This window comes from Lepisma saccharinum, chromosome 5 (assembly GCF_977018435.1).
Source record: "Lepisma saccharinum chromosome 5, izLepSacc3.1, whole genome shotgun sequence".
In the NCBI taxonomy this organism is placed as follows: Eukaryota; Metazoa; Arthropoda; class Insecta; order Zygentoma; family Lepismatidae; genus Lepisma; species Lepisma saccharinum.
Genome location: NC_139233.1, coordinates 30,654,662 through 30,726,750, shown reverse-complemented (window position 1 = coordinate 30,726,750; position 72,089 = coordinate 30,654,662).

The following is a 72,089-nucleotide window of genomic DNA, read 5'->3' as shown; positions in this document are numbered from 1 at the left end:
CACTAGGACAACAAGCACATACTCTTGAAAGTATGCGGGGGGAGACAGGCTTACTTCAAGGGTTCCCCCTATTACCATATTTACGGTACTAGTATGGAATAATCGATCCTTGGTGTAAAACCCGAGACATACATTAAAACTCGAGACAACGAGACCCCTCGAGGGTTGTCGAGATGAGAGTACGACAAAGAATTGATTGATTGAAATTAAAATTGTGGGTGCCTCAGCACGTGGGCTATTTGCACCAGTCACATTATACGGGACCATGTCCTTTGTTTGCCATAAACAAAATCAGCACGTGTCTCTGAGGACTAAAATTTCCTTACCAGCACATATAAAGACAAAACACAGGACAACACACAGTTCTACAGAGGATTACGCTGGCCGTAGGTCCTGCCGCCAGAGCCTCGATACCCTGCAAGACTGCAGTTTCCGAGATGCTACGTGGAAGCGAAGTTGACTGTTACCCTTCTTAAAAGACCGCACCTTCGCACAAGACACCCAAACGTCAACCTCACCTCCACGTAGCAACCCGGTACTAACATCCTGCAGGCCAACGAGGCCCTGGCGTCTGGTCCTGTAGTCAGTATAATCCTCTGTATGACTGTGTGTTTTCCTGTGTTTTGTCATATGAACTGGGCGTCCCTTTTCAGCTTCAGCTTTTAACTCGGTAAGGAGATTTTAGTCCTGAGACACATGCTGATATTAGTTATGGTAAGGGGTCGGCTTCTGTATAATGTATCGGGTGCAAATAGCCCAAGTACTGACGCCCCAACATTTTTGTTTCAATCACTGAACCTACCCTTTCCTTGCCAAGAGACAGTTTTCTGGAAGCGAGTATTCCTAGCAAAATATTTGTAATTTGAAACCCTGCACACAGCCCTTAAATAGAATTAATTTGTATGCAGCGGCCTTTAAAAAAAAACACTTCATCGGTTGATAAATGATACAATTCACAGTAACTCCTGCATCTGGTGACAAAACCTTCCCGTCCATAATTTGCAAGTTTCACAGCGGATTTCTTTAAAAGGAATGGCTAAATTCGAAGCAACTTACGTTGGAACAAGAAAAACACACCCCAACCATACATTTTTCTACCCTTTTCGATAAAACTCCCCTCCTTGACGCTGAAGATAAAACTAAAAGGAGGAACTAGGAGAGGTCAAAGGAAAACTCTCCACGCCATACACAGTTGATTGCGTTTCGATGCGTCGTAATTTCTCGAGCGTCACTTGTTTGTTTTACAGCGGCCATCAGAAGAGAACGGCGAAATGTCTCCCAGAGGAGTGGAAGCAAAAGAGCAAGAAACAAAAGACGTCCATCGCATCGTTCTTTTTTCTCTTCTCCGGAGACCGACCGTTACATATCTTCTCCCTCGGACCGCATCCCATTTACTTAGACCGCCTCCCTCTCGCTGGTTTTATGCGCTGTGGTTGCTGTCGATGTTTTTTCCCTCTTGGCGGTGGAAGCACGTTGATGACCACGGAACGTAATGGGAGACAAGTGCTTGAAGTGGAACACACGGAACGCGTTACACAATTTTGGTACCGGTCTCAACTAACTACGAATCCAGAGGTTTCCAGGTTCGAATCTTGGTTATAGCATGGATGTATCAATATGTTTGCCCATATGATTCTCATCTTCAAGTTTAACATACTGTCGGTGGTAGAACAGCAACAAAAATAATAGTAATAGAAGGGAAGAGATTTAAAGAAGCACTAACTTCTGACAAAGAAATTGTATCCACTTTTTTCTCCAATAGATTAATGAGACTCAAGTTAAGTTTTAAAATGGAATCCAGGAAGCTGAAAGGGGTCATGGCCGAAAACATCTAGAGCCCCTTGATTACAAAACACCGGTTGGTTCTTTTGTGTTACTGCACGCACCCTTATCGTACATAAAAAAGTAATATCAAACTATACTTTTATTTTTTTGATTTTTTAAAAACATATGTTTATTATTAATTCCGGAACAGATAAAGCTCTAGGTTTCAATTGTCTTGTATTGTTTTGTACTTGTTTTAAACAGTTTTTAATTCCTTGTAAAGCTTTCCGAGAACGCAGATCAAGTGAGGCAACTAGAACCACAATAGGCTGATTGATTTCCTTTATTGTACTTCGCTCTTCTACCATTTCTCGCTAATCGCGAAATTCAACAATATGGCTTGGAACATTTAGCCATAAAAATCACTTATAAGATTTCGTGGAGAATTTTAATTCGAGCCTTTCTGGTTGTTTGGTCTCTCTATTCGATCGTCTTACACTCGCCTCCATGTATTTCCTGGACGACCCTGCCTCAGGTTCAACTATTGCTCCTCTACCTGCCCGGGGTCCCTGGCGTCATAGCGTGCTGTTCTAACTACTTCGCCACGAAGACTGGCAGAAGCAGAATAGCTTAACGGTGATTTGAATTATTTTGCATGAAGATACCGTGAGCAAAATAAACTATTTACCTTTAGGTACGAAAAATATATAATTTAACGGTGAATGGAGTAGAATTCAGACCAAAGGAATTAGGAAGGTACACTTGCGCACTTGCACACCCTGATCCTTCACCACTGGGCTTCTCTTTAATTCATCCAATGAGACGAATTTCTCAATTTTCCCCTGTTAAGTTTCGCGCCCTCCTTCCCCTGGAAACCAGAGCAACATAATTTCTATTAGATCTGACATCTTGAATTAGACTGTTGCTCCAACTACTATGACAAGTGAGCTTACAATCCCAACATCCGGTCGGTCAAACACACGAACAAACCTGGATTTTTTTTAAGAAAAAAAAAAGACGACTTTAAATACTCTTCAGAAGACGGGCAGAACTCTTAGGAACAGAAGGAAAGTAACTTTCTCCCCCCCCCCCACATCCTCCTCCAAAGTCTCGTCTTTCATTGATCTGGAGATTCGACCCGCATCAAATATACAGAGCTAGAGAAGAGAGAGGAGTGGGGTCGGGGACTGGCGGATTTTTATCGGAAATATTCATGAAATATAATGGCAACTCTGAAAACCTTAAGCCATGAGACTTGGTAAAAGTAGTTTTTGAAAGAAACTTCGACGGCCTTTGTTCGCTAAACCGCCTGGATGAGCTTCTTCCTGAATATTCTTTCTTTGAGTAGAAAATGGAGCTCGTAGACAGCGTCAATATATAAAGTCGATTCTTTTTTGTTCTTCTTCTTCCTCTTCTTCTTATAACATTACATGTTCTTCCCCTCTAAGAGGAAACTCCCCTTTCTCCAATCTTCTACGAATACTAGGTCCAATGCTGGTTCAGTGATCTCTACAAGTAGACGGCCCATTATTTGCTGGGTACGAAAGCGGTATAAATATTCTTTGAGAACATGGTCATAAACTCATGCGAAATAATAGAATCAAAAAGTAATCAGACCTTTAGTCTGTGTTACAATATTGTACAAACTCTCTTATGGAAGTTAAAGTAATGCGGAGTTGAATTGTGTTGACACTGTTCGGATGAACTATAGGTCCTGTTCAGATTAGCTTATCTGAGCGTAATTTATCGCCATAGGAAAGTTCGTTTTGCTCCGTTGCTTTATACACATGAGAGTTGGATAAAGAGCTTTAAAGTGCAATTCGAACCTCGGAAGTATTCAGAGGACTGTAGTTAGACGAAAGAATTGTAAGTTGCAATTAATTGTTATCATATGCCTTCTCTCTTCCACCAATTTTAAGTAAGTCACAACAATAACATTGACATACATCACAGAATAAACACATCAGAAAGATTCGAACCAAAGATACTCGATCTTGCAAGACATTATGCTAACCAGTACGCCACTGAAGATCGCAAATACATTTGTCTTTACGTAAAGGTAAACATATGAGTAAAGTGTTCCCCTGTGCTTAGCACCACGCCATGAAGCCGTATAGGGGGTGTGGGGGTAACGCCCCACACTTTCTTGATCCGGTCGTGAATGGGATGATGTGATCAGCATCACGCCCCTGACCGCCTTTACCCCCCAGGGTTTCCCCCAGGTTCCCATGTTATTCGACGCTGGGTGGGCGCCTGGGCCGCTTCCACCAATAGAAAAGTTCCCGGATTTGAACCGGCCGGGGATCTTTAGCATGGTAGTCAGACGCGTTACCAACTGAGCCATTTGTCTTTACGTACTTACGTACTTAAACTAAGTTCTGAAGCAATTGTTATTATAGCATATACGTATATTGCGTTTAAATTAGTAGAGTAGTTTTTAGATAATCATGTCTGGACCAATTACTGCAAAGAATTATTATTTGTACTAATTGAGAACAGTATGGTCATATGGCAATTCTTGTTGAAGCCATCCATGAGATATGTATGCTTAGTTTTGAATCATCCTCACTGAATAAAAGTGAACGATAGTAGTATAGTGTCCGGGTTCACAAACCTCATTTGGGGCTCGAATCATCATGTGGGGCTCAGTGTTGCCAACTCACCCCACGAAAATTTCACCAACTGATATTTTGAAGCCTTTTATGATGTATTTGAGGGCAGAGTTGGCAACACTGTGGGCCCTTACTGTAGCTTTTCATGTCTGGCAACACTGCCGTAGACAGAGTTGGCAACACTGTGGGCCCTCACTGTAGCCTTTTATGAGGGGGGCCCATTGCTCTTTGTTTACATCTGGCAACACTGCCGTAGATTGTTTGACAGTGTTGTTAACCTACTGGGTTTTTCACTGTAAACTTTCATCAAAGGACCTGAGGGGCCCATGTACCTTTTATGTTTGGCAACACTGTTGGGGGCACAGAGTTGGCAACACTGTGGGCTTTTACTGTAGCCTTTTATGAGGGGGACCCGTTGCCCTCTGTTTACATTTGCCTACCCACTCTACAAAAATTCCACTATATGATCTTTCACAGGCTAAGCTAACCTACAAATAGGAATTGGCAACACTGACGAGGCTCGAATTATTTGAGGCTCGAAATCATTATTTGATGCTCGAATCATTATTTGAGGCTTGGGTTTTGCCAACCTATTCGAAGAAAATTCCACTATATGATCTTTCACAGGCTAAGCTAACCTACAAATAGGAATTGGCAGCACTGACGAGGCTCGAATTATTATTTGAGGCTCGAATCATCATTTGACGCTCGAAACGAATCGCTAAATATAAAATAAAATAACAATGCCTATGAACCTGTTTGGCTTCAGGAAGCAGGCTATGGAGGCATCTGCCCAAAGCGCACCATCGCCACCTGCAAGCTGGGACCTGTTACCCTCGCTATTATCTAAACTCAACGGTTTGTTGATTATACACTTGAATAGCATCCTGACCCAGTACGACGAGGATGTGGGCAAGACTTTCTACATATTCAACAACAACTTGAATTATTACCAATTCCCCATCTCCGGCAAACTGCAGTTTGACATGAATCCCGAGAATAAAGGAGAGGCCAAAATTTCCTCCGGCAAGAACATCTATCGCATCAAACACGATAGGATGAACAGTACCACCACGTACGATGTATCTGCTGGCGATCGCCTGTACATAGAGCTCTTGGACGACTACGACAAACTCATCCCTCTTTTCATAGAAATGAAAATTAGCTATCCTATAATAAATAACAATAATGCCTAACGATATTTTTGGCCATACGAAACGCGACGACCATGGCGACGAGCTTCTCATGCTCGACGTCAGGGTCAAGAAGCTGCGAAGCGATCTGCAGGCCCTCCAGTCCACGCTCAACTCCAGCCTCCAGTCCGAGATAGCCAGCTTGCAGTCTCAGTGCTTGGACCCTGTACTCAAGATTGATGCAGAGCTAAAATCGCTGCTGCAAAAATACACCGACCTCGCGTCGATAGACAATCTCGACAAGCTGGCACTGAGTGTGGGCAATCTGCAGAACGAACTTCTGAAGCTGCAACAAACGCAAACCTCAGACGTTGAACAGCTGAAACAACGCTTGCAGGATCAAACAAGCAACATCCAGACCGAACTGCAAACTATCATCCAAAGCATTAAAACACAAGACGACTACGATCGCGTGAACGCTAGTATTGCTAAATTGCGCGAACAGTTTCAATCTTTCGAAATCCCTACGTTGGAAAGCATCAAGGCTGAGCTTCAAACGGATGCTTTGCATGCGGCCATCAACGAAGTAAAAACTAAACTCCAAACGCTGGAGGATTTTATCAACAATCTACCGTCGTCCAGCGAACTGAACGCGATTGCCCGTAGCGTGGCCAACATCAAACTCCAACTTGAGACCTACGAGGATTTCGGGAAGCTGCAAGGCACCATAACCCATATTGAGGATGCTCTTGCTGTCATTAGAAATGATCTGGCGAACGTTCACGATGAGCTGGAAACCAAACTGCCGGGCATCAGGGATACACTGGCCAACGTCCAACAGCAAATCGCCAAACTGGAAAATCTGAATGCAGAATCCGAGTTGTCTCATTTCCATCACTTGATCGACGACATACAGACTAAGTTGGAAACCCTGCAACAATCTACCCCCACCCAGGATGACATAACACAACTGCAAGAAGGCATACGTGCTGCTGCCGATGCCTCCGAGTTGGACGCGGTGAAAAAAGCTTTGGAATCGCTCCAAAACACGGTGGCCACCCTGCCTACCTCTCAGGAACTGAAAAGCGTGAAGAGAACTCTCAACCGAATACTCAAATCCGACGACATCAAAAACATCCAATCCGAAATTGAATCGATACGGGGGTCTGTCGCGACTTTACCTACCAACCAGAACATCACCGAGCTGCATGAATTGTTTGCGGAAATTAGAACCCAGGTCCACGACCTTGTAATACAGAGCTCCAAGTTGACGCTTGTAGAAAGCCTGCAGCAGATTATTGCCAGCGTGAAAGAGCAAATTGGGAGTATCGAGGCAAGTCAGGAATCGACTATAGCTAATTTCAGCACCCAACTACATGACTTAAATGAAAAATTCAAGAGCCTTATTGTCGATGTAAAGATCAAACCAAACTACGACACTGTTGTTCATGCTATCGAGGAACACCTGGAATCGGTGAATGGTAGATTGGAGGATGTGGAGACTGAGGTTCGAACCAACGTAAACACTCTAAATGCCAGCATCGACAATCTCAAGTCTACGATTGTCATCGAACTGTACAGCATACCAAACAGAGAGTTCTCCTCCCCTTTCAATCCAGGTTACAAACTCTACATGTTGACTCCTGCAAAAGCCTATCATCAATTTTTCCTCGCTGGCACACTTCAGTTCGTCAAGGTTTCCTACTGGTCTTTGCCTCACGCAACCCACTACCCAATCATGACCGTGACGAACATTGGCGATGAGCCTAAAATAAGAGGAGTTGAGCTGGTCGATTTCACACACCCCGAAAGTCGCGAGACTGCCTATGCCGAAGATGCCACTCAAATTATCGACATAGAAATAGGTGACAAGCTGTATATAGAAAACCCAGCATTGTCTGCAGCCAGAAATCCCATCCAGGCTATATTCTTATTTTCGCGCCATGTCTAGGCAGGCTATCGTGAACGAGCTGCATAAACCTGCACGACGAAACTACAAACGACTGGCGGTGGTGACCAAAGGCGTGGATGACCTTTGGCAGGCTGACCTTGTGGAAATGAGTAGCGGCAACCTAAAAAATTTACATAAAATCAACAAAGGATACAAGTATCTTCTTACTGTTATAGATACATTTTCAAAATTTGCGTGGGCTTTGCCCCTCAAGGCTAAAACAGGTGTGTGCGTAATGGAAGCATTCAAAACTATTTTCAATGAAAGTGGCAGGCGACCTCGATTTCTTCAAACGGATAACGGAAAGGAATTTTACAACTCGATATTTCAACAGTTTGTTCAGAAGCAAAATATTCAACATTACTCGACTTTCAGTCACATCAAAGCCAGCATAGTGGAACGTTTTAACCGTACTCTCAAAACACGCATGTGGAAACGATTCACGCTTCAAGGTAACCACAAGTGGGTCAATGTGCTTCCGGAACTCGTAAACGACTATAATCACAGTTTGCATAGCACGATACGCATGAAGCCTGCCGATGTCAGCAAGTCTGATGAGGCACAATTGATCTCTACTGTTTATTGCCCCAAGTACCGGCCCACTAACAAAAAACCGAAATTCAAAATTGGAGACCAAGTAAGAATTAGTAAATTTAAGCGCATGTTTGAAAAAGGTTTTACCAAAAACTGGAGTACGGAACTTTTCACTGTTGCACGGTTGTTACCCGGTAACCGTCACACGTATATAATAAAAGATAATCGCGACGAAATTTTGAAAGGGCGATTCTACGAGGAGGAACTCTCTAAAACAAAATACCCCAATACGTATCTTATCGAAAAAGTATTACGTAGAAAAGGTGACAAACTGTTGGTGAAATGGTTGGGACTCGAGGAAAAAAGTTGGATCGACGCAAACGAGGTGATTGTGTAACGGGTGCTTGGGATGTGGTGAGGCGACTGCCAGATTTTCCCCCGGAGCGTCAGGCTAGGAAAAACGGCGAACTGTTGCCGGACAACATTCGCTGCCTTATTGTCGGACCTTCAGGGTGTGGGAAAACAACTTTACTTATTGATAATTTTCTTCTTGCTCCCGACTGGTTAGATTGGAAGAACAGGCACTTGTATGTTTTTTCCAAAAGTTTGGAGCAAGCAAAATATCAACAGCTGACAAAACTGTACGAAGGGCTGAGCATAGCTACTTTTGCCTCCGAAGTAATGCCACTAGACTGCTGTCATGAAAATTCGGTGGTGGTCTTCGACGATGTCATCCTGGAGAACCATAACGAAATTCGCAATTTTTTTACACAGGGGCGGCACAGAGGCATGGACTGCTTCTACCTTGCTCAGACTTTTTCTAAAATTCCCAAGCAGCTTCTCCGAGACAACGCTAATTTTATTTGCTTGTTTCGTCAAGACCACACCAATTTAAAACATGCTTACGATGATTATGTAGGCGGGGACATGAACTACAATCAGTTTTCCAAATTTTGCTCTTCATGCTGGAATCAAGATGATTTCGGATTCGCCACGATAGACATGACGAGGAAACCCAATGACGGAAAATACAGAAACAAAATAAACAACTTTCTAAACGTTGCGACGTTACAAGAAACGTCTTGACGTATTATAAATAACAAATGATGAAACGCAAACTCGCAGACGACAACCTGAAGCTGCGCGACTACCTGGCCAAACGCTTCAGGGGTTGGAAATCAGAGAATCGCGGAATTTACGAAGAGAAAAAACGACAGGACCAACCTATCATCGATGCTATAAGTGGACTAGGTAAAGACATCAAAGATGTTACCGAGCAAAACAAAGATTTAATCAACGAGCTCGTGCCACTTGCTGCTCGAAATTATGCTGTGCCTACACCGATATCCAGTATTCACACTACCCCGTTCGAACTTGGAGCTGCACCTCTGAGACGCCAGGTTCTAGGCAGTACCTCTTCGGACAAGGTAGTTGAATTAGGTCCGTTGGCGAGAGATTACCTGAGCACCGGGAAATTTGAAAAGGACGAGGTGTTTGGATTGTACCCCTTTGTGGAACCTAACGAGGGTGTGGTTTGGAAAATTGGAAAGTCAAAAGTTACGTTCGAAGGTGACGACGTGAAAATTAATTTGGGCGAGAAGAACAGCTGGACTAGGTATCCTGGCACTGTGGGCCTGTGGGAACTTATCACCAAAAAGCAACCTAAAGATTACACAGACGAGGATTACCAAAGTTACACAGAAATTTTAATCATGACGGATGCCCTGTACCAAAACAACGATGCAACGCAGAATCGCGTAAAATCAAGCAGTGGAGAAAAATACAGGAACCTCATCAAGCCAATATGGAACCAGCTCAAGACTGGCAGCGGTGTCAAACTCTACAATACCCTACCTAAAGAGTTTGTTTGGGTAGACGACGTAAGGAAGCTTGTAGATCGATTGCTGGTTATCGCAGGCGAAGAAAATGCAGGCAATCGCAACTTCCACAACGAGAAGGTGGGCATCATGGACATGATTAGCACCAAGCTTAGCAACTTTATTGTCAACGACAACAAAGGTATAGGTTACCTTATCAAAATCATCAACACCCTGCCTCCCAAATTCTGGAATGTGGCCGAGGGTCGAGGTCTCGTGAACGACATCATCAACAAGCTACCCTTCGAGATGCACCTACCAGGTTACCAATACTGCGGACCGGGTACTAAACTGGAACGGCGACTGGAGAGAGGAGACAAGGGGGTAAATCTGCTGGATGCTGCATGCAAGGATCACGACATTGCTTACAACACATATACGAATTTAGATGCGCGTCACGATGCTGATAGAAAATTGGAGCATACCGCGTTCGGGAGACTCGTCAGCAGAGACGCCTCGCTGGGTGAACGGGTTGCAGCATTGGGCACGACCATTGCCATGAATACAAAACGAAAATTGGGGTGGGGGCTGTAATTAAATAACATACAGTAAAAATATCTACGCATATAACAGACTTACCAACAGTGTTATACAAAATATTTACATTTACTTTCGACGATAGTCACGAGGATGTTAAAAAGCTTATTGATTTTAGTTAAAATAACACCACAATTTCGCTTGCCCTGTGAAAATGCTACTTCTGGATCATCTGAGAAAAATAAGCGGTGTAAAATCTTCTTCTTCCCCCCTATGCTTTTTTTTCGGGCTGCTGATGAAAAATTGGCTGATAAGATGGACGAACTTCACGAGTGGAGACAGGGGAGGAGACGATATACAGACGACTGGTATGCTTCAAATGCTGAAACCAGCAGGATCATCGATCACTTGATCGCATTAGGCAATGCCGAAATTTTTTTCTATAAATAACACACTGTAAAAAATCTACGAGACCAAAAAAAAATATTTCTTCGATATGAGTGAAAAAATTAGTGACGTCCAGGCATTAAAACAAATGCTAAATTTGTCAGTCGAATATATAAAAATTCAGGAATTGGAAGTGGACAAACCTTATGCAATAACTTCTGGTTCAATTGTTGCAACCCAGTTTGGTCCTAAAGTACGTCTGTTGCTCAACGGACAATACAGTCTATTTTTACCAGATCGATACGCTAGCATGTTATCCGACGAGAAACTATCTATTTTAATCGAGAACACAACTCGAATCGTGTACAAGGGGACAAAAGAACTTCTTGGTAAGAAAACAAAGCACATAATCGAATTTGTTTAATAGCTGCAAAGTATATATAAATAACATACCGTAAAAAAATTACACGGGAGAGAAAACAAAAAATCTCTGAACATATATAAAATAACATACCGTAAAAAAAAAATTACATCATGAAGGCCAAGGGCGTTGTTTACCAGATACCATATTCGAATCTGAAAACGCTGGGTGCCCTCGATAGGTTACTCACCAAGAAACAACTCAAGAAGAAACGTTCATGCTTGTCCAAAGGACACGGAATGAAATTGCTGCTCAGCACTCCACAATTGAAAAAGTTGCAGCATTCGCGGAAGCAGCAGAAGATTGGAGGTTTCATATTCAGCATTCCGGCCATCTTGGCAGCTTTGGGTGCAGTGGGCAGCTTGGCTGGAGGCAGTGCTGCCATTGCCAAAACCGTCATCGATGCAAAGAAGAACAAGGCCGAGCTGGAAGAACAGAAACGTCACAACCTGGCTATGGAAAAGATAGGGAAAGGTGTGACCAAAAAACGAAAAAACAACCTCGATGCTTTGAAGAAATATAAAAAAAAGAAGAAGCCCTGTCCAACTTCGATATTGAATCTCTGATCGAACCGTTGGGAATAAGCAACTTCAGGGGTGTTTTCATGTCCGATTCTCTACCCTCTGCTGTGAAGAAAAAGGAGTATGGCGTGGTCAACCTGGACAGTTACAAAAATCCTGGTACACATTGGATATGCTACCTCAAAATTGACGATGACAAAGCATTTGTTTTCGATTCGTTCGGTGGCACACCGCCTGCCAGGTTGGTGAAGTATCTCAGTGTTGCCAACCTCTACTACAATGACAAACGCATCCAGGGTTTCACCGATGTTAACTGCGGCCACCTATGCCTTTCCGTTCTCGCATACATGTCTAAAATAAATAACCCCTCAGTGGAACATTTTCAGAAAGCATTGTGGTACCTAAAACACCATGGGAGTGTTCCATCTCACCAGCGAGACTTCGGTCTTGAAACTCGTGTTGCATGACGACATCATCTATCCTAAATCTATTGCTCTTCGTGCATTCTACAGCATGTACCTAATACCCAATGTCACGGAGCACAATAACAAAATTACTGTTGGAAATGAAAAAATAGTTATCACGCCAGGACAGTACAATCTGTCTACCTTGCAAGCTCAATTGCCAAGAAATATACTGCTATCTCAAAATTCTGTAACTCACCGAGTTGAAATTGTGTCTGCTACGGAAACAGTAGACCTAGGCACTGTTGGAGAGCTTCTGGGATTCGAGAACAACACAAAGCTCGAACCTGGCATCAAGCACATCGGTGCCAACATTCCTAAATTTCTAGCCATCGAGACTCTGAACATACATTGCAACGTGGCAGAAGGCATGATCACCAAATCCTCGGATGGCATCCCAGGCAGCCACAAGCAGACAGGTATCATCGCTACGTTCAAACCAAACTCTGAATTCATGGAACCGATTATATACACACCCTCACCACCGATATACTTCCCCATATCTCGTAATCGCATAGACAACATAGAATTGGCAGTGACAAACGAAAAAAATGAGGTGGTGAATTTTGCCGGAGCTACTACCACCGCCGTCGTGGAGATTAACGTATAATAAATAACAATCATGGAGCAAATCGAAAGTTACGAGTTGCAGTCCTTCCCACCCAATCGTCGCACGTTCGCCAATTTGAACGAGCCGAACAGGGAGATTGAATACGATGTGGACGTTGGGGATGGGTTCATTCACCCTCACAGAGCTGATTTGTATATCAAGTTTGATGTGGTGAAGAGAGACAACGGCGAAGCATTCCACGCCAATGCAAATTTAAGACTTGTGGACAATTTTGTGCCGCATCTGTTCTCGCAAGTGGAAGTTAGAAAGCATGGCACCGTCATCGATAGGGTTGACTACCCTGGGATTACTTCTACAGCTGTGGGAACACTGAAACTCTCCAAGACCGATGCAGCATACTACCAGGCAGGGGGATTCGAAGCAGATACAAAAATCAAAACTCAAAGCCACACAGTACTGTTTCCCATGCGCTTGCTTCCAGGCTTCTTCTCCGACTACACGGAGATTATGTGGAAGGGTGGCTTGCGCGTCACTTTTCGCAGAAGCGCCAACGACAACGATGTGCTGATGCGTTACAGCACCTTGGGTGCAGACGGTGCAGCACTTGCCAACACACTACCCGACGCAGCCAAGTGCGTCATCCAGTTCATGGAGCTGCGCATGCCTGTGGTGGAATACGAATCTAATTACGGTCTCAAGTACAAAGCCGACATTTTGAAGAACCCCCAAGTACCCATCCAATTTTACGGTTACCAGTGTGTGCAGAAACCTGCTTCCGGCAGCCATTTTGAATTTGATGTTACTACGCAGTTCAACAGCATCCGGTACGATATGCCTGAGTTTACGGTCGTGCTCTTCCAGACGGGGAAAGATAATAACCAAGAGAAAGATTCTAGCCAGTTTGATAATTGCAAAATTAAAAATGTTTACCTCAAAAATGGAAGGAATGAAGTTTTTCCACGCGATAACTACAATCTAAACATTACGAACAACGATTACCTGAAACTTTACGAGGCGTACACAGCTTACAAGAGAGTGACCTCCGGCAATGTGGACGTGTACTACAACCCCAACGAGTTCATAGCTCGCAGACCCATGTTTGTCATCAACACATCTAAAAGAAAACAGGTGGTTGTTAACGATCGTACCAACATCAAGATTGTATGCGAGTTCCACGACGCCTTGCCTGCAGATACTCTGTGCAGTGTCATTCTTATTGCAGAGAAAACATTTGTGTATGACGTCAAGAATGAAAGAGTAACTGAACAGTTTTAGATGCAAAAAAAAAATTAAAAAAAATAGCACACAATAAGAAATGTGGAATTTTATATACACAAGTACAAACTACAATAAGCAGTTTCCCAGAAGTTTAATTTTGCTGTGCCATGCATGCATGTAATCGAGGAAGTGGAAGTAAATTAAAATTGTTTTTTTTTTTTCGCATTGCCTATTACTCTTTGTTACACTCTGGGCAGGCCTTACTAGTTTGGAGGCGATAGTGGCCCCACGGAAGTGTATGGACCCCACATTCAAGAATACACCTCTTGTCGTCGTGTGCATCCAGAGCAACTTTCCTGACAATATTAGTTGTAAGCACATGATCGACGCTTTGGATACGATGCTCTTTTTGTAGAATGGGCGATTTTGTTCTGAGGCACTCGAGGTAATCCTCAAACTTGAGGTGCTCCCGAACCACTTGCCTGCTTACACCCTTTGCCTTTTTTGTTACAGAACCCTCAGCCCGGATCGCATAGGCTTTGGCACGAAGTCCAGCAAAGTCCACAATCACATCCCCGTCTTTCTCGTCCTTGAGTTTGCCGGGTATTTTTTTGTTCCGGGGCAGAATTCCATACCGGTTTAGCTGGGGATAGCCCGATGTGTCGAAGAGCTCATTAAGAGCTGGAACTTTGGCTATATCACCATACGCATCGGCCGTGCGAACATGGTACACCAAGCTGTCTGTGTCTGTGTAGAGGAGCGAGATATTGCGGTTGTAGTGTGCACGTAGTATGTCGTAATATGTCTCGAACATGCACAACTTGCTCAGATCCAAAACTGCAGCTCCCACATAGATGGGCTTGTTGAGTAGCACCTCGCCCCGGTTCATGTGAACCAGAGACATCTGTTCATTGTAAATTGTTCGAGACCTGAACAGCGGGCTTGCAACAAGTCGACGACACTCTGTTTTCTTCGTCACCAACCTCACATCAACGCGATTTCGCACATTCTCCATGGTCTTCCCAAATACCGCATTGTTCATTAATTTGAAGAAATCCTTATCAAGCTCGGACTTGGCATCAGTGCGATGGTTGGTGTTCAGGTCGATGTACGGCTTCAACCATGGAGACTGCCTGAACAAAAGCACGTGGTAAACTGCTTTGACCGAGACCCCTTGCTGTATTAACCACTGGAGGTTCCGGTAGTGTAGCACATAACGCTTTTTGGGCTCCAAGTCCATGACGAGCTTCGGTTGATCCGAGCCAGGTGGACACTTGAATTCCGGAGCAGGCGAAAGGTCACAGAATGTATCCTGCAGCTCCTCGGGGAAGTCAAGGTCCACCTCGGCAAAAAACCCATGTTCCGAATCGTCAAAACCTTTAACGTCGAAGTTGGAAGGATCAACCCACTCAAACTGTCCTGTTGGGAGTGGCTGCATCATGGAGTGCCCGTAAAGATTATTCACATCAGTGTACATGATGTAGCTTGATGGTTGGGAGGGGTCGTAACCAGTGGCCATGTGGTGATTGTTGGCGTGTGCGAAGCGTTGCGACACTTGGACCATGCCACTACGGATAGCTCTCTCGATGAAAAGCATAATATCAACATCGAAGATAAGTGAAAGTTTAACTTTAGTCAGCAGAAGCATGGCCGACCATGCCAGTCCAGGAAGGCTGTAAAAATATACAGGGTCCAGGTTGTAAATGTTTATCGCAGTCGCCCGAAACGCCTGGAACACATCAGCAAGAAGCGTCACATCAAGCTTCAGGTATGCATCGTGGTAATCACCGAAAGTTCGGCAACCCAACTTGACCCACATAAACTGAGCATGCTTGTACTCCTCGTCGGTAATACCTGAACCTCTCAGCTGGCTGTAGAACTTATCCTGGGGAGGCAGCAACTCTTCTTCGAACTTGGAACGGTCGGTGACGTATTCGTAGGGGTAGACCCCTTTACGTCTGATGAGTGCGACATCTAAGTTCGGGAAACTTGATGTGGTAATAGCTAGTTGGTCGTCTCTGAGCTTCCCAGCAAGAGCATCGAGGCTTGCCTGGAGGAACCTCAGAGAGTCGAGGAACCGAAGCTCGATGCTGCTGCTTGAGTCGGGGATCGGCACCCACTTGCTGACGCTAATATAACGCTCCTCGTTCTGTGCCAGAACATTGATTCTCGCATCGTCGTACTCTAGATGTGTGACCAAGTGATGGAAATCATATCCCGAGCCATTGTGAAAAAAGACCGGTATGAAGCGCGGGTCCCTGGCTCTCAAGTTACACCTGTTGCACCACGGGCCAATGTAGCTTCCGGTCCCATAATGGTCATGGTGGTGGACCTTTTTGTTATCGTCAGTGAAGACCGAGTTGCAAACAGGACAATTTAGAGCTATTTCGTGCTGATGCTTGTCTTCCGGAGACAGAGGCAGCATGGCCTTGGGGGCCAACAGCACCTTCGCTATCTTGATGGCTTCCTGTTGCATTCTCTTCAGGAAGTGTTTGACCGGGTCGCGACCGCGATACACATAGGGCTCGGAGGCAATATGGTCTCGCCACACCACAACATAGGAGTAACTCGAGGCCTCGTGGATTTGGAAAGGAATAGTAGAGGATGTTTCGGGGTTGGGCTCGCAGTTAGACAGAGGTTGAAGAAAAGCCTCGAAGTCTGCTACAATATAGGCAGGATGCTTCACCATAGCACTGTGCATGCGAAAGCACTCTACTGCACCAGGTTCGGGCAGGATAGTTCGTGCAGGCTTGTTGGTACCACAGTAGAGCATGTGGCGAGCTAGCTTCTCAGCAGCAATGTTGGGACCTCTGATGCGCCGGTAATCCCGCTGTTCTCGATTATAAAATGTAGACAAGCACCTGCGACACACCTCGACGTGGGTTTTGTCTTTGCTCTGTTGGCTTGAAACAAGCCGAGAGAGCGAGCGAATAAGGGTGTAGTGGTGATGGGTCTCGTTCTTGATGAGCAGGAGGTTGATTTCTCGTACCTTGTTATTGTTGCTCACGTTGCTCACCCGGATGGGGTGGACCTCATTTTTGTTCTCGGTGAGACCGTAAACATTGATGGCTAATTGCAGGCCCAACAAGTCACGAGCACGAACCTCAAACTTGCGAATATGCGAGACTTCTACAGGGTAGGCAATCTCGGCCATTGCATCCTCCAGTTCCGACTCATACTGCTTGTAGTGTGCAACACGGCGTGGACCGTTTTTCCAAGGTATAGGGTGCAATGCTGCCAGCACCGACCAGAGGAAGCATTTGGTGTCTTTGTTCTGAATATTGAGAACAGCTTTCCTTGCTTCAACCTCGGGTGGCAGGGCAATATAGCTAGACCCTGCCAGTGGCAGGAATTTGTTAAGTTTCAGACGAAGTTTGTGGGGCTCGCCACACAGCGAACCGCCCGAGCCTTCAGCCTGATGCTCCTCGTGCTTTGCCACAAGCTCCTCGACAAACTTGTCATAGATGCTGTCGAGGTCAGTGACATCTGCCTGATGCAGTGTTTTTGCTTTTGTGGCATGGAAGAATTTATATATTTCATCAGACGGTTTCTTATACTTGCAGCGTAGCACAGCATAGAATTTAGTGGAGTGTGTAGCCAATGCATCGTTGAGGATGGATATTATTTTAGCTCGCTCACTCTCCAGAAAACTACGCACATCGCAGAAGCTGTCTGATGTTATGTTAAAGTCTTCTACTAAATGCTCAAACGCAAATCGGTCTGCTTTCTTCGCCAGCTTGACGCGTTTGGCAGGTGGCGATGCATTAAGGGAGGTTACTTCTACCTTTCGCTTGGAAGGTTCCGGTAGAGATGTTCCAGTGCTCTTGCAAGTAAGCTGGTGTCGCTTGAAGTTGGCAATAGTAATATTTTTTCCACACTTAGAGCACAGTTTGGTCGCACATATTCGCTTTTCCGGCACACAAGTACGACAGTGTCTTTGAAAATGTTTACTTGACACAGCAGTTTGGCACGTAGGGCAATTTTTTACAGAACGCATAATGCAGAGATTTTTGGGGGTATGTTATTTAATATCCAATGCTGTGTAATGCAAAATATAATTGTTCACTTTTTTTAACTATTCTCTATGACCTTACTTGGGTTTTTTTTCCGCCAAATTATATGCTTCTAGTCTCCTATACAATACAATATACGTACAATATTGTCAACAGTATCATATTTGAGCAAGTCGCTTGTCACCTAAACACTACAGCTGACAGGTTGGTAAAATCTGACATGAAAGCAGATAATACACTTAACTCTTATTTATATATAATTTTCACGGGCGTACAATATTGTTAAGAGCGTCAGTTTCCGTAGAGCTCTCTTTTTCCATCTTCCCTCTATACAGTAAAGCTGTAGAAGACACAATTAGCTAATCTAGCATACAACATATTTTCCTAATTAACCCATCCGCTTAGTTGTCAAATCGACAGCTTCCCGATTTTTCATCACGTAGTTCCTTTTTCATTCAATAGATGGCAGAGGTTGTATGATCTTTCAAATCTGTGACGCGTATGTTTGCGCTGCTAAGTTTTTTATACCATTTCAAACGTGTTTTATTCTGTTTGAGGAATAGAAATAGAATGCAAAGGTGTGTGTGTGATCAAATTTATTAGGTGAGTTTCTAATTATCTTTCAAGTAAACTGCATATGTGCAAACTTATTACTGTACTTCCACTTCAATATATTGAATAGTTTTCACAATATTTGACATCTTGTCTTGCTGTGCGGGAGATAGCCAAATTTAAATAGTATTTCATGGCAAAAAAAATTGTCATTTAAATAGTATGCGGATGGGTTAATATGGATATTGTCACACATTCCTCTTATTTTATACTGTTGTAAATAGAAAGAATTATGTACGGTAAATGTTTTGTACATTATAGGGGGGAAAAAATGCAAAATATCCCCCAATTTTAAATCGATCCACCTCTGAATCGATTTTTTACATATTCTCACGCCGGCATATGTTGTTCTATTTTGCTTCTTTTACTTGCTTTGCTTAATTAACTCTCGCTAATTAGCATTTTTTTGGAAGAAGTCAACTAGAACAACATATGGCGGTATGAGAAATATGCAAATTAAAGAATATTTTAGTAATATAAGGGCCCTAGCAATTAGCTTCGTCGACTAAGAGTACTCTTTTAAACGTCTTCAGCTAGATCGTATTACTACGCGAGGACGTTTAAAATGTTTGGGTGTTGAAAAAGTTTGACCTACTTTTTATTTCTATTGTTTGCTAATAGATGGCTCTCCCCTCTTCTCCTCTGCTGTATGACAAATAGCACAAACATAAAATTAAGATTTTGGAGAGCAAAACATAAAATTTGCATCCATCTGATATCGAACTAGAAACTTTATCTTTCGGGGAGTCAACATTATTTTTTTTACTCAGTCGTCATATAACATGAACACACGCAAACATTCACATGTGCTTTTATTATTTTGTGTTCGGTAAGTACAAGTATATTCTTACATAAATTATTGTTTAATTTAATAAATTGTAAACTCGAAGCCTGCTATACTAACACTCCTGTGTTTCATTATACAGCTCACAGGTTGAATTGAAAGCGAATGTTGCGTGCATACGGAAATAACACAGGAAAAAAAAAGCGGATGGAAGCAATTTAAAATCAGTGGAGCAAGGTTAGTATTACGAGAACGTAAAAACACGTGCTTTCATTGTTGTCTGAATTCGCGGCAAACGTGGAGTTGGAGGGGAGAGCAGAGAGGCGCGACAGATGCACGCTTGAACTCGCCGTGACCCTGCGCTTGGCAGCCATATTCTTACTTTCACTTTGTACAGACAACATTTACTGATTAGACGTTGTAAAACTCAGTGATACTTTAACAGTTTATCGATAATACTGAATGTAGAAAAATTGTAAATGATGAAGTAGCACGTTACATTTTTAATATAACTAGTAAATAGGTGAAAATCATTGTAACGTTTGTTTGGCGTCTACCTTCTGCTTCCGTGCGGTGCGCCTGCGCCCCAGAGCGCTGTGGGTGAAGTTCGGGCTGACACCTGGCGGGAAAAATAACAACCATACTACAAGAGGACATGCAGATTCGGACGACTTGGACGTGACTTCGACGGCACGCGAGAACAACAGGAGAGAACAGTACGGAGCGCTTGCCAATCCGGACACGGCCTAAGTTGTACAATTAGGTACAAGTATTGTACAATTAGGTACAAATTGTTGTACAATTATTTCCCCCCCAGTTGCCCAGTTGGAGTTGGGGGCATAACACTAGTACTATTTGTACTCACAGTGCTTACTCATGTATTTTGTTTAATATTTTATTTCAAATTCACTGTCAGAAACTAGTGTTGCCAGTTCCTGGATGTAGGTTTACCTACTCTGTTGGTTGTCACTGTCAAGCTTCCAGTATTCGTACAGCATAAAAAGCCATAACCCCCCTCTCAAAATATATATATTGTATACACCAAGATGCTCAATAGCCTAGCAACACATCATGAAAAAACATGCCAAGAGGACCCAGTGGGTTTATAAGTCAGTGCTGCCAATTCCTATTTGTAGGTTAGCTTAGCCTGTGAAAGATCATATAGTGGAATTTTTGTAGAGTGGGTAGGCAGATGTAAACAGAGGGCAATAGACCCCCCTCATAAAAAGCTACAGTAAGGGCCCACAGTGTTGCCAACTCTGTCCTCAAAATATACATCATAAAAAACTACGACGAGCCCCAAATGATGATTCGAGTCGCCAACTCTGTGCCCCCAACAGTGTTGCCAGACATAAAGAGTACATGGGCCCCTCAGGTCCTTTGATGAAAGTTTACAGTAAAAAAACCCAGTAGGTTAACAACACTGTCAAACAATCTACGGCAGTGTTGCCAGATGTAAACAAAGAGCAATGGGCCCCCCTCATAAAAGGCTACAGTAGCCCACAGGCCAACACTAGGCCCCCAACAGTGTTGCCAAACATAGGTACATGGGCCCCTCAGGCCCTTTGATAAAAATTTACAGTGAACCCAACAACACTGTCACACGGCAGTGTTGCCAGATGTAAACAGAGCCATAGACCCCCCTCATAAAAGGCTACAGTGGGCCCACAGTGTTGCCAACTCTGTCCTCAAAATATACATCATAAAAGGCTACAGTAAGAGCCCACAGTGTTGCCAAACAGGGTACATGGGCCCCTCAGGCCCTTTGATTACAGTGAACCCAGTTCTGTCAGAGCCACGGCAGTGTTGCCAGATGTAAACAGGGGGGCAATAAACCCCCCTCATAAAAGGCTACAGTGAGCCCACAGTGTTGCCAACTCTGTCCTCAAAATATACATCATAAAAGGCTACAGTGAGCCCACAGAGTTTGCAACACTGTCAAAGAATCTACGGCAGTGTTGCCAGATGTAAACAGGGGGCAATGGGCCCCCCTCATAAAAGGCTACAATAAGGGCCCACAGTGTTGCCAAATCTGTTCTCAAAATATACATCATAAAAGGCTACGACGAGCCCCAAATGATGATTCGAGCCCCAAATGAGGTTTGTGAACCCGGACACTATACTACTAACGATCGTGCATACATTAGCCTATATGTCTTCTGAATTGGGTTAGAATATTAGCCCACTCCAAGTTTCATCTCTCGAAGCATGATCGCTACTGAGTGGTTGATTGTCTTCAAGGTCACATGCACGATAGAATCAGTTGCCCTCAAACTTTAGACTGTTGGCCTTTATTGTATTAAAGAAGGGAACAGTTGGTAATATATTCTTCAAGTTGGAAACACTGTGAGGGTAAGTTTCGCCACATCTCTCTCTCCTGCCAAGATCTTGCTCCAAGCGAGATGGATGGGCAAAGATTAGCTCCCGCAGAAACGTCTCCATTTAGGTGTGAAAATGGAAAGGCTTTCAGGCGTTCGTTTCTGCACCCTCAGATCTCCTCTCTGCTTCCTTCTGGATCTCCACTCGAATCTCCCAACGTAAACAGCCCGTTTGGGGGGGCAGCAGAAATAACACAGCGGTTCGAAATTTTATATCTATCGATAAACTGCAACTACGCTGCTCAAAACAAGACAATTATGGGAGCATGGAAAATATAGTGTGAAAATGTGCTTTAAGCGGCACATAAGACACTTGTCCAAAATCGAACACAGAAATAGTAACGGAAAGATGAGTGGCACGCGGAATCCTGAATCGCAGATATGTGATGTCAGATTGTAGTCAGAAGTGAGATGGTGTGTGAGCTCCAGCAGTCTGCCGTGGATAGAGAGTGTGTCCGTTTAGTGGAGAGTAGTGAAGTGGAGAAAATGCTTCAACAGCAGGATTCAACGTAATCTTCGTCGTGGTGAGGCAAAGCCGGCCAGACATAGTGAGCAGTAGCATTGGCCCTTGTAGTGTCACTAAGTGCCATTGTTGCAAACTGGCTTTCAATTCAATTGAAATTTTCATTATTGAAGGACGAGGTTCAGCCTGTGGCTGTTCTCCCACCTAACCCAGCTTATATACATGTAACTCCTGTACATAGAGTCACTCGGGGGAATACGCCCAACTGTTCTTTTTGGCGGTTTATAGCTTCGCAAAATGAAGGAGTGTCGCAATGAAAAGGATGTCGAATGAAAGCTACATGTTTTGTTATTGTTACCTATAAGTTTTATTACTGTAAGTCTTATAGCAAAAGAACCATAGAAAAATAAACAGATGAACGTCAATTTGGGCAAATCACCCCGTGTTCAGGGTAAAATGCCCAATGCAAGAAACAATTGTTGTAATACTTGACATGACATATTTAAAGGAAAATAATACACAGCATTAACTGGAAGATTATTAACGTTTGTTTCGTAAACAGAACATCATTTGTACAGACAAGCATAGCGTTTCTAACAACATTTACTTTTAATTTACCATAGCCTCTTTTACTGTTTACATTTGTGAGAAATTGCATTGCACTTTGGACACATGGACGTGAATTTGATACATATTTCAGGCCTCCACATACTACAACGAGTACACTGGATCCAGTCACATTGTGGTCCTTTCTTATCATAATAATGCCCATGGGCATATTGTACTTAATTTCTGTGGGCATATCACCCCACAGCTACAAGCAGAAAATTGAATCACTGGGTTGGCAACTCTGAGCACCATGCGGCAGTTTCACTCTGCAGATATGTTTCCCTGACTCTTGATCTTTACACCAATATAATTCAGTTTCTTTCTCTCTTGGGAATATTATTGCACACTGTTAATACAGCAACGTCCAAAATAATTTTACCTCAGAAATTGTCTTCTTACCTCATGAAATTTACCCTGAATGGCTTCAGATTCTTCTCGCAAGCTCCAAACCTGCTGCCTCGTCTCACCACGGAGAGAGCTTTGAAACAAGAGTCTGAGAGTTGTCATAACATTAACGTTGCGCGAGATACGAGGGGGTGGGCATTTAACCCCGATGAGCATATTCCCCCGAGTGACTCTACACCAAATTAAAAAAGAACCAAGAAAAGAACACAAAGACAAAATAAAAACTGAAGAAGATACATAAAAAGGAAAAGGAAGAAGACATATTTACACACACACACACACACACACACACACACACACACACACACACACACACACACACACACACACACACACACACACACACACACACATATATATATATATATATATATACTAATACATAACACTCTGAACCGGCCTCGGTTCAACCGGTCATCGGTTTAACCGTTCGCTCAGCTGAGGGAAAAGTATTGATTTCTTCTACGTAGAATACAGTAGAGCATTCTTTAAATACGTGTAGTACTGAAAGTTGTACTCTAACAGTAGATTCTTTACTTCATTCTTAAATATGTTAGTACTGGGGAGGGACGTTATGGAGGGTTGGAGTTCATAGTACAGTAAAGGACAACTGTTGCGTAGTGTTAAATGCTCGTCGGAAGAGGCGGAAAAATGAAGCTGAACTGCAATCCATGTTTCGTACTGCACCAGGACGAGGGGTGTCTATCTACACAAACTGTTCGCAATAGGTGGGTGGTCATCGTGATGTAATACAAGATGTTATATCTGAGGACATTAAAAAGCAACGTAGTTAGTGTAATGCGCTACGAAGGTAGTGGCGTCAGGTTAGAACCCTGGGTCCTTGTACTTTGAAGCAGTAACGATAATATGCACGCATTACTTTCATAGGCGCACCTAGAAATTTTCTATGGGGAGGGGGGGAATCAAGAAATGAAAAACATGAAAAGTAAAAAAATAACTGTTGTGGTTATTATTCTCAAGCAACAACTTTGGTAAGAGATGAATTGAAAGTTCTACAAAAGGATGAAACGATTGATAAATACTATAGATCCACCAAGACATTTGAAACCCTGCCGTGGGAGCAGTGTCGCTAGTGTCGCTAGGCTAATTTATGGGGAAGCCTGTAGTTCGCATATTTTCCAAGGTTTCAGAGTTGCTTGGTGGATCTTCCTGTATACTGTGCCTTTTCTAACAGTGATTCCTGTTATTTGAAAACGATACAAGAATTAGAAATTTTCCATTATCAAATTGTGGAAGGAAAGCCATTTTCTGCATAACTTGATGGCCCAAGGAGGGTGGGTTCTGAATCCCATAACCCCCCCCCCCCCTTTCGGTGCGTGCATGATTACTTTTCTACGAGTGTTAGAGCAGAATACAAGAGCCGTAAACAAAACATCCAACCACAAACTTTCAACTCATCTAATGCTTCGTCTAAATCCATTTGAAGACTTTAATGTCAGCAACTACGAATACCCTCATGAGCATTCAGCCTTTCTCGATGAAGCGCCGAACACCTTCTGCTTCAAAGCGTACCCAGTCTCTTTTCCAGAGGAGATTTGGTCTCCGTAAGCGAGGATGAGCCGAGGACATTAGCCCCTCTCTCGTTAACGCTATCAACCCCCGCCCACCTCCATGGAGACGGAAGACATAAACGGGCGGATGGGAAAGCAACCTCCATTACGCAACAATGGCAAACTGTCACACACACACACTGAGAGAGCAATACTTGCTGCTGGTCGTCGAAACAATGGAAAGAAAGGAGAGAGGAACAAAGCAGAAGCGAGGGAGGGAAGATTGAAAAATAATGAAACAAATTGCGAAAAAGCGGCAATGCTCAGAAAAGAGGATGATTGGGGAAGTGAACCCCCCCCCAAAAAAAAACGAAACTCAAAACAAAGCGTGTGGCCGAAAATAGGTAAATTGCCTAATGGAAAGAGGTAAGCAAACAACAATAACGGTCTATCGAGAAGCGAATGTAAAGAAAGGCTGGATTGATTTTGCGAAGAGGTTGCAGTGACTAATGCCTAAATAGTACTTCACTCTTAAATTGGAAGGTGGTACGGTGAAAAATAGGACTCCTTTACCCGTGGTATTTTTTTTTACAAACAAACAAAGTCAAACAAAGTCAGCCAATGCGGCACCCACTCGGAGAATGTGTAGGTTATATAACGAAATTGCAAAGCCATATGATAAGATAGACATCTTCCAAAGTTTTCGAAGGTTCAAAAGGGAAACTGAAACTTTCTTCCAACACCAGACTTAACTTTGTTTAGTACTTCAGTCTCTTTATGTACGGGCGAAAGAGTCCATCCTATTTTTTTTCTTTTTGTGTTATTTACTAATTACTATCATTATTTCTATATATCATCCTTTATATGTAAGGTGAAACTCATATGTTTTTCCATGGTTATTTTCTTGGTTATCATGTGTAAGTTCTAACCTCTTAGCTCCATTTTCCTGTACATAATTGCATCCAAAATAACTTTTCAGCAGTTAAACTCCCCTTAAAATTGTGAGTGTACTAAAGTACTGCACGAGACCACTTCCACTCGCTCGTCCTCGAGCGTTTACAATGGAATATCATTTTAATCGTAAACACATATACAACATGTATCCATCCTGGCAGTTTCAGTCCATAATCATCTATCTAATTTTCATATATCACTGTATTGGTATGATAGACTAAACCACATTTTAACATGGAGACGATGACTATGTTCACTTAACTTTCAATTTCACTGCGTCTTTCACCTCACGATCCAAACTTGAGGGTCCTCTACCAGACAAATTACGGTTATACGTGTAACACTGGGCTTCGAGCGTATACTGCTCGGTTTGCCTGTTCGAGCGTTATTCGCTCGAGCAATGAAGTTCTCAATTCCATACGCTACCTAGCGTCGTCCGTGCGAACTATTTGGCGCTCGAGCAAAATGCTCTCCCTGGATCACTTTAGTGTACAGTCGTGCAAGGAAGTATTTCCCAAATATGGGAGAAGTATTTTTTCCATGATTGTACACCTATGCTTCTAAGCATTCGTATATTCCTGCCACAAAAGGAAAATACTACACAAAATGTAACATTTACCTCCACAAATAGCATGTAGGCATAGTTGATGTCGGTGTCGAAAGTTGATCCCAAGCGTCTACCTGTAATTATACAATTAATGCAACGTAAGTGCACATCATATGTCACTTTATAAACAGATGTCAACACAGCAATAGGTATATGGGAACACAGAATTCGTACCGTGTAGACAATAAAGTGAACAGCTGAGATGGAATAACTAACTTAATTTGATGTAGGAAATTTTTCGTCATTCAAAGTTGCTAGATTTCCTCTTGCTATGGATGCATTCAACTCCTAAATGGTGGTGAGGAGTTATACCATTCGTCATATTGTTCCTGTTAACGTTCCATGAGACATGAGGGGTAACGGAACCTTCATCTGTTTTCTGTGAAGTCTGTTGGTTGTGCAGGCCAGAGAAGGAGTGTAAGTAAGTCCTCATGCTCGCAAAACAATGCTTGGACAGTCACAGTCCTGTAATAGGGCCACAGGTGTTGTTAGCGGATGGACATTGGGTTTTGGGGGCGCTTCCTCCTTCCAAAAACATTAGCGTTAATTGGTTGTTTGATTGACTTAATTACTTCGCTCTTCTGAAATTTTCGGCAAATTGCGAAGATCAGAATGAATAAAGATATGCCGAAATTATGAAGGGACACTTACAAAGATCACCCCTGCCCAGCCTTGGATTTGAACCCGATATGCCTGGCGTCGTGGAGCACTGTGCCAACTCCGCCACGGAGTTCGGCCAGTAGCTACATTCTGAAAATATGCTACCGAAAGTAGCACAATTGTTGTAACAACAACTAATCGAATATCTGTGGACTTGGTGTTGTTTTATAGCCAATGGTGTAACAAGACACAAAAATTGAGTATAAAATAGCTATTTCGACACGAACAGCAAAAATAGTGTTCTGTACTCCAAATGTAAGGGTTTGTAAGACCACCTCTTGCAAGGCTTGTTGTGTGTCCACTTTATGCTCAGATAAGCTAATGGGACGGAACCTACAGTTAAAATTGAGAACGAAACATAGTGCAAGGTACCTCCACCGGAGATCAAACCCAGGACCCCTTGATTACAATGCGACAACGTTACCAAACGCCGTCGAGGAGGCCCTTGCAGTGAAGAACAAATGTTAAGAGATCCTAATGGCCCCGTGTATAGAGCGTCTCAACCTTAAAAGTCAGTATAGGTTAAATGGAGCGCGGCGTTGCCAGATCAACAAACGGATACGCATTGAGTCGCTGTTAATCGCTAATGAGTGCGACAAATTTACTTCCTTAATATCGTATAGGAAATCATCAAAATCTATGTACTTGATGCATTTTGGGGATAAAAACGATAGTTACCTCAAGATTTGCATGTAAATGTTTATATTTCGACGTAACTATTTACTATTTTACATTTTCATTATATGTGTAATACACGACGCAACTATTGTTACTTCTTTTGTTGAATGTTGTATCGTTTACATAAACAGAATTAAATAAATGCAAAAACAAACATTAAGATACATTTTTTACGGAAAATAAAGCACCCTGCACTTCCTACGAACCGGGATACCTGCCTGCAACTGAATTGTAACCTCGGTGGCGCGCAATGAATTTGATACGCGAGACAGCCAGCATAAACAAACTACGATTGCGGAATAAATAACGGTGCTGTGGAGTAACAATGCATTCTAAAAATAACTTCAAACAATGTTCAACACTTTTATCGTTTGGTCTGCATGTGTATCGCGATAAACCGAAAAGTTTCTCGCTAACCAACTTTTTCGTGTTACGGTCTGATGATTTATACAAAATATCCAATGTATATATATATATATATATATATATATATATATAACTCTCCTCGTAAGCAAATTAATTCACTCAGGCGAAGAATATCATATCTACAAACATCATAGATCCCGTAGTAAAAAAAAACTGGCGAAGTTGATCAAGCGGTTTGATATTTATGGCTTTTGAAGTATTTTGTAGAAAAAAATTGAGCGTTTTGCAAAATTGCATAATTATGAAAAATTCAGATCACATGAATTTATGACAGGTTATATAATGCCGTCAGTAAATAGAGCATAAAAGACTACAGGATAATGATTTCACTGTTTGAAATTTTTCACTTTTACATTTTGTAAATTTTGTAACATTTCGCAAAGCAGCGGTGGTAGAGAAGGACAGAGCTATTGGCAAAACTCATGTATTAGAGAGAGAGGGAAGTACTCCATTTACTTCCATACTGACTTTTAAGGTTGAGACACTCTATAGTTCCCTGCACTTTTTAACACTAGGTGTAGTGCAGGTGTATCCGGTGTCAGGGTGGGGCAAGGAAATGACTTTCAACCAAGTAGACAAATAGGGGTGTTCAAGTTTAGGCGAAATGCCTGTCTGCTGTTTTAAAAGTTTATTTGATTAGTTAGCACGCACCACGTTATTATACACCACATACATACACCGCTCCAGAACGTAGTGTAAACGGTGCAGACACCAAATACACTACATGACACCAACTCAACGAAGTAGACAACTCGATGTTGTTGCACCGTGTAACCAACTAGACCCGCGGGTGCAAAGAGAGTTCAAAATTGCAGCGAAATAGACGGGGCTAATATGTAGAGTTCACTAACAAGTGTTTGGCGGGTTAGTATAGAACAAAAGAGCTCTTTGCACCACACAAATGCATTGGTCGCTGTCGGCGCCTACAGCTAGTTCCACCGCAGTCCGAAAGGACCACTTTTCAACAATATTTACGCTCAACACGCGACTCTACTTTTGTTCCCGTAACTTTCATAACCCCTTCAGGACGACAGCCGATGTGAGAGGGGGGGGGGGGCGAGCGCACAAGAACGCCGCACCATCAGACGAGCGCCAAATGGGCCATAGAGTCCAACTGGACGGCAAATTGCGACACACACAAGAGAGGAGGGGGTGGATTGAAAGAGAGATTCGCAAAGGGGTTGAGGGGTAAACGGTCGCAGGAATGCCTTTGCGAGGAGGGACGCTTTTGTGGAAGTGAAAATTGAAGGGAGGTTGGTTAGAGTGGACAATTTCGAAACATCTTCGGCGAAGCTGTGCATTTGACCGTTTTTGGCATCCGGATAATTGGTTTTGCAAGGTGTGCGGGAGGGGGGCGGGGGTTGTTACATTGCTTCTCCCTTTACGATGGCATTCAAACAAGAAATGCGGAATCCTTCCGTCTGTGTGTTCAAATTATACGGATAATAATTTGAAAAGGGTTATGAGATACGAACAAATCTCACATATCAAAATGAATAGTTCTGTGACCATCAGGTGACAAAACTACAACTGCCACAGCTTCTGAACCAAAAAAATTACAAATTCTGGATGGTGGATTGATTAACTGATTTGATTTATTTTGCTTTTGGCTAAAAGCGAATATTAGGATGAGTGATTATCTGATGAAATTGATGGAAAAACACTCATAGAATACCCATGCTCAGGCCGTCTATCGTACCCGGGACGCCTGGCCTGAAACGATACGCACATGAAAGGGGATATCAAAAAGAGTTGGTTGGTTGATTGATTGATTTGGCGTTTTGTCCACTTTATGCACAGTAAGGCTAATCGGGACTGTACCTACAGTTTAAAGTGGGATCCAAACTACTATGTGCTTCCACCGGGTATCGGACCAGGGACCCTTTGATTACAAAGTGACGACGCTACCACTGCGCCATCGGGGAGGTCCGAATAACAGAAATAGGAATAACCGAGAAACGGATGAGTGAAGGGGGACTGTCATGATGCAGGGGTAAAAATACAAATTGAACTTTGATAACATAATAAACGATTAAAGAAAATACATTTTGTAATTTATCTACCACTAGTACAGTGAGACCTCAAGCAAAAGAACCTGAGCAGAACCGCATGGCGTGTGCATCTTACTTGAGCGTGAAGGAGAGGGTAGAGTGGAGCTGTCTTCACCGTGGGCCGAGCTGAACGGATGGAGGGGAAGATGCGCGAAGACTCTACTCACTCTACACACTAAAATAGGTGTATTTGATTGGTTTTTGGATTATTTAATGCTATTTTTCTATCTATCAGTCCATCGGAACGATGTCGATGATTAATGAAATGATGAAGGGGCTCTCACAAATGTCCATGCCTTACCTTGGATTCAATCCCAGGACCCTCGGATTTATAGAGGATTTTACTCTCTGTCCTCCGTAAGAGCGAAGTCAAATACACGTGGCATTTGAGAAATCCTATTGGTTGTTCCAATGGCAGCTATGTAGGAATCTTCCGCGGAGGAATATAGTGCATGTGATAAAGCCATACCACTCAACGTAGCTGCTATATTGAAGTTGTGGTACCTTATATTATGAACCGTACAGCTGCAACTAAAGTATTCATGGGCAAAATAACATCATAACTAACACACTGGAAGGAACTATTTCTCGAAAGTCACGTAATTTTGTTTACGTTAGCTTGTTTGATGCAGTGGATGAAATATAGATAAAGTCGCCGGCAATAAAAATGAGATACCTACATCCTGAAGTACTTGCTTCCCTGCAAGACAACACACATAACTCCTTGCAGGGAAGCGTGTATTTCAGGATCTAGGTGTGTTGCTTTTATTGCCGATGACCGTACATTTTTAGCCAGGTCTTAAAGTGAATCTAAAGTTTCTTGGACCTTCTTGTCTAGACAGTATTGAAAACATAAGAGAATGCCTTTCCTGAACTTTCTACTTCTGAAATCCCACACCAGAGGTCTCCACAGAGAAAGCTTGTGTAAGCGGAAGAAGGGTTTACGAACCGTGACACGGGGAACATCGCAAAAAAAAAAAAGGAGGAGGAGGAGCAGACGAAAGGGGGTAAAAATGCAGGTTCCCACCGAGAAGAAGAAAAAAGGGGAGACCGGCGTAACGACACCATAGAGATTCAAATTCCTGTCACCAGAGCGCGCTTCGGTGCTTTGGCCCTGCCATCTTCAGCACCGGGAACCTCCCATAACCTGTTGTCCTGGAACAAATCTGTTGCTCTCCCGGTCGGATGCTGAGGAAGACAGGCTGGATGGAGAGAAGGTTCCTGAGGGATTCCATATCGACAACTGAAGCTCCCCTGATAGACACGCGGAACCGGATTCAGGTACTACGGGTGGGAAAACAGCATAGAACAGGATGTGCGTCCGAGAAGAATTTTAGCCTGAGACTTGGCTGGTATCGTAAATTCGCATTGTTCCATTTGGAGAATAGCATAAACCAACAAGTAACTTGTGACGCGTTACTTTCTCGACACACGCAATTCTGACGCATTTCAGCACTTGCGTCAGTAACGCGTTACATTTCGACATTTGAGTCAGAGTTGTTAAAGGTCAAGGACCACATAAATTTTAATGGGTTATATTGGGTTCCGCAACAGGAACGGAACCTTTTTTCTCGCACAATTTAAATTCGGTACAAGTTTCATATTGTTTCATTGGAAAAAAAAGGTTCCTGGACCGTATTTAAATTCATCCGGAAAAAGGTTCCTGGACCATATTTAAATTCATCCGGAAAAAATATGTTACTGGACCGTATTTAAATTCATCCTGAAAAGTTGTTCCTGGACCGTATTTAAATTCATCCGATTTTTTTTCCTGGATCGTATTTAAATTCATCCTGAAAAACTGTTCCTGGACCGTATTTAAATTCATCCGGAAAAAATGTTCCTGGACCGTATTTAAATTCATCCTGAAAAACTGTTCCTGGACCGTATTTAAATTCATCCTGAAAAACTGTTCCTGGACCGTATTTAAATTCATCCGGAAAAAGGTTCCTGGACCGTATTTAAATTCATCCTGAAAAACTGTTCCTGGACCGTATTTAAATTCATCCTGAAAAAATGTTCCTGGACCGTATTTAAATTCATCCTGAAAAAATGTTCCTGGACCGTATTTAAATTCATCCGGAAAAAATGTTCCTGGACCGTATTTAAATTCATCCTGAAAAACTGTTCCTGGACCGTATTTAAATTCATCCTGAAAAACTGTTCCTGGACCGTATTTAAATTCATCCGGAAAAAGGTTCCTGGACCGTATTTAAATTCATCCTGAAAAACTGTTCCTGGACCGTATTTAAATTCATCCTGAAAAAATGTTCCTGGACCGTATTTAAATTCATCCTGAAAAACTGTTCCTGGACTGTATTTAAATTCATCCTGAAAAACTGTTCCTGGACCGTATTTAAATTCATCCGGAAAAAATGTTCCTGGACCGTATTTAAATTCATCCTGAAAAACTGTTCCTGGACCGTATTTAAATTCACCCGGAAAAAAGTTCCTGGACCGTATTTAAATTCACCCGGAAAAACTGTTCCTGGACCGTATTTAAATTCATCCGGAAAAAATGTTCCTGGACCGTATTTAAATTCATCCTGAAAAACTGTTCCTGGACCGTATTTAAATTCATCCGGAAAAAGGTTCCTGGACCGTATTTAAATTCATCCTGAAAAACTGTTCCTGGACCGTATTTAAATTCATCCTTAAAAAAGGTTCCTGGACCGTATTTAAATTCATCCGGAAAACAGCTTCGTGGAAAGGAATTTAAATTCATCCGACTAACTCATCATCTGACTGATGTTCTACCGACTGACGACCGCGTCCTGTGTGTACACCAGACAGAGCCAAGAGTTTAAAGTGGGATCTTAACCACCGCGTATCTCCACCGGAGGATCGAACTCGGAACCCCTTGAATGGAAGACAAAAAGAGTTGCCATTACGCCATCGGGGAAGTCCCAAACAGCCACAACAGAAAATAAATTCACAAACTTGGAGATATCGGACGTGAAATTGCAACACTGATTTCTTTAGGAAAAAGTAAACAAAAGCAACAATAAAGGGATAGAAGTATGGATCGTACGAGAAAGCAAGGACGCAGGGGAGGAGGGAATGACGCGTCGACTTTAGGAGAGAAAAAAAAACAACGATACAGTTCAGAGTAGTCTATAGCGTTTCATAAAGACGGCAATGGCTGACATAAAACTCCCGTTTATATTCGACCGTCTCATTTCTTTTGTTATACCTAGGATCATTTGAGATGTCTGCGTCGACCTTTCACTGGTTTAAAAATCGTCGTTACGATTCGGTCACGGGAATAAAGGAAAAAAAGGTCGGCGTAAAAGTCGGAGTGTTTCATCTTCAAGTCCTGTGACGTCCCATCGACTTTTGTTTACAGCAACTTGAGGAAGATACAGCGAGTTTTCGAATTTACGAGGATTAAGGAATAAAAATGCTGGCAACAAGATAACACCCGGACAAGAATCCTAGGAAACGGTGCCTATAATGGTACTTTCCCGTTTCAATCTTCGGGCTCTCTTAATTACTTCGGTATTTTAGTCAAGAGTTTGAATGTTGATCACGGATGTTGGGCCAGTAGCAGTGTCGGATTTAACCCCCCACGCTCTTGCGAGAATGCCACACCTCCTAAACTATTTCCATGAAAGCTTTGTGGATTGTATCGACTGGAATATCAAAAAACGTAGTTCCGTTTTTAATTCAATAATTATCAAAGCTAATCTGTAACATTTGGAAAAGTAGTGGCAGTGATGTGCCGTACACTATAAGTTTACGTTTACATGCGTTGTCTACACGTAATCTACGCGTAGATTACATTGGCTTGTAGTTTACATAGACTACGTAGACAATCTAAAGTGCATTAAAATTATTGTTCAAGGCTTTCATGAAAGGAAATAGGCATCTTCAACTGTATTGGTTCCTAACGAACTGACAAGAATCCTATTTACGACAAAATGTATCTTTTCTTCTATCAACTATCTAAGAAGATAAATAGTATGCAAAAAAAACAACAGATGGCAGTCATGAGGCAAAATTAGTCTTTTTCTCATTAAACAATAGAATATTTTACGTTAGGTTTTTTCCTAGGTGAGAAATTTTCGAATTTGGAGGGAAGAGCATGAAAAGTTCTCCTCACACATCAGCAACCGATACGCAGTATAATTTCACGGCGCCCTTTGCTAAGTTATCAACTCTCGCCATGTTGTTTACATATATTACGTCATCAACGTGTATAAAATAGTCTACGTGTAGAATGTAGACTATCGTTGTTTACGCGTAGACGCACATCACTGTGCAGTGGTCCACTCGGAAGGGCTTTTGACTCTGGTTCGATTCTCGGGGTGGGTGATTCCAGGTGGGTATTTTTCCCAGCAAATATCTCTGCATGAAGCGGCTCTGCGGTTCACCCAGGCTCTGTGACCGAGTGAGGTAGGTGGTCGACTATCTCGTCACCGACGGCCTCGAGTTCGATTGATCGATCGAGTTGGTGTCTTAAGTCCACTTTATACACAGTAAGGTTAATTGGAATTGGACCTACAGTTTAAAGTGGGATCCGAACCACCATGTGCCTCCATCGGGTATCGACGACGCTACCACTGCGCCATCTGGGAGGCCATCGAGTTCGAGTACCTGTTCTTTACGAGTGTCCCTTCATCACTCATCCTAAAAGTCGCGATTCACCAAAAGAGGCAGAAAAGTGATATAAAATGACACCAATACAAATAAAGGTTTGTTTGGGAAACCCTAGGAGGGAGGTGTAAAGATGGCCAGAGCGTGGTGCTGATCACATCACCTAAACAAATAGCTGAGATTGTTAATGTATGGGGCCTCGATATCCCGCCATATGTCTCCACGTTCAGGTTGTTGCTTTGCCTTTACCTTTCAAATCTGCACCATTGGATTAACAGCAACGAGGAAATGTGATGACTTGTAGATTTCAAGGAAAGGTATAAGAAGTGAAAGGGTATTCCCTTCCCTTCATCAAAGGTCTCGTAGCAGCATTAGCCTAAAGGAGACTGAAACCACGGAAAAGCCTCATCCAGGATCTTGGACTCCACAGGATCTCTTCCAGAGAGAAACAAGAAAGGTGTTTTGCAGAGGGGTGTCAAACGATAACAACATCGCCCTTTAAAAAATGCTCCTTCAGTTTCATGTTATCATAATCCTGCAACGCCCTCATAATAACTAAAGTAAATTACTTTGTGAAATACATAGTTATAGGTAGACGTTAATTTTCCTGGGGGACATGCCTCCCTCCCCACATCTTGGTCCGCATTCCAGACTCCATGGCTGGGAAAGACGATTAATTAGGAAGAGACTCGTTTTTGGACATGCTGACATCCGTGGCGGAATAGTTATCAAGGGTGGCTACAACTCCAGGGGTCACAGGTTCGAATCCCAGCCTGGGAATGTATGTTCCTTGTAAAAGTTCCTTCATCAATTTCATCATATCACTACCCATCATCATGGTCGCGATTAGCCAAAAATGGCAGAAAAGCAACGTAAAATAACCTAATTGAATCAATCATCTTTGGACATGTTTCACAAGATTTGCAACTAGCTACAGCGTTTTTTAAAGAAATAATATCTTTAGCAGTTACCTATTAAACAACCCCGCAACACCACCGGAAATTTTCCGACCACCCTCAAAATTTTTCACAAAATCTCAATTTATTGATTTTGTTTTCCATTTGGTAATCGTAAATAAGCAATCATCGTGCCAAAAAAGTACACGTTACTTTTCTCCTGCCCAGTCTCTTGAAGTCCCCTTCTAGGGAATCCCATGCACGCTGGGTATCGGCATCAACCAACATCTCCAGTTGCTAATGGCAACATCTCTCCACAGCTATTCAGAACCCAAAAATCTTAGCAAGAAATGGGAGCTACATTACAGTGAAGGGGCCAATTTTTCTTTCCTTCATTTTCAAGTGATATCACAACGGCGTGTTCACCTATTTTCTTCCTATCATCTCCCCCCTGCCTCCATTACAGTAAATCGGTCCGTCTCTCTCCCTCCATCGGTTTCCAAAGCAAGATAAAAGAATCAATCAGGAGATTTCACAATCGCACGTCGCGTCAATTCTCCCGCAGTCTGACACCCCCGTTTCTTCGAAATTACTCTTCGCCATTCTTCCATTTCGTCCTCATTTTCTCATTCTTCGTCTCTTTCTCTCTCTCGCTCACTCCCGCTCTCTTCCCCCTGCGTCAACAATTTCAATTATGGGAGGTAGTCGTTTACGGCAAGGGGAAAGAACGGTACATTCTTTAACATTCAAGCTCAAATGTTGCTGCCTCAAAGAAAATTTAGAGGATCTATTATCCGGAGTATCGAGACGAGCCCACGAGATGAGATCCAGACTTGGAGACTGGATCGAGACCCATAGCAACCTCAGCGAGGCATTTCTAACTCGAGACGAGGGAGGACTGTGTCAAGTCCCATCTCGTCTCGCCTCTGTAGCATCCCAAGTCGCAGGGCAGGACTGTTCCATCGGACACCATCACACGCGCCCTCTCAGCAGCGCATACACTACATTTGATTTCTTTCTTTCTATTGTTCCTACTGTTCATAATCTGTCACAACCTGCCCCAGAGCCGTAGCCATTGCGTGGGCGCTTAGGCAAAAGGGGCGCCAAACGAAGCGTGAAAATATTGGCACCCTATTTAATTAATACCGTTGTCGGCTTGGAAAGAAACAGATCTACACTCTGTCCCACCTATCTTTGGAGCAAGACCGCGCATAGCGGCAGAGAAGGGGGAAATCGAGTGGGCAGTACGCGCTGCTGCGAAGCCTAGTAACTGCAGTCTCCTTTCCCCCTCCATGCATTCCCATTCACGTGTTCATTGGTGGAGCCGTCTCGCGTCACTACTTGCGCATAGACTTGCTTTAGTTTGCAGAGATAACTGAGACAGAGTATATTAAACATTTCTCAAGCAATGTAATACTTTTTGAGAGTCACTCAAAGTTTTCAACTTATTATACGTACATAATTCATTAATTATGATGTGATGTGTAATTTACCAAGTAATGGCAAGTAGTGTGCATAAGGGCGTTTTGGAAATGGGAAATACTGGGTATGTTCGGTATTTTGATTTATGTTTAGCATTAATATATAGCCTATTTATAAAAAAATGTATATATATTAAAGGGTTTACATGCGCTAGTTATTATACTTTATATACTACATAGTTTGATTGGTTTATTTTGTTCATTTTACGTCTCTATTCTGCATGTTTTAGCTAATCGCGACAATGGATATGAATGGTGATTAGATGGATGAAGAAGGAACAATCATAAGAATACAACACAAACACCTCAGATGCTGTGGGTCCAGGCGCCAGTCTCGTTAGCCTGCAAATTGTAGCCTACGGTGAACCACGTGGAGGGAGATTTACATTCAGGGGACATTCGAGAAGGTCCCCCCTTACACTCACACCCTATATGCTACATAGAAATGTTTTGTATGATACCTAATAGAACACAGGAGTAGGCAATAGCAAGTGATCAAAATTGTTACTACACTCTAGGCATGGCTGAACCGAGACAGCCAATTCGAAACTTTTGTGAATTACTAGTCCCCCTTCTGCCTCGCCGCTTCTGCAAGGTTTCTTCACATCACAAATTAGAAATGTGGGCGATAGCACAATGTTCATAATTGCAGTATAATCCATGTTTCTCCATGTCATGTATTGATTCGAAGAACTTATCCAATGTAACACTTGGGTTCGAACATTTTTATATTAATTCCATAACACATGTATAAAATCAACAACAAGTAACCATAACAACAATTTATATTATCATTTGAAATTTATGGCGGTTTCTGCCCATGGCTTCATAACTTAACTTCCACTAATATATAACAATATTCCCCTTGGTTGCAAAATGAAACATAATAACAACAATCATAACCATTCTAAACTGGTTCATATCTGCAAGGTGGTTTATGTATCCTTGCAGACCTTCGTGGAAATGCTGCTGCTGCAGTGGACTCTTGTTTCGAACATCCTGGCTTCTCCAGGCCCTGCATACCTCCTTGTCTCTGCTGCTCCATTTCTTCATTGTGAGCCACAGAAGGTAATTCCATATACAAGTAGTCCAAGTTAGCAAACTGATTATGCTCACCACCAAACTCTTCTGTACATCGTTTCGAGCGTTCGCCATTTCCATATCTTTCACTCTCGTTCCTTCTGGAAATCTCTGGCTTCAAAAACGAAAAATGAACATTTCTTGTGTAATTGTCCCTCTTAACTTTGAAAATTGAGTGCGATAATTGTCCTACTATCTCGCCTTTTTCATACTGCTTTCTTTCTGGACAATAATTTGTCATGTATTGATTCGAAGAACTTATTCACGTGTGGGGAAGTGTCATTTGTCACTTCGGCGTGATGTTTGTGCTGAAATATCGCTTGCAACTTTTGTTTGAAGTTTGTGGTGAAGTTTCACTTGCAACTTTGGTGTGAAGTTTGTGCTGAATATCACTTTCAACTTTGGAGTGGAGTTTGTAGTGAAGTATCACTTGCACCTGTGGTGTGAAGTTTGTGGTGAAGTGTCACTTGTCACTTTGGGGTGAAGCTTTCCTTGAAGTGCTCGTCTCGATATTGGATTTCAGGGCCAGATAGCCTGAGTGTTGACGTAGCCATACACTTTGCACAGCAACGATGAGATCAGTTTCATATACACCACAAGGAGAACTGCTTTACCACAATATCGTTCTGCACGGATACACGACAGCAAATAAATCATTCGTGATTCAAAATGTCTGGTGGGAAAAAAGACAAAAGTCTGACAAAATGTAACTCTACCGTCATTTTACAGCAGGACGAGAATTGAATTCATTGAAAGAAACGACTCCCGCCCACCCCCCTCCCCACCATGCTTCTGTGAAATGAGAAATCAATGCATTTTAATTTCGAGTTTCGTTTGTTTCTTCCGAGCATTTGTTACGTTCTCTCCCCCATCCTTCCATTTCCGATGCTGTTATTACTCTACTTTTTCCCCCGGTCCTCTTTTGTTCGGAGAACTTCATTGTCTTCCCGCGGGTGGCGGGAGGGTCGCACTCAGTCAGGGTGTCAAGATCCGCCGATTTGAAATTCGTGGGAAAGGTGCAAGATGTCTCGAGGGCATCTTGGGATGAATCCACCGGTGCATGCAGAGAGCGGAGTCGAATCTGAGAATCGATTTCATCTTTTATTCCTTAGCGAGGTTCGGGAAGGTGATTGAGAGAGAGAACGGAAGAGAAATAAGTAGCTGAGGCGATGGAGGAAGGAGAGAGGAAGGGGAGGGAACTAATAGCGTGATGATGGTGTGATCGCTGTAAATGTAGATACGGATGCCGGAAGGTTACGATTGAGATTGCTTATGGAAAACATTAGCAGTGTTGCCAATCTCTTTGTGTAAGAAAAGACTGAACATTTCAGTGTTGCCACCGCAAAAACGTTTCATCTAAAGATTTTTAGAATAGAAACATTTTCAAGCTCAAATACGTTTGAAGTATGTTTTAGACAATTTGTGCACAGATAGGCTAATCTGGACTGGATATTCGAACCACAATCTGCCTCCACCGGGTAATAAACCCGGGACCTCTTCATTACAAGGCAAGGACGTGATCACTACGCTATATATCGGGAAGGCAGTTCTTCCTCCAGGAAGTTTTCTTTGTGAACATTGACAGTGCACAGCACCTTCACAGAAATATGGGAGGAGTCACTTTTGCATTGGCCTAGCGAAGGCGATTTTTCAAACGCAGCGTACTCCTACGTGCTTACACAGAAAAAACCGATTTATTGGAATTAACAAAGCTCTTTGGTAACCATAAACGATTAATTTCGTAGCCTTTACAAGAAAAAAAAAGTCCTCATCTCCAGCCCCGTACCTACCGACTTTGGGTGATAATGAGTCAATGCAAGGATTTACAAACTTTGCATAGTTAGAGATCGGTTTGCCTTGACTCATTCTCACCCAACAGGTCGATAGGTGCCAGGGCTTGCCCCGAGTTGTTACCTTCCTGGAGATGAGGCCTGCTACAAAAGTTTTATTAAGCTCATTGTTATAGTTTTGACCAAATTATGTGGTGACCGAGGGAAAATGTTTGCGATTACTAAACTAATTTGGTACTTGTGAACAATCATCTGCTTGTCCCCCATTTAAATAATTGTTTGTTAACCAGGAACTATTTGCTGGTTATTTCAAATGAACTTTTCCTCTGTAGAACAGAGAGCACCGGAGCAGCATATGCGTTGCTCACATGCGTCTTACCGCGCCATCTGTCGACATAATTAAATACTATGCCACGCTTATTAACATTTCAACATATTAAATGTTTCCTTGTAGAAAAATCGCGTGCGAGATAACACTTTTTATTCGTGAGCATTTTTTACAATATTTAAATGTATGCCATGCACCTAGTTGGCAGTATAGATAAGGAAATTAGGCAGTAACATAAAATAGTTAAACGTAAAAATGAAACAAAAAGAAAAATATTTCCTTACAAAGAGGCTCGTAAGGACTGTACTACACTTTGGACATGAATATTGCCACTGCAAAGGAGGAACGGAACACTATTGTAGTATGTACTCTTGATATATTTATATTATTGAAATGGTTCCTATGAGTGCCAATTTAAAAAAGTGTTCATTCTTCCCCACGAGAGAGCGTAGGTGATCCGCCACTGGCTTCGATGGCGTTCAAACCAACCAGATAACAACGGACCATGATGCACCTGAACAGGTAGATTCCTTGCCTCATTACTGGAACCTTTTCGGGCAATTAGTGCTCAAAACTTCCGCAAGAGGGAAGTATTGAATTCTGTGAGATTAGCTTCGTTTGTTGGACTGGAGATGGCGCATCGAAACGGTCATCAATAAAAATGTAAAAACATCACTAGCTATGCACTTGCAGGCTACGAAAATCATATAAACGAATGGAAGAAACAGAGATGTAACGAAATTATGAATAGCTTTACTTAGAAGACAAGGTTTTTGAAAAATGTACATAGAGAAATGACAATAGTATACTGACATTAAAGTGGCAATTTCTGGTAAAAGAATAACAATATATCAAAAAAAGCCAAATCAAGCATATGCAGTGTTTATCCTGTACAGCAAAATAAAAAAAACTTTGGTTGGTTTTATTTCACTTTTAAGAAGAGATTTTTTTAATGAATATTATCTACTTTACTTCTATGCAGTACTATTCGTACGATGTCAATTTAAAAGTATTTTAATTTTCCTTCTTTTAGCGCGAATCTTATCCCGTTTTAATTCATACATTCTCCTATCTTAATGGGCCTCCCCGATGACGCAGTGGTATCGTCGTCGCCTTGTAATCAAGGGGTCCCTGGTTCGATACCTGGTGGAGGCACAAATGGTTCGGATCCCACTTTAAACTGTAGGTCCAGTCTCTATTAGCCTTACTGTGCATAAAGTGGACTTAAAACACCAAATCAATCAATCCTATCTTAATGCGCATCACTTGTTTTAAGTTCTTCTTTCCTCTATAGTTGCAATATGTTCTTCTATTAGTGCAACCTTTCAACTTTTAGCGCCTATTTTGCCACTTTTGGAGCTTATTCTCCTCACATTAGTGCCTAATTTTGTTCCCTTTTGGCCTCTTTTAGTCTCAATTTTCTTTCTAACTGCACATTTCCCCGCTTTACTGCTTAATTTATCTTTTAAGTTTACTGTCAAGTTTACTGTCAATTTTCCCCCTCTTTTAGTACATGCAGTGTTCCATCTTCCAGAACTCGCTTCTTTTTTAGTGCTCTAACATCTCCTTTAGTGACAATAGTTACAATTTCAGTGCACTTATGACTTTTAATGCAGATTACCAACTTGTAGGACACATTTCGCTGCCTTTTTTTTTTTTTTTTTTTAGAGCTTTTGTCTTATTGGGGTTATGAATCCGCCTAGGAACTTTGAAAACACAGCTTTCTCAAGTCAAGAAACCGAGATATATCATCCAGGTTCTCTCTCTCTCTGTCTGTCCTGAATTTCTTCCACCCTCAGCTTCTCACCCCAGAGCCACTCGGCTTGACACGCCAGACTTCTGAACAAGTTCACGACTCTCGGATTGTTGGCTTCTCCGCTATTCTTGACTTCGAGCGCTCGAAGCACGTCACAATGAGCTCTTCTCAGTGGGGAAGAATTATGTCCTCATTATTATCAAAATTTCATCCTGCCGTTTTCATAGGAGCTGGAAGGGTTAAATTTCCGTGACAGCTCTTAATGTTTGTCTTGTCACAGAGAGAGAGAGAGAGAGAGAGAGAGAGAGAGATGGGATGAGATGAGATGGGAAGAGAGAGAGAGATGGGATAGGAAGAGAAGAGATGAGAGAGGGAGAGATGGAACAGGAAGAGGGGAGAGAGAGAGAAAGAAGGAATGTGAAGAGATAAGGAGAGAGAGAGAGAGAGAGAGAGAGATGAGATGGGATGGAAGGGGAAGAGTGTGACAGAGAGAATATACACAGACACACTTGGAATGAAGATAAGGAGAGAGGGACACAGAGATATAGGTAAATTTAGAGAGAGGGAGAAAGTAAAAATCATAGCAGAAATAGAGATTGATTGTTTGAATTTGGTTTTTCACTTCACTTTTTGCCATTTTCTGTCTAAGGCCGGCTTAAGACGATAGCATTTTCTTTAACATTTTTGCTAGCATAAATGCTATGCAAATGCTTTCAAAAATCTTACAGCAGATAGTAATTTACATGAAAGCATTTCATGGAACATTTCTGTTAGCTATTGCTGTTCGTTTTCTGAATTTCTGTTTACAATGCATAATACACACAGCACGAAAGGCACATTGAGTTACACCGTCTATGGTGAATGCACGGTGTTTACAATTTAAAATACTATAATATTCTTCCATACGTGGACAGTAAAAGCTATAAAATATGTATTTAAGCAGCGCCATTCTTTTGTATTTAAACCAATTTAACACGAAACGTTACTCCTCTCGGTTGAATAGTTATCAGCTTTTAAAAATGTGAAGTGATACATTGTTTACATCTCGCGCAGCCGCCATTAAATCTGCACTCGTGACCTAGAGGTCGATTCTGATTGGTTATGCTACGAAAAATGCTACGGAAATAGGACGGATCCTATCCTTGAGAAATGCCATGAAAATATGCCATAGCATCTGGAATGCCATATAATTTCTCGCTTTGTACCGTAGCATTTTAGTCATGGCATAAATATTAAGAAAAATGCTAACGAAATAGCTTTCGTCTAAAGCGGGTCTAATTGTGACAATGAGGATGAGTGATCTATGATGAAACTAATGGAGGGTCACACACGCAATGAACACCCATATCCAGGCCGGGATTCGAACCCGTGATCCCTGGCGTCGTAGCGTGCTGTGTTAACCACTCTGCAACGGACGTTGGCAGAGAGAGAGAGAGAGAGTGTATTCAAGTGTCTGTGTACGTGAAACATACGTACACGCTCGCACGCACACGAGGATCAGTCAGTAATTATGCAGTTACACTAAAAAAAAAAAAAAACACTGCTCTTAAACCGATACAGAGAGTTTTCCCAGGAGGTCTACACCACATTTTGGTAAACGTTTAATTTCAGTGGTGTTATTATACCACAGATAAATAGTTGTGACACTGTTTTAACACCGCTGAGGTTAATGTAGTGTGAACTTCCTGGAACCACCTTCAGTGTCGCATTTAAACATTCTTCTTTAAGAATATATTTGTTGTTTTTTCTTTATTTGCAACACTGTCGTTTTTCGCATGCATGCATGGTTTCTGCCACTCATCTTTAAAGTTACTCGGTCAGTTGTATTTTCGGTGGCGTGCCTTGAACAACGACACCCCGTTGTCTGTTTCTATCAAAGAGCAGGTCCGTTTTCTATAAGCTCGATGAAAGTGTACCAGGGACCGAAACCCGTCGAAGATATTCAGCACGGTGTTGGCAGTTTGCGAATTAACGAGGGGGATAATGGGTATTGCCCCCCAAAAAATATATCCCCGGCAAAACAAAATAATTTTTATTCCTGCCAGGGATGTTTTTATTCTTCTCCAATAAAATAGAATTGAAAATATACTCTATACTATTTCTTAACTGTATAACAAACTGAAAAATAATTCCTGTCCATTAATGATCCAGTCATAAAAGATTTCCCTGCCGAAAAGTATGCAAGCTTGTGGGTTAAAGAAGTACACCATTTTGCAGCTTACCTACCTCACCGAGCAAACATTGCATTCCAGCAAGCTGTTTTCCACTTATATTTTCATGGAATAGTGCTGATATTTTGCTTGTGTTAAAGTGTCCACAAGAAACTTCTACAATAGGTAGATGAACGTTAAGTTTGAACTTGACAACAGAGAATTGGTCAACTTTTTGGTGTTACTAGTTCGATGGCTTTTTTGTGTATTAGTTTGGTCTTTATTAGAATATAAATACATGAAGTTTTTCTAAATTTTTCAATATTTTGCCAGAATGGAGTGCGTAGGAACGGATTGATAAGTACAAACAATAGTCGCTCGAGTGTCACCACGAAGAAAAAGAGCACAATGACCACGCCATAACTAAACTGTGCAGAAGTGATTGACAGAAACCACGCCAAGTAATGGACGTCAACGTTGCCATATGAAATATGACTGCATTACGGATAATTATTGACTAACTTGACGCTCATGAGTGTGTGAAAGAAAGAGACGGAAAAAGATATTGATTTGGTTTATTTTACTTCGCTTTTCTGCTACATTTGGCTAATCACCAGGATGAGGATGAGTGATCAATGTGATGAAATTTGAAGTACGCTCTTCTGAGGTCGGAATTCGAACCCGGGACCCCCGGCGTCGTAGAGAGAAATGTCACACATACATACACAAAGAAAAGCTGGGGGGAGAGAGAGAGAAAGATCTATGTCAAGGAGGAAACAGGAAGACTAATTTCATTGCTAAACTTATTTCATTATCTGATTAACTAGAGCGTGGATTTTCATGTGGTCCTATATGTTGTACCTGTGCATTCAATTCCGTAAATATTTAATAAACATATGGGACAATTATAATTATACTATTTCTACCTAATTATACTGTGCTACCTATTTGATGTTTATATTATAAGCAATACAATATTGCGTGACTTTCGGGTTAATATGCATCCTTCCTGTAATAGCTTGTGCAGGATAGACTTCATAAGGCATCATAATATAGAACATGTTAAGTAAATACATATATTTTTAAAAAGATAATAAATAACATTTGTGTCATATTACTTGGCGAACCTCAAACTAAGGGTGTAACTATATTGTACATTACTATTGTGGGAAAAGCCGCGGTGGCTCAGTCGGTAACGCGTCTGACTACCATGCTAAAGGTCCCGGGTTCGATCCCCGGCCGGTTCAAATCCGGGAACTTTTCTAACGATGGAAGCGGCCCCGGCGTCCACCCAGCGTCGAATAACATGGGTACCTGGGGGAAACCCTGGGGGGTAAAGGCGGTCAGGGGCGTGATGCTGATCACATCACCCCCACTCACGACCGGATCAAGAAAGTGTGGGGCGTTACCCCCACACCCCCTATACGCCTTCATGGCGTGGTGCTATGCACAGGAGAACACTTTACCTTTTTACCTTTACTATTGTGGGAACATCAGGTTGTGGAAGTAAATAAATTCGAAACAAGTGAATCAGTAACTTTAACAAGTTACTCCACATTGCAGAAATCATCCAAAACCTCCATGCATACAGTGGAAGCTCTACAGTGACTCCATCTATTGCCTTGAAGCGTGAACTCATTTTTCTTTGAGCTTTTTGTCTTCCCAGGTGGCATTTGTCACTCTGACGTGGGAAGTCATGTTAATTTCAAAACGAAAGCGACGTTTGGACGTGCTAGGCAAGGGGCAGCGCTGTCACTTGTAATTTACCAAATCTTGGAGAGGGGAAGAGTCTTTCTTTCTGGGATTGACACTCCCTCTGGAAGCGACGGATAGTCCCTAGACTAGGGAAAACTTTTTAGCAGGGTTGCTGGGTGACGGGAAGTTTCAGAGATATTCCACAAATAAATGCCTTTGTCTTCTCCTGCCATCTGTTGAGTTTTTTAAAGAGAGGGGGAAGAGATTCTCAACATTGGATACTTGTAACCCCAATCCATTAGAATCAGTAATTTTTAAAGGAGTCTATGGAAACTAAGTCCCTCAAAATATTCTCCAGACGCGTATCCCCTCCATGCATTCACTTCTTCTCTCACGTGTTCATTGGCCGGTCTCTCTAGAGTCCTACTTGCTCAGAGGACTTGTTTCGTTCAATTGCTCCAGACATTTCCGGGACAGAGTGTAATTGATAATTTCCTATTAATTACATTAAACTTCAGCCTGTCCTCGTATATGGAAATATATGTACAGTAAGAATCACGAACCTTCCGACCCTCTGTAAACAACCGTCTCACTTCGAGTAACGTATCACTCCGCGCCAGCTGTTCGTGAATGGTGCGGCCATCATATGCTGCTCACTCGCAACCTTTAATTTTACGTAACGTGGAAAAACGTATTCTTATTTTAACTGATAATCTACACATTGAAGCATAATAAATTTTCTACAAGTGATTAAATACGTGTTCTTGTTCAAGAATGAACTTATTTTTCTACGCCAAAAGTCCCATTTTTCTGACACTGGGTAAACAGATCCCCCTTCCCCCTCCTCTCTCAGTATGACAGCGCCATAGTTATACAAGAGAGTGTGAGATTCGTTTCAGTAAATTCAAGCCTTTTGGTTTTATTGCTTCCTCTTCCACCAAATTATTGCCCAACATTGTTGGCATGTAGAGTATTGTTTTCTCCTTTGTGCAACAAATATACCGCCAGTTTTAGCAGAAGCTAAACAAAGATAAGCCGGGGAATAAAAATAGATTGTTTATCTTTCTCTCGGTTTCTCGTGCACAAGAAGGCAATAATAAGCACATTATTTACGCACGTCTCATGCAAGTAATGTATTTTCTTACCTAGATTCAGCAGTTCCTTTTTGAACTTGAGGCATTTTCGACGCTAGACATCATCCTGTCAGAGTACGGTCTGTCAAATTTGCTTCCCAAAAAGGAACTCAACGTGGCACAAGAGGCGATTTAACGTCGACTGCTGTAATTGGGAGATCGTCATCAATCATCACTATCAACATCTTCCCCACAGTGGACAGGACGGCTCTTTGATTTAAAGAATACGAAAGCACCTCGCGTTGTATTGCGCTTATCTCAAAATCGGTGTACTTGTTTATACGAGCAACAACGTGTTTTTTTTTTCGCGGGACTTGCAACTTGACCGATCGTTTTTCTTTCTTTCACCATACCAAAAACACAAAGACGCAGACACACAATTACACTTGGACACCAACTTCACTGCTTGCTCAGGATAGCACCGACACAACGTCACATAAACGTTAAGAACAACCTGCTTCTTGCCACTTTTCAAACGGGTGTATTTCCGAAAGACTACTCTGAAAACAGGGGGAGACCTGCACGCATGGAAGTCGCCATGTTCGAAACTGGCGCTATTTTCTTGCTGTTCACGTGATCGATTGTAATTTATACAATAATCACGTATTATTATTATAAACAGAAACCTTTAATGAAAATATATTTTAAAATGTATAATCCAATGTAACTTACACGTTTTTCTTCCATTAGCGTACCTTCATAGAACGGACTACATGATGCGGAAGAAATCCGTTATTAGGCTGTTGCCAACCTCAACACTTCTCACTAAGTCAAGCACAGAAACGGAAGTGGAATGTCGAATGTCGGCATATGATAGTGTGATTTCACATTGTCAGTGACGATCCTCCGGGGTTGGGGGAGGGGGTGGGACGCAGGAGTCGATCTATAATCCAGAGGTGTTCACCATCCGGATGGTGACATCTTCACACTCGGGAATACTTTGCGGGTAGGGGAGTGCAGGCCGTAGGGTGAGGGAGGTTGATGTAAAATGAACACCTCTCAACAAGAGAGAAAAAAAAATTACAATGTTTAAAAATTCACCCCCAAATATGCATTTTATTTTATATGTAGCGTACAATAATATGTGACTGCCTCAAAATATTTCTGTATTCTACAGTCTTCTTTCCCCACTTTTATGCTTCTCTAAGTTGCCGTTTTAGTTTCCCTTGGTGTCTTTGCTGCATAATCCAGCATTTTTGAACGGGATGAAAAGGACATACGACTGTGTTTTTGGATGAAGTAACTTTAGAGATGTTGAAATACACTCTGGAGGATAATGGAATGTGAGTCATTGAGATGTAGATCGACCATGTTGTGACACGCACATTTGTCATTAGTTACGAGACGATGAGGGATAGGTGATATTTGAATTCCAAATTAGTGAGCCGCCCCCGTGACGGAGTGGTTAGTACATCGCGCTACGACGCCAGGCGTCCCGGATTCGAATCGTGGCCACTCATCGATTGCATCATATCATCATCATTCATCCGCATCTTCGCAAATTAGCCATAAGTGGCACAAGAGGGGAAGTAAAATAAAGCAAATCAATCAAACCAAATGAGTTATTTCCATTATTTTATCTAATTAATAATTATTAATTTAGTCAATCAAATCATATGTATTAGCTTACTTTCATCATCTATAATAATAAATCATAACACTTTCAAACATCAAATAAATTTAATGAAGAAACCCCGGTTTCAAAACGTAATTTACCTCAATGTGTCACATTCTTCTAGCAAGGTTTTTTTTTTAGTAAAATATGAGAGAAAATTAATCCTTTGGTACGGAACCGTCTTACTCCTGGGGGATAAGATGTAAATTTTGTATTTTAAATTTAGCGTTGCTTTTCTTCCACTTTTGGCTTATACCGACGATGAGAATGAGTGAACGTCAGATGAAATTGATGAAACACCCATGCCGGGATTGGAGCCAGGGAACTTCGGTGATTAGTCTGAAAGTCGGCCACCAGGCAAGATGTACATTTTTTATTATTATTATTTTTACATACATTCAATAACTTTCAACAGGTCATCAGTGATACACTGCTTATTCCGCATCTGTTGACAAATGGAATGTTTTTACACCTTGTAGGCTATGTGGATTATTTTTTTTCATAAGTTTGCAACACTGTTAGGGTACACGTGTTTTTGCTTACAGAAGGTCTTAAGTTCTATGATTCTCACTTTAGGTACTTATCAGGAAAAAAAATATATGTGGCTATCACATGTTGAAGAAGCGTTATTAAATCTATTCGATTGTATGGATTAACGTTTTCATGTTGTAGCTGTAAGCAAGCACTATATGCATGTTAACTGTTTTGAGAACGAAACTCTTTAGAAAATTACAAGTGTTATGAGATGATATGTTTACTTCTTTTTTTCTTTTAGAAAAATACTTCTATTGGCCTTTTAATAGAAACAGATTCAAACATTGTTTTTATTATTCATGGTTCAAAGTTTATAATGTGAGATTTTCCGCCATCTGTAGTACGGATTTTAAGCAAAGTTTTTAAAAGGACAAATATTAACGCAAAATTCTGTATTTTACAACCAAAGCTTAGAAGAGCAGAAAAGGCTCTTTCTTTAATGCAACTACCTCAACAGAATTCCTAAACGACCCGTCTCCTTTTCCCTCCCGGGCGCTGATGGAGGCAACGTGTCCCTGGCCAGCGCAGGGGACCGATCTAAACCGCTATCGCGCCAAGCAATCTTGATTGAATTCAGGGATGCTGTTCGTTAATAAAGAGCACCACCACTCCAGCTTTCCTTTCCATTCAAACGGATCACGATCTTCTTTTGTTGCCCTTCCTCTCCTACTCCCTCGACACCCTGTTGACATCATTTCCGGCCAGAATCTGTTTTTCCTTTTTTTGCCCTTCGTTCTGCCTGTGTCTTAATCAAAGGCCGGTATTCGCAGTCAACAGCCTCTAAAAAGGAGACGTGCTCAAGGAGCGATGGCTACAGGGGCACCTTTACTCACTCTAAGCGATACCGCCCCCCTGCCCCTATCGAGGGAGGTGAGGCTGATCCCGAAAAGAAGCAACATTAAGGCGCTCCCTAGTTAGACGCGGACTATGTTACTACACGAACACAGAGTATGTATATAAGTAAAGACAATATATATCTTATAGCAACGTTCGTATTAACGTTTTCGCCTTGGGAGTGCAAGGAAACCGGATCGCTATAGTTATTACTAAGGGTGTACGGAATCCAGAAAAGTCGATTCCGCGATCAGGAAAAAATTCCCGTCCCGATCCCGATTTCGGAAAATGACTCCCCGACTTTTCGGGATCCCGATCAAAATGGTCATTTTTAAAAGTGGTTAATTCTCGATATTTTCTACATTGTAAGTGTCTAGAACTTCTCGAAAATTGTTAGTTTCTATTCCAGAAATGCAAAAACAATCAATTAAGGTGAAAATGATGTGTAGAATTTGTGACTTTCAAAGCATCGGGAAATTCCTGTCCCGAAAATTTCCCGACTTGGTAGAAGAATTGCGAATTTACCCGTCCTGAACATCGGAATTTAAAATACTTCCCGTCGCGACCAAAAAATTTGTCCCGCACCCCTTGTTATTACTATAGTATTTTTATCAGTAATGCCAGTACTACTAGTAGTGTTGTTCTTCGCTAGGTAGCAGCACCTCCAGAACGCCGCGAGTCCGTCACTGTGATACACCCAGGGACTGAGCGACGGGTGGGCGAGGGAAAAATTCCTCTGCCCAACCCGATTGCCCACCTGAACAAATTCAAGACATAAGTGTTTAGGAAAATATTAACGCTTCAATAGTATATTCTTCTCTTAACTACGTGCACATTTATCTTATGAAACTTGTCGAAACTAGAAAGGCTCACAAATTATCACATTTTAAGAAGTTTCGCTGTTTTTGGATTTACATTAGTTTACTGACAAGGGAGGTTATCTAAGTGTCCCCCTCCGATTTCCATGAAACTTGCCAGGTGTATAGAGGTGCCCAAAGAAAGAAATACTTCAGCTAAAAAAACGGGTTTTAGGGGGGGAAAAGCCCCTCAAATGTCAAAATGAGGACAAATTGAATTGGGGATCTGACCCCGAAACCACGTAAATATAGCATAGGAAGACTAACTAACTAACTAACTAACTCTCTACCCTTCTTAAACCCGAAGGTTCATGGCTGCAGCAACACAGGCCTTCCATCTTTCCCTATCTTGAGCAAGATCTATATACTCTTTTCCATCCCTACCGATTTCCCTTAGGTCCGTCTCAACGTTGTCCCTCCATCTTCTTCTTGGCCGTCCTACAGGTCTCTTACCATCAGGTTTCCCAACAAGAATCCTGTAAACTCCTCTTTCCTCTCCCATTCGTGCCACATGGCCTGCCCACCTAAGTCTTCTTGATTTAATTATTCTAATAATATCTGGACATGAATACAAATTATGTAGTTCTAAATTATGTAACCTTCTCCACTCATCTGTCTCCTCATCCCTTTTATGTCCAAAGATTTTCCTAAGAATCATATTTTCAAATACTCTCACTTTATGTTCCTCTTTCAGTGCAAGGGACCAAGTTTCACATCCATATAATACTACAGGCAAAATTACGGTTTTGTATATTTTAACTTTTAGTTTCTTAGATATTAAACGAGAAGACAAAAGTTTATGAAAAGAGAAGTAACATGCATTTCCTGAATTAAGCCTACTTTTTATTTCCTCTTTAATATAATTTTCATTTGTTAATATTACTCCTAAGTATTTGAATTTGGAAACTGGTTCAAACGAGTTGTTATCAATAATTAGATTTTGATTATTAGCTAACACTTGGTTTCGGCCTGAAAGCATATATTTAGTTTTCTCTTTGTTAACTTCCAAACCTATCTCTTTAGCAGTTTTGAAAAATATTTTAGCATTATTCTTAATTGTATTCACATCATCCCCCAGTAAGTCTACATCATCTGCATATGCTAACAATTGAGTCACACCATTTAATTTTAGTCCTTCTTTAGTTTCTTTTACCTTCCTAACAGCATATTCTAAGGCAAAATTAAAGAGCAATGGAGATAATGCATCTCCTTGTTTTAACCCATCATGAATTGTAAATTTGTCAGACATATTAATCCCCACACGAATTTTACTTTCTGTTTCACTGGTGCATATTTTTATCATACTAATGTCATGTACACAAACTGCGTTGCTTTTCTTTGAAATAAAGGACCATAGATGGCAGCATGCAAGAGGAACAACGGTTATAAAAGATGCGGCATAAATAAGTTTGGAAAGTGGGTAAGAGATGGCACCACCCAGGAGAACTTATACGATTGTAAATAGAGACAACGGAAAGAGCAGATGTGATGAAATAACGATTGTATATATTAATACTAATTATAAGGAAATAAATAAATAAGTTTAAAATAATAACAGGATATAAATAAGGAGAAAAGGGGAATTATCATTCAATAATGACATAAGCGATTAATATACAAAAGTAAATAAGTCGAATTGCAATTTCGATTATGCGTCTATTACAGTTCCCACAAACTTAGAGTTTCGTGTGGCTTTTGGGTTGTTTTTTCCCAGGTGTAGCGCCATCTCACGGCAGCTCCCAAGCACTTTTGGAAGCGCATACATTGTAGCTCCAAGTTAAGGTTAGCGCCGGCCAGGCGGCGATCTTTAACTAACCCCTTTCTCTTTGTTTGTCTGGAAGATCGATTTTATTTCCGTCAATTTGAAAAAGATCGATAAAGAAAAGAAAGAAGAAAAAGTACACAATATGTATTAATTGCAAGAAGAAGCAGCCTTAGCAATTATAAGAAGAAGAATCATTATTAATTATAAGAAGATGAAGCCTTATAAGAAGGAGCAGCATTATTAAGAAGAAGGCAATTTAATTATTAATTGCAAGAAGAAGAAAATTCATTAATCAGAAGAAGTAGATGCCATATTAAGAAGAAGATGCCATATTAATTATAAGAAGAAGATGCCATACTGATTATAAGAAGAGGCCATAAGAAGAAGATGCCATATTGATTGTAAGAAGAAGCTCGAAGAAGATTGGTTAGAATTAATAAAAAATAAAAGAGAAGAAAATTACTGTATGAAAAGACTTCAAGGATATTTAACATTTGTATATAATTAATCAAGAATATAGTACGAATTGTACCCTCACTAGTGGGTTAAATATGTTGTTTCTTTCCATATATTTGTAGCGTTAGTAACCCCGATCTGTACCCAGAGGTATCTCATTGTTTCTACCCTGTGCTAAGCTGGCAGATGCTCACGCGAGGGACGTGGCACTAACAAGCTTCTTAGGTATTCCAAACTCTACTAATATATTATATAATTTCTCTCTTTTGACTGAATCATATGCTTTTTTGAAATCAATGAATAGCTGATGGACATTTTGATTATATTCCCACTTTTTTTTCAAGTGTCTGTCTGATGTGAAAAATTTGATCTGTAGTTGATCTGTTACGTTTAAATCCACATTGATAATCACCTATAATTTCATTAGCATATGGGGTTAGTCTTGTTAAAATAATGTTAGATAATATTTTATATGTTGTTGAGAGTAGAGAAATTCCACGGTAATTATTGCATAGGAAGAACACACACATATAATTGGAACACACACAGCACAGAACTGTAGGATTGTCGGTACCAAATGCAAGTGCTATCGTGAAGGACGTTGGCGGTTGAAGTTCTGTGCTAATAGTACTGGCAAATACACAAGTGGGACACTTGAGATATGAAGTGCATATCACTGGCAAACACAGCTCTGTGCTGTGTGTGTTCCAATTATATATGCGTGTTCTTCCTATGCCATATTTACGTGGTTTCGGGGTCAGATCCCCACTTCCATTTGTCCTCATCTTGACATTTGAGGGGGGTTTTGCCCCCTAAAACCGTTTTTTTTAGCTGAAACAAAAAAACACGTATTTCTTCTGTTGGAGTTGCGTTGATTCTTGTAAGAAAACACAATCACAAATGCACACACTGATTCTTTTGAGACATCTATTTTCTACCTGTAATGCACTAACTACCATGAAGTATCACTGAAAGGCAATTCTAATCACTTTAGACGACGTATGTGCTTAGTAATGTCCAGCTGTGGTTATCGCGATTCGCGCCATGTTGCTTCTCTCTCACTAACCGTTTTCTTTGCTTGACGCCCACGCAAACAGCTGATACATGGACTCCATACGCCATCTTTTGAGAACAAAAGTAATTGAACCCACATCATCAAAACCAAATAATGAAAACAAGAACACATTCCTATATATATTCCCCCCTCTTGATTGGATAAATTCCAATCAACAGATTTGCTAATTCAATTGTCATTAGGTAAGGGAATCAATTTGTTCACTGGTCTTTTAGTAAAACCAGTTGTTGATCTAATTTTTTGCCACACGCACTACACCGTCTTTACCAGGAAACGTCTCTTCCACTACTGCTATTTTCCATGTAAGTGGAGGTGCGTTGTCTTCTTTGACCAGAACCACCATGCCTGGTTGAAGATTTTCTGTTGAAGCCGTCCATTTACGACGCTGTTGTAGTTCGTGGAGATAATCCTTCGACCATCTTTTCCAAAAATGTTGTTGTAATTGCTGAATGTGTTACCATCTAGAAAGACTGTTTTGGGGCAAGTTAGTTAAATCAGGCTCAGGTATGGACATGAGAGGTGACCCTATAAGAAAGTGACCAGGTGTTAAGTAAAAGGTGTCACTGGGATTATCAGATATAGAGGTCAGGGGTCGGGAATTGAGGCATGCTTCAATTTGAGTTAACCATGTTGCAAGCTCTTCGTATGTCAAAGTAGCATTTCCCACTATCCTCTTAAAGTGATATTTCATAGACCTTACAGCGGCTTCGCACAATCCTGCAAAGTGGGGCGCGTTAGCTGGAATGAAGTGCCAGTTGATTCCATCTTTTATTGCAAAATCTTCAAGTCCACCTTTTAGCTGTTCTGCTTTGAAGAGTTGACTGAGTTCTCTCAGTTCTCTATTAGCTCCAACAAAATTAGTCCCGTTGTCACTGTATATGTTTTGACATTTTCCTCTTCTACAACAATTGAGGCCCTGCATGTAATAAACGACGATGTTCTGATTCAATTATGAGTTGCGTCAGATGATGTTTGGTAGGCAAAATTAATTGATATTTGCTCTCATATATCAATTCTGAATTTTCGAGTCTTCCACCAACTCGCAACAGCTGTCTGTCATCAATAAATGGATGAAGATCCTTGATAGGACTATTTTTTGATACTTGTTGTCCTTCTTCTAAGTCATGAATTTCTTGTGGAAATGAAATGCGTTGCACAATTAAGATACATTTCATCAGTACTGCACGTAATTCAACATAAGAAAAGTTTCCTGTTCTCTTCGAAACAGGATTCTTAACATTGTAAATGAATCTGTAGCATGTTGCTACTACACGAAGCAATCTCTGTAATGTGGAAAATCGCAGCATGAAATCTGCTTCTGTTCCATGTATCTTGCTAAACATTGATGTAACTATCTTCCTTTGTTCTGTTATGCATTCTTCAAGTTCGCTATTTTCCATAACATGTAATGGCCAAGTATCTTCTTTTAACCACGTAGGTCCATTCCACCAAATTTCCGAATCCTTGAGGGCTCTTGGTTCTACTCCCCTTGTTATCAAATCTGCTTGATTACACTTAGATGTGACATGATGCCATTGGTTAATAACAGAAAGTTCCTGGATCTGTGCAACACGGTTACCTACGAAGGTTTTCCATCGAGTGGGGGACGCTGCTAGCCACCCAAGTACGATTTTTGAATCTGTCCAAAAATATGTACTGTCAATTGGAATTCTCAAAATTGGTGTTGTTTTCTTAACTAGTTTAGCTAATAGAAGAGCACCGCACAATTCTAGTCGTGGCAAAGTAACTTTTTTTATTGGCGCTACTCTTGACTTTGCGCACAGTAATTTAACATTGATTCTTCCTAACTCATCTCTTGATCTAATATAAATGCAACAACCATAAGCTCCTTCTGCTGCATCGCAGAATCCATGTATCTGAATGTCATTTGTCTTTTCTGTTGTCAGTACAAATCTCTCTATTTGGATGTGAACTATATCTGGTAGTTGTTGATACAAATTCGTCCATTGGTTTCTTAAATCTGAATCTAATTGTTCATCCCACTCCAATTTACAACTCCAAAGTTTCTGCAAAAACATCTTGTATAAAATGACAGTTGGACTGATAAGTCCCAGTGGATCAAATATGGAGCTAACGATTGACACAACTTGTCGTTTGGTTATGTTCGTTAATGGTGAACAAAAGTCTCCATCTTTCGCTACTTTGCACGAAATTAAAAATTTGTCTGTTGATGGTTGCCAGATGAGGCCTAATGTGTTTATTTCTGCTTCATTATTGAACTGAAATGGTAAATGAACTTCTCTGTGTTCTTCTGGTACTGCTTGCACCAATTCCTCACAATTGGAGCACCATTTGCGTAAAATAAATCCACCTCGTTTCAAGAGTTCATTCAGTTCAGACTGTAAGTTGAGCATAGTTCCAATGTTATCACCTCCTGATGCTACATTGTCACAATAAAAATCCCTTAATAATATGCTGGATGCATTGGGTAAGTTTTCGTTTTCCTGTCTTGCAAGCATTTGTAATGCTGCAACAGCTTGGTACGGCGATGAGGTTAAGCCATAAGTTACAGTTAATAATTCATAAGTTTGTATTTCTTCGTTTGGTGATTTTCTCCACAATATTCTTTGATATTTAGTGTCATAAGGATGGACTCTAATGTTGCGAAACATCTGGGCTATATCTGCTGTAAAAACTATCTTGTGCGTTCTGAACCTCAGTACAATAGAGTATAGATCTTCTTGGACTGTAGGCCCTGTCATTAGAACATCGTTAAGGGATAGTCCACTGTCTGTTTTCGATGATCCATCAAATACAACTCTCACAGGTGTTGTAGTACTTTCTCTAATAATAGCATGATGCGGTAGGTAATATGACTCCTTGTTCTCTTCATCAGTAGTTTTAATTTGCTTCATGTGGCCTAATGATTCATAATTGTCCATGAATTCACAATAGTTCTGTCTGAGTGTTGGCTGTTTTGTTAATCTTCTTTCCAACTGATGAAATCTTTTGTCTGCTTGTTGAAACGAATTCCCTAATTCAGTATGATTTGGTTTGAATGGTAGCCTAACCATAAATCTACCATCCTTCTGCCTGATGGTTGTTTCTTGAAAATGTCTTTCACAATCCATTTCTTCTTTGCTCTTGGTCTTTGTGAATACTTCCTCTAACTCAAAAAACCTCTGTAATTGTAATTGAAGGCTATCTTCAGTACGTACAAAACATGAAGTAACTGTTGTAGGTGCTTCACATTGTTGAGGCATAGCTCCTGCTAAAATGTATCCTAACTCTGTATCTTGAAGTACAGGATAATTTCCTATTCTTGTTCTTCTATCTGAACGTAGTAGCAAGAAAAATAGTTCAGATCCAATCAACAAATCTATGTTGCCTGGCTGATGAAATGAAGGATCAGCAAACTGAATATCCTTTGGAAGATTCCAAGTACTGCAATCGATTACCTGTGTAGGCAAGTCGCCTGTGATTTTTGGTAACACAAGACACTTCACTGTTGTTGTATAATTAGACGTTCTAGACTGGATTACAACATCTACACAATGTTTAGTTTCAAGACACGAATTGTTTATTCCCTGAACTGGAACAACATAGTTTTCTTTCGTCAGTCGTAGTTTTTGCACTAATGATGTGGTTACAAAATTAGACTGACTCCCACTGTCTAAGAGAACTCTGCAATAATGAAATTGTCCATTGTTGCCCTTTACCTTCACTAAGGCAGTTGACAATAAAACTTGTGAAGTGTGTCTTTCTTTGACTGTACAATATGAAGATTGAGGTGCTTCATCTCTTGCCACATTGTTGCTTTCTTGAGGAGACACCCTGGAATTCAATAGTTGTCTATTGCTTGTATTGTTACTGACACTCGCCGATCTTGGTCTTTCAGGTGTATCCCTGTGCAAGAGAGTATTATGTTTCAAATTACAAATTTTACAATTTCCAGATTTACAAAATTTCACTGAATGTTTTGAAGATAAACAATTAAAACAAAGACCTTTCTTCTTCACAAATTCTTGTTTCTGTTTATAACTTGCCTGTAAGAAAGTCTCACATTGGTACAAAGTATGATTTGCGGAACAGTACATGCACTGAATGTTAGTGGATGTTTCTAAATACGTGTTGCTTTGTTTCATGAATTTACCTTGTTTATCATGTGATTGAAACTGCTTAGCATTGGTGTCACTATGTGTCGGTTTCATGTTTTCTAAAGCTTGACACCTGCGCTCTACAAATGCAAATAATTCTGACAAGGTAGGAAAGTAATCATGCTCTTGTGATAATTCAAATTCCTTACGAGTATTGTGATCCAAATGAGATACAAAATGTTGTGATAAAATGACTTCATCCAAAGGCACCTCAAGTTTAAGAGCCTTTAAAGCATTCAGATTTGAGGTTGCTGTATTTACAAACTGTCTCAATTCATTTGCATCTTCTTTACGCACCGACTTTATGTGTAATAGTTCACTAACGTAATGTGATGCAATAAGCCTGCTATTATCATATCTTTCAGTGAGCAAGTTCCATGCTACTGTATAATTTGCCTCACTGACTTGCAAGTTTGAAATGAGTTTACTGGCTTGTCCCTTTAAAGAGGACCGCAAATAATGAAATTTTTGTATTGCTGGTAATGTATTGTTATCATGGACCAACACTTTAAAATTGTCCTTGAATGGAAGCCAGTTTTCATAATTTCCATCAAAAGAGGGTATGGAAATCTTTGGAAGTCTAAGTTGAGACTGAACTGACGTAACAGAACTAGTACTAACACTGGGCTGATTCATTTGATCATGCCGCATCACTATTGTCTCCATTTGAGACCTAATGCTGTAGTACTTTTCTTCAAATTCTATTCTGTGAACTTCCTCTTCGGTTGCTTCCGATTGAAGTTCCAAACTGGTTTGAACGTCATTGAATTTGTCCCACATCTCTGTCAAGTGACTTAATCTCAATTTAATTTCCTGAACACTCTGTATATTAATGTCAAATGTATCGACGAATGCTTTCATACGGGTCAATTGCCCTTTGTAGCTTCCTCGCACAACTTTTAAACGTTTAATCTCTGCCTCTGTCATGATGAAAGGATACCTGATAAGGTTTTACAATAATGCAATTAATGAACGTAATGTAATGTAAAGAAAGGAAAAGGAAATGGTACTAAAATGAGCCTGATTACCTGCAAACTTCAGCGCTGCCGATGTTGGACACACAATCGTCTCGCCGGTTGGAAACACTGCTGCACTGCTCGCACGAATAAATCAGCTGATTTCCTTCCCCGCCTTCTGAATATGCTTGCTACGCAATAAATTTAGTATCGAGATTCCGGAATGTCCCTTCTGCCACCCGCACGAAACGTTCAGTTCTTGAGACACGAATCCACACAACTGGACCACGCTATGTCAATGCAAAACTAGAACACACCGTTCACCACAAAGTTTACAGTTCACAGTCAGGTAGAGGTAAGACATCCGGCCCGGAGGACCATAAAAATGTTGGAGTTGCGTTGATTCTTGTAAGAAAACACAATCACAAATGCACACGCTGATTCTTTTGAGACATCTATTTTCTACCTGTAATGCACTAACTACCATGAAGTATCACTGAAAGGCAATTCTAATCACTTTAGACGACGTATGTGCTTAGTAATGTCCAGCTGTGGTTATCGCGATTCGCGCCATGTTGCTTCTCTCTCACTAACCGTTTTCTTTGCTTGGCGCCCACGCAAACAGCTGATACATGGACTCCATACGCCATCTTTTGAGAACAAAAGTAATTGAACCCACATCATCAAAACCAAATAATGAAAACAAGAACACATTCCTATACATCTTCCTTTGGGCCCCACTATACACCTGCCAAGTTTCATGAAAATCGGTGGGAACCCTTAGATAACCTCCCTTGTGAGTAAGATAAGGAAAATCGTTTGAAAATATGCTGATACGTTATACCTGTCAAATTTATCTCTTATTTAAAATTTGAAACATGATCTAGTTAATATTTCCGTGGCTAGAAGTAGTGCAATATCTGGCTATATCCAACATGCATGTTTTCCGAGGCGGGGAGTACAAAATCATACAGGACAAAACAAAGAAGTTGAAATAATCAAACACGTAAACAAAAACACCTTCTTCGTGTTAATTCCACATGGTATGAAAAGGAACTGCGATCCATGATAAGACTTCCTTATATTAGCATTTTAGGTAATTGATGTCGTAATTTGATAGCGTGATAATGAGAGAGTGGCAAATTTATAGACAGTATAAATATTGAGGGGTGGGCACGATTGACAACAATATTTTTTTGTGTATAAAGTATATACTTTTTGGGAAAATTTTGGGGTAGGAAGCTCCTTGCCCAACAAAAGTAGACACTTATCGTGATAATTGTCAGAAAATGAAACTTTTTCCCAATAGTTTTAAAGTGCTATGAGGAAGAGAAGAATTGCTAAGCAGCTACCATGTTCAAATTAGATGATTTTTTTTATGTCTAAATCACTTTCCACAATATCGTATGCTTGTTTTCCTAAGCGCTACGCACGTGCGCAAGTTCCTTAATTTTGATCATTTTTCAGTGATATCAGTGAATTCTAGTTTCTATGCTGGAAACGTTAATACAGAATTAACAAAAAATGTGCGTTCCTTTGTGTGTTTTCAACTTTTCCGGCAATATATTATTTATGTGCAAAAATTCATATGCACTTATCAATTTGGAAAACCTCTGTGAGCCTACTAAAAGGGTTATTCAATAACCCTCATCCAGGAAGCAGCACTCCACTGTTGCCAGTGTTTACATGTTATGTCGCCATCCTTAAACATATAATGTCCACACAGTATTTATCTTGTATCGCTAGACAAGAACAAAGTATTTCATTTCGTAAAGGACGTTAATAGTGGCAAATAAAGGAGAGTATTTGAAACTTGCGCAACTCTAAATGTCGAATTTTGGCATAACTTGCTTTCTTAATCTAAAAATTACATTTGCTATTTTTTTTTTTTAGTTTCTGCTTCAAGTCCACTCTATGCACAGTAAGGCTAATGGGGACCAGACCTACAGTTTCAAGTGGAATCTGAACTACTATGTTTCTCCACCGAGTATGCAAAAATCACATTTCAAATATTTTTGCTTCTATGCGGCTTCTATTCACCTCCATGTAGGGTGAAACTTTGCCCCTCTCCTAGGGGCGGCGCTGGTTTTAGAAATGTAAATACTACGTACTTGTAACCTAATAATTTTCGCATGAATTAAACAGTACAGTTGTACATTCACCTAATAAAGTAGTGTGTGGAAAATTTATTCTTAACTTAAAGATAAGACAATATATTCACTATACAAACCGAAGTACACAGCGGGTAATTAAAAGCATTTATAGGTAGATGTAATGAAAGGAAGGGGGACTTAAATGAGGGAGAACTAGGGAGATTATATCAAGCAAGACTGACACAGGAAAGACAGAAGAACTGATAGAGAGAAGAAAACCCTGAGCAGCAGCTATACTTTGAGTTGTGAAGACAGCCACATAGCCAGGGAGAGGGCTAAGGGGTATGAAGCCCCTCCAGAAATCCTAGAAATATATAATTTAAATAGTGTACAGTGCTAATTAGTTTTCTTCCTTAGCTGTACTATTAAACATATTGTGTAATAAGTTGTAATATAATGAGAAATTCATCTTCAGGGTTTCTTACCCTCCCAACTTTTTCGATTTTAGATAGCGGCTGCTGATAAAGGATGAACCTTCAAAATAAAATTCTGGCTACGGGCCTGAACCAAAACCTGTCAAGTTTTTCTTCTTCAATATGGGACGCCGTCGACTCCCTTCGCCATATTTTTCTAGAGTGCAACGAATAGAGAGATTTAAGATGAGAAATTTGATTAGAAGAATTTATGAAAGGATTATGCGCACGCTCATGTGTCTGTGTTGGAGGGAGGGACACAGGCAGAGGAAAAAAGAAGTAAAGGATAAATAAGAAAATGTACACCAGAAAAATAAATTGGGAAAGAAATACAAACGAATGTCAGGGGAGAAGGAGAGAGGATGCATATTTGTGAAACTCATCCATACTTTGTATCTGCCCATCCTAATTTATCAATATATTGAGCCTGTCCACCCGGTCAAAATTTTCTGGCGCCGTCACTTGGTACACCGAACCATTACATACTACCAGTAAATACAGAGAAACATTAGATAATTAATAAGTTCGTAAGAAATAATTCCAGAGCCTCGATGGTTCAGTGAGACTGTCGAACTGGAGACCAGGGTTCGATTCCCAATTTGGTTGATTTCAGGTGAGAATTTATCTACCAACGTCCTTGCATGGAAAGGCTGTGGAGTTCTAGGTATTCGGGTGCAACTCGTCTGGGGTTAAGACGGTCGCAGCGTGATGCTGATCATATCAACTCCACAAATGGCTGAGATCGTGAATGTGTGGACTCCTACCTCCACCCTCACAGCGATCCATATCCACAGAAATACAATATCGTGACGGGACTAGTAAAAGTAGGACTAAGGCATTTTTATTGCTTGTGGTATGTTGTGAATGCGTTTCAATTGAGTTGGTGAAACAAATAATAAAGATGTGTTATAGTATGTGAGAGATAAATGAAGAAATTCAAAAGACAAAAAAGAGGTGAAGAGGTACAACGACGTATACAAATAGAGAGAGTCTGAGAGAAAAATATGATAAGAGGGGCACAAAAAGAAAAAGCAGAACAGGAAGATGGAGAGAGGAAAGAAGAGGAGCACACAGTAACAAGATCTTTCTTTCTCTCTCTCTCTCTCTCTCTCTCTCTCTCTCTCTCTCTCTCTCTCTCTCTATCTATCTATCTATCTATCTATCTATCTATCTATCTATCTATCTATCAATCTATCTATCTATCTCTCTTTCTGATACTCTTGTGATCCCATATATTTTCCTTGTAAAACTATAAATTTATTATACTTCTAACATTTTTAACAGAAATTATAAAACCACCTCAGTTACTGACTGATTTGAATGGTTGATACACAAGCTAGAAACAGAAATCTCTGAACTCGAGTCAAGGTCAATTTCATCTCATCGTCATTCTTTCTCATCGTCGGGATTGGCCTGTATAAACAGAAAAAACAACTTAAAAGTATGAAAAATACAATTACAATCAGGAATTTGAATAAGGATATCTGCTACTACTTCACTCTGAGATGCATGTCTTAAAGCAATGGATGTTGGAATCCGACTTATGCGCTCCAAAATAATCCTAATCCAATAGAATTCAAGGCTTCCCCGATGACGTAGTTGTAACGTCGTCGCCTTGTAATTAAGAGGTTCCGGGTTCAATTAGCCTATCTGTGCATAAAGTGGACTTAAAACAACTCAATCTCAACTCAATAGAATTCAAAATCCAAAATTTGTTTTCCGGATCTTCAACCCAAATTGACTGTCCGAACTGCATACACTATCAGTCCACAACTTTCCATTTGAGCCTCTCCGATGGCATGGTAATCAAGGGCTCACGGGTTCGATTCCCAATCGGGTCAAATTTTAAACAGTCCCGATTAGCATATCTGTGCATAAAGTACACTAAAACTTTGACGTCATCCCAAGTCCTCGCTTCGGTATCTGAAAGTATTGGAACTCATCACCCGATGTGTTCAACCATTCTGATACCTACCCCTTAAAGCAGCATCCCTCTGAACCAGACCAGTTTCCCCTCCTTTTGCTTTGAGCAACCCTCCAAGATTTCTAAGTTCTGCTTCTCCGACGACCCATCTTCTTCATTATGCCTCCAACACTTTCTTCTCTCCTCGCCAAGTCTCACAAAACTCAGAGAAAGAGAGAGAGATGAACGAGAGTTTCTCAGAGATTCCAAACTCGAAATCCGCCATGAGGGGAAGACCTGCAGGAACCCCTTGCTATTTTCATATGCGGATGTCGATGTTATAAATGGTTCGATCTGTAATTTATCACTCCTCTCCGAAAAGAGGAAAGAAAAAAAGCGCTCTTTGAACCACCGGGCGTTTGAGAGCTGAGGACGGCGAAGATGAAGCGAGTTTAGGCGGGAGGGAAAGGGGGAAATTTCAAGCCATTTCCCCCCCCCCCCCCCCATGTTGTCACAAAGTTTGCGAACTTTAACTACCGCAGTCGATGAGACATGAATGAAAAATAAATGGAAGGTTAAAAGGCGGAACTATTCAAGCTTAGGGTTCGTTTACGTTGAAAGATATCGACGCCGGATCCGCAAAATTTTCAACAGCCAGCCCTTACTATAAATTTGCTTGCTGTATATTTTATAACTGTTTGATTACATTGAAAAAATATGTTCTTACGCTTCTGATAAATGTAAGAAAATAGAATCTACAACAGTGCATGACGTCATTAGAGGCTTCTGATTGGTCGACGAGAAAGCACGTGCGCTTTAAATTTTCCTTTGTCTACTGACAACCACAAGAGAAAGAGAATCACCTAAATGATCGGTCCTGGGTTAAGTGTAAATAATTTTAAGCTTTTTCTGTTACATAACCTTCTATTATGATATTAGATTTTACTGGTATAGTTTAATAATTTGAGTTTCAAAGACAAATTTACTTACATTGCATATTCTCTGCCCCAGAAATCTGTGGAGGAAGCGAACGAAAACAAGTGCTCTGCGCAAGTGGTGACTCGAGAGGGCTCGACCAATGAACGCGTGAGGGGAAAAGGGATTGTAAAGAGGGGGCAACGAGACTGCAGCTACCGAGCGTTTGCAGCAGCGCGCCCTGCTTTGCTCACCGCACTCGGTTTCTTCCCTTCTCTACCGTTTTTCGCGGCGTTGCTCCACGGATTCATAGGACGGGATATAGCAAATAAAGATGAAGTGTGGCCGATATCCGTGGTGGAGTGGTTAGCACATCGCGCTACGACGCCAGTGATAAAAACCGCCTGGTTTTGTTTTCAGCTTCTCCACGTGTGTTGTGTGTGCAACTGTTCGTTGACGCAAACAGTTTCGCTTTCTCAATTAGAAGGTTCATCTTCCACGGATCGAACCAGTTTCGTTTCGTTTCTGTGGCAAAATAGTAGCAATACGAACAAGACAGAATGGAACAACAAATCATTGTAGATTCCTAAACGAATAACGCGCGCTAGCAAACAGCAGAAAAACGAAACTACGCCAGTGCCATCTATTGTCTCCAAGCAGAAACAGTACCTTTGAAACAGCAACTTAATTGCTGGTACCATTGCAAGAACTTCCTCGCGCGTTCTTTCCCAACAATGGAAACGACTTTACAAGGGACGAAACAATCGGAACAGAAATTACTGTTTCCTTTCAAACTTTGCCCCGGCAAACAATACCTTCCCCCTTCTTTGAAGAACTTCCACGGAAAGGGTTGTAAAATCGAGAGCAATATTCCTCCGACGGCAATATGCAGCTTTCTGCATTTTGTTCACGAAGTTTCGCTCTCATGCCGAAGACTAAAGCTTCGAAAATTGGTTGATATTGCTGCTTCTTGTTTACCTCCCTCCCCGCCCCCCCCCCCCTCACCCGCTCAGAATGCAAAGTCTCCTGTTTATTGTTGCCGCTTCCAGGGTTCCTCTTGTGTAATCTGCGACAGTCTCTTGTCTCGTGAGGATGTTTGCGAACACTTACATTTGCCAGGAATTCATTAGTATTTGCAAGGACAGGTTTCGATTAATTGTGAACACCGTATACTGTAGCGGCCCACGGAAAATATGCGAACTTCATGCATTAAGTGATTTCAACATGCGAAACTAGCGCCACTCTCAGGCCCCAGGTACACTAGACTCATTTAGCAGACGACAGGCTAGGAAAATCCTTAGAAATACATGCTAACAGCACCAAACCTGACCTGCCTAACGTATGAACACAATTTAGGCTGCCTAAACCTATTTACATGCTTATTTGTGCTATATGCCTACGTGGATAGGTTAGGAAGGTCATGTTTGGTGCTGTTAGCATGTATCTCTCGAAGGTGTTAAAGCTGTCCTTAGACGTTCGTGCACCAATTCACTTCTTTACACAGCACTTTTGCTCAACGTGCAGTTCGACCAATGATATTATTCGATTGTTTTTAAGTAGAATTTTCTGTTACTTCGTATAATTAGTATTAAATTCTTCTTAGTGAAGATGAGATTAGAAAAAGTTGCGGCGAGTGCATCAAAATTACGCTGTGTAAATTACACAGTACTATTAAATTCGTTGCCTGTACAATATGGCGGTGGATCAGTACCGTGTGAACCATAAATGTATTCATTACGTGCCGAGAGGATGGGATTCAAAATGTTATCGTCCTCAGGCACATGAAAAAGTGTAAAAATTCACGAATTGAATGAATGATTAGTTTCATTTAATTCGATTTTCTGCCAGTTTTGGGTAATTAAGAATATCAGAATGGTGATAAGATGAAATACAATTACAAACATACATGGACCGCCACAGAAGATTATCCTGGCTGCAAGTCCGGGCGCCAGAGACTCATTAGTCTGCAGAATGCAGTCAGGGTGTACTACGTGGAAGAGAATTTGAGATTTGAGTGCCTCTAGAAAGGATCACCTCTTACATCCTTCAATAAATTGCAGGTGTTATAATATTAATCCAACAGTGAATATGAAATGTAGACTGGTTAGATCAGGCAGCTTGATTTCGAAGCATATTACGTTAACCACTACACCACAGAGCCCAGCTGCAAGAACATACACGACGCTACCCAGTCTGAATTAAATTTGCCACCACTTTCCCTTTATTTCAATAATGGCAACGGGTATCCTGAGAGGATGCGCAACCCGCTACACAGCTGTATTGCGTGTCGGATGCTTGTAAGGATACTTGTCCACTTTCTTCCCTGCTATAACATTGTTATTCTGCCTCGAATGGATACGTAAGATCCTAGACACACGTGATAACATGAATAAAAGCATTTCCGGTAGAGGTTAGCGTACGAAAGAAGACGCATACAACCAACAATTCGCTGATTCAGTACAGGACAATTTGCACGCACAGGATTCCCCATCGTTCTGTGAGCAAATTGCGAAAAGGGAGGGAATTCATGCACTCCGGAAGACCATTTTTGGCAATTAGGCACAGAGAGAGAAGCACAAAGGAAAAATCTACGAGGGACAATCAGAGAGTGGAACGTGGAAGGGGGGAAGAGCACCGTAACGTTACAAACCTAATATAGGAGAAACGTTACCAGACGCCAACCGCCTCCCATCCCCACCGCTGCGCAGCAATCAGCAACCACCTACACACACACAAAATCCGATCCACCTGTTTCACTATAATCGGTCGTCTCTGCAGGGAGAGGGAAACGTTGGGTAAATAGGACAGAGAGGGAGGGAGGGCGCCACAGTCGATGTGCTTACTCTAGCAATTTACAAGCTGTGGTTTACGCTCAATATCCAAATTACGGCAGACATCCACTCCTAATGAACTAATACAGCTCATTAGCAGCGGTAGGATTCGAGCTGCAGTTAAAATGACGACAGCGGAGAAAATGACTGAAAAAAGCAAGCAAAGCGGTCGAAGGAAAGGGGAGGGGGAAGCTATGTAACGTAACGTAGGATAAGTGAGGTGTCAGTGTTGCAAGCTTGCAACATTTTTCAGCACTTGTATGTATGATTGATTTTAGTCCTTTTTCCAAACCTTTCTTGAATTTTCAGGTAAATAGCGACGATGGGGATTTATGAAATAGTGCCTGAAGTTAGAACCAAGAACCAGTGGCGTAGTAGCCTTTGAAGCAAGGGGTCATATGTTCCCTAGGATGATATTTCGGCCCCTTTGAACACAACAAAACTGAAGTATTATACTGAAGATTAATTAATTTTTGTGAATTTAACGTTTATTACATCTATAAATATTTATTTTGACACATGCAACATGATACGCACCCACTTATTGTATCATTTTAAGTCTTTAATATGTTAAATGTCTGTGATGCCATAATTTGTTTTGTTCAATTGGGTAGTCTGTTGTGGTTATGGACTAACCTTAAAACATTTGATTGTGGGTTGTGAGGTGAGAGATATTATGAATGTTGCTGGATGATGGAAGTGATTTTGGAAATGTGAATGTGTTAATTTGTGTAGTCAAGAACAATTATGATCTTAATACAATTTTGTTTCTAATAAGGAGTTTAATTGCGAGCGCAAGTGTGATATATTAAGATTAACTGACATCTAAATATATTTTTGGTGTGCGAGAGTTAGTAAGGTTTACGTAAACATACCCGTATCTGTTTTCCCACAACCTGAGGGTTTCATAGTAGGTTGATAAGTCTCATGCTCGACGGTAGAGGAATAATATTAAGTAGATCCACTGAGAATACACCGGGGAACGTAACAAACATTATTTACAAGGAAAATGCATTGATTAAATTAATATGCATCACGAGTTAAAATTGTGTAATCTACTTCCGGTGACGTCAAACATTCTAACTAACAACATGATTGGTGATATGAACACTGAATAGTTTTCGGTTTCTGGTGCGCAGTGAATGAACGGGACTGTTTTTAATAGAATCTTTCGTGTCTCATGTGAAATGTTCAGGATAATTGGGTTCACAATGTTGTTATGGTGGTGATGAGTGAATGCTATATGTATTTATTTTCATCAGTTCCAGTCAGGTGATGAAAATAAGTTTAATTATAATTTCCTGTTATTTCCATTCTCTGAGAAGAGTAGCTGTTTTGAATTCGATTGCTTACTGGGACATGAACAAGAGTATCTTACAGTGGCGTGGAGTACGTTCACAAAACCAAACAAGAATAGTTAACTATCATTATGGAATTTTATAGGAATTAAAGCTGTTGTATAGAAATTGGTAACAAAGTTGTAAAATACTTCAATAGTAAACCATGGTTTAGTAGGAAAAAATTAACAATATTCTGAAAGTGAAAATTGAATGAAGAATAGCATACGTAACTGGTACATCCAAAACATCCCAAATGTATTTTAAGAAAAAGTAGGTCAACCAAAACAATGAAAAAATTGAATTAACTGCCCTTCCCGTGATGCCACTTAAACTGTGTATCAAGATATGTTGGTTATACACTGTGTGGCCACTGAATTATGACCACCCACCTAGTAGTGTGTTGGACTACCTTTCGCTTATATGACAGCAGATATCCAACGTGGCATGGATTCCAAATATTCTGAGCCCAATGCAGCCTTCAATGCTGGAATTGACGTGATTGATGTCTCCTGGCGCCTAATGTGTCGCTCCATATAATCCCAGATATGCTCTATCGGATTTAAATCGGGCGAATTCGGAGGCCATACCATATGTTGGAAGTCAGATGAGTGTTCCTGAAACCAATCCTGAACCACGCGTGCCCGATGACATGTTGCATTATCATCCTGGAAGATACCAGAACCATCAGGGAAGAAATGCAACATAGTAAGATGTACTGTGTCTGCCAGGAGACGACGATAGGACTGCGCAGTGCAACGGTGCTCTACATTTTCCATGGGTCCAAGTTCTTGCCATGTGAACATTCCCCACCATACCGCACCGCCACCACAAGTGTTGTTTGTGCTTATGCTCTCGTGTCAGGAGTGGGTGGCGACGTGGTCGTCTGCTGCCGTACCTCATACGTGACAGTGCGCGACGAATGGTTCTGGTAGATACTGTCTCTGGTTGATTTGTGTTGTATAGGGATGTCAGCTGTTGTACTGCGGTGCGTCTGTTGGCTTGGATGAGTCGTTTTATCCTCCGCTCGCCTCTGACATCAATCTTCCGTTGCTCCGTACAGTTCTGCCGCTGGGACATCATTTGATCATGTTCACGCCACTCTTGGAACACTTTCACTCCCACTGATATTGAACACCGCACCATCGCAGCAGTTTGTGTAATGGATGCATCCAGTGACAGCGATTGGGTTCCAAAACCGGGGGTAGCAAGGTGCCAAAACTGGGGGGGCAAAGACAGTATATTTTCCTTTGTAGATAAGATTTAGCATAGTGCGGGGGCAAAAGTGGCAAGATCTGGGTGGGCAACGGCCCCCCTCGCCCACCCTAATCGCCGCCACTGGATCATGCACCGCACCGGCTCCTCTGGCGCCGACGATCTGACCTTTGGAAAACTTTCAGGTCCTTCCGTTTCCCCACTTCGAACCACACTACCTCTGACACTACATACTGAACTCGCGATACAGTATTTCTGCACAACAAATCAGCTAGCAGCGCCCTCTCGCCAAACACGTCGTCAACAAACTACTACTTTAATTGCGAGCAGCGGTGGTCATAATTCAATGGCCACACGGTGTATATCGCTGATATAATTAATTTTCAACATTTAGGTTAAGGTCCAAACAACCATACAATCCAGATCACACTATCCACACCAGTACGTTCATGTAAAAAAAAAAAACACTTGTGTCACATCTTACTGATAACCAATACACCTTAGAGGCAAAGGGCATACTTTATCTAATGTAATGATGTATTGTTTATTATCGTTCGAATTTTGGAGTTTTTGCGAGTAGTGAATGTTGTTACGAACCTATAACAAACACTTTAGAAGTGGTACAAAGACAATTTTTCAAGGAACCTGAAGGTCGCAGGTCCCCTTAGTTTGTCAATGGACTCGTTCAGTTGGCGCATGCGCAATTTTTGATGGTCGTGACTAATGCAGACGGACCTCATCATTCCAAATAAGTACGAAGTAAAGAATCTAGATTGCGCGAGATGCTTTTGAATATGTGAAGCATATCTACAAGTTTCAAGCACAAAGATGGTGCAATTTTTCTTGATTTACTACAGTAATGAAGAGAAATCTAGCAGGAGATCGGATAAAGTAAGCTTCCATAATAATTACATCGAAAAGGCATGATGAATGTAATCAAAGTGACAACCGTACACCTGCATATTACGACTTTCATTGTAACAGTCACTCAGAGACATCTGACGGGAAATTGAGTGTCCTCTTGACCTCCACGTGGCTTAGAGTGTAGCATGCAATGTTAATTTTGCATACGAATAGAGCAGTGGTAAAGTGGACTGAAAACCAAGTTAAACTTTTAAACCTGAAGTCTAGCCATAAATTACCTAGGTGCATAGTTAGACTTAAAATTATAGTCGGTTTCCAATCTTTCAACAAATGCTACCGTCCCAAGAACAATTTAGCTAAGATTTGGCCACATCATTTTTTATCGTCTGTTGAAATTCGAAAATATATTTTTCGTATTCGCTGTTCCAGCATTCATTTTCGTAAAATTTATTTTTCTGGATCCTCTATCTGTAAATATACAGGATGCGACGGTACAACACTGACATCAAAACGGACAACTTTTCTTAGCAACGTCACGGCTTCGTGTCGACTCGATGCCACTAGCCTTCGAAAAGATGTTTTCTCTCCTGTACGCATGTAACCATGCAGCACAGATTCACTGTGCCAGTGATATATACATTTTCAGTCTGATAACATACTACATTAGATACGATTATAAGGAAACAGGAACATGTCCGTCGAGATTCAACAGGAAGAACCAACTGGTAAAACCCAGTTCCACTTTACATCATGCGATAATTCAGATGTTGGTCTTGCTTTGATTAGTTACAGAACCAGTCCAAGACACACTGAAAATGTTATCGTTCTTCAATCGATAAAATAAAAGTCAGAGGCAACCATACAGAATAGAAAATGTAATTTTTCGAGGGTTAGCAGCGTCGAAACGAGACCTTTAACGAGCAAAAAGTTAACAAGGAAAAGTTGTTCGTGTTAATGTCCTCTACGGGCTGTGACAGTTTGTCGACAGTGTACGGCAACACCCTGTACATCGTGATATGGATACACTGCTGGACTACGCTCTACGCATTTCGCCCTTGCTTCGATTTATCAAACTCGTCTCCAGAATGTCCTGGAGCGACAGAGCGTCTGTCGGAGAAGCAGAAGAAAGGGATGTTAGTAATTTGCCACTGGTGGCGCTACGGTCGGCAATAATAAAAAATAAAAAAAAAGAATCGTGGAACGTGACGGGTGGATCCTGCAAGGGGAAAAGAGACAGGATTGAGTTGTATGCTTCCCAACCA